The sequence below is a fragment of the Saccopteryx leptura genome, chromosome X (assembly GCF_036850995.1).
Source record: "Saccopteryx leptura isolate mSacLep1 chromosome X, mSacLep1_pri_phased_curated, whole genome shotgun sequence".
Classification (NCBI taxonomy): domain Eukaryota; kingdom Metazoa; phylum Chordata; class Mammalia; order Chiroptera; family Emballonuridae; genus Saccopteryx; species Saccopteryx leptura.
The window spans coordinates 130,986,134-131,058,222 of record NC_089516.1 but is presented as its reverse complement, the minus strand read 5'-3'; the positions used below and the strand labels follow the sequence as shown (position 1 = coordinate 131,058,222).

Sequence of the window (72,089 nt, the reverse complement as noted above, 5' to 3'; positions counted from 1 at the left end):
CCCTCTCAACTCTCCAATTTCACAGGAACCAGGAGGCATAACCAATAGCAGGGGTCAATGGAACTAAGATTTTCACAGGTGTGTCTCCTCAGTGTTTTTTTTTTTTTTTTTTTTTAATTAGTCATACACATTCGAAGCACTGAGAGCTTTCACACAAATAATTAAGATTCCCGATTCCTGGCTTCTGTTGCACATTTGCAAGATGTTGCCATACTAGGCTACATTGCCAAGTGGCAACAACAGAGTGAAGCTGAGCAGCTGCTGCCCACTGAGTATGGTGCTTGTGTCCTCAGCTTTGACAGTGGCCACCCTGCTGGCCTTGGCCTGATTTGGGACCCTGAAAAAGTCATCTTTTCTTTTTTATGTCTTCTTTTTGTTGTAACTTTTAATTTTCAAACAGTTTAAGGCTCACAAGCAGTTGCAAAAACAATACAGAAGGTTCCTGTGTACCTCTCATCTACCTTTATGATCACAATAAATCATCTTTATCATTTTTTTTTGCTCCCTAGATCCAATCAGGTGCCAGGTCTCTTAGGTTTCGCCTCTACAATCTCACTTACATCCATCTTATTCTTTTCAGTCTCCTGGCCCAGAAGAATTCAGCGTCATTTTATTCTTACACAGACCCTGCAATAGCAGTTGGTTGCCTCCTGCTCTTTCCTTCCTGCCATCTCTCGAACAGACTACCAGATCGCTTTCCTAAAGAGCAGCTTGCTCTCCTACTCACAACTTCCAGTGACTCTCTGCATCACCTGCAAAATTCAGTTACCTTTTTACTATGACATTCAAAGCCTTCCATAATTTAGCTTGAGGCTTTTAGGTTTCATGGGCTAGTAAAATCTTAGCACAAAAATACAGTTGCTACCATTTTTCTTTTGTCAAGTAAGGCTATTAAAAAAAAAAAAAAAAACCTCACCAGGTACCAGCACCATCGTTTCATTTACTAAAGGACATCTTGATATTTAAAAAAAAAATTAGGGCTAACAATCTCATAATAAAATGTAGTCCTGCCCCCGAAAGGATGATTGGCAACTATATAACAACATATTTAATTATGCTCTACTTAATTTTTAAAAAAACATGAAATATGGGTTGGTGAAAATATTACCCGAGGTCAGCAATAATCAGCAAATGAACATTTGGGAGCCAGTGATGAAGGCAGAGTTTACCAGCTCTCTGGACTACACCTATGCTTTTCTTCCTCTAAGCTTGTTTCTTATACTTGGAATGCTGTCCCAGTTCTCCAGCCCTCTCTCTTCCAGTTTACATCCTATCAATCCATTAGAATCCAGCTAAAATACCACCTCTCCAAAAACATTTTCCTTATCCTTCACCAATTCTACAATTTCTCATTCTCTTCTTTGATTCCTCTAGCATTTTCCTTCCCTCCCTAGTCACAGGTCTAATTCTACCATACAGTTGAGTTGTGTGTTTATTTTTCCCATTAAAAGTTTATTGAGTGTTAAAATACATGTGTTGAAATACATTTTTTCATCATGGTAATTTGCACATAAGAAGCAGTAACTTTATATTTTTGTTTGTTTGTTTGTTTTGGGGTTTTTTTTTTTGTATTTTTCTGAAGCTGGAAACGGGGAGAGACAGACAGACTCCCGCATGCGCCCGACCGGGTCCACCTGGCACGCCCACCAGGGGCGATGCTCTGCCCACCAGGGAGCGATGCTCTGCCCCTCCGGGGCGTCGCTCTGCCGCAACCAGAGTCACTCTAGCACCTGGGGCAGAGGCCAAGGAGCCATCCCCAGTGCCCAGGCCATCTTTGCTCCAATGGAGCCTTGGCTGCGGGAGGGGAAGAGAGAGACAGAGAGGAAGGAGGGGGGGTGGAGAAGCAAATGGGCACTTCTCCTATGTGCCCTGGCCGGGAATCGAACCCGGGTCCCCCGCACGCCAGGCCGACGTTCAACCGCTGAGCCAACCGGCCAGGGCCAACTTTATATTTTTATAAGAGGATAATATATGTCTAATTTTTTCCTTCCTCTCCCAGTCATGTTCCCTTTAAAAACAGGAATATATTCTAGCACACTTCTAAGGACATGGGGGGACACTAATGGGCTACATATTTTAACTATCTTTTGTATGTGGTTGGAGGTAATTCTTAACACTGGAAATTATATTTGCCCCCAAATTTTTGCCTGCTATTTTTATTTAATAAGACAAAAAAAGAAAGAAATCAAGGTAGCATATACTCAATCGGTAGAAATCACTCAACATGAATTAATAAAATCCTAGCTGATATTGTTAACAGACAGAGGCCAGGCCCAAGGTGGGTCTGCCTCAGGCCAGCCTGTATTGTATGGGTTCTTGACTTCATGCAGGGAAGATTTCACAAGAGTTTAGGTGATTTTGAGAGTACATTTACTAAAGCTGGGACAGTAAAACAAAGGAAGGACTTGAGGTAGAAGAAGCAACAGGAGAGAGCTTAGGTGATGTTCTGATTTTTTTTTTTTCCCTAGAAATGTTATAGGAAAGAAGTGAGCCATGGTCAAGCTGCTTTTAGCTCACTAGAAAGTTGGAGAAAAAGGGTTCCATGGAGACAGGTTCAGAGGGTAAGCCCAGGATGAGCTGCTGTTGCCCATTGCTTCCCTGTTTGCAAGTAGCAGGGGACCCTTAGAGTTTAGGACAAAGTTAAAAGTTCTGGATCAAGAACAGGCATGGGCATGCTCCAGACAGAGACTGCACTGATATCCTTTGTCTTGAGGGCTTTTTATCTCTTCTGTGGGCAAGTCTTAGGGGCTCCAGCAGAAAATTCATCAGCTTTCCAGATGTGTTTTTAATATGCTGATGCATCAAAATGAGCATATAGGGATGTTTGGGATTATTCCTTGGTTGGTTTTACTGTTTTACATTTATTTTGGGTCTGTTTGGTTCTAATCCAGATTTTGTTCTTTGTTGCCCTGACTTCATTCATCCTTGGGTTTGGCTGGCTCAAATGGCATTAATTGGGTCTCTGTCCTCTATCTCTCTGACCATAGTGATCTAAGCTATTATGTTCTCTAGTGAGGAAGGAGAGAACCATTTGTTCTCAAGTATCCTTGATTAGGGAAGATAGGGTCTTGTGATTCACTAGCTGGCTGTAATATTGATTAAATTGTTTAGCCTTCTTTAATGATCTCATCTCAGTTTCCCCCTTCCACTTGTCTAGGAATTTTCTTAGCTTCTTACTACCCTGTCCCAACATGTACAACTGAGTTAAGTGTTATACTACTTACAACTTGGAAAAAGTGAAGGTAATATAACTAGGTAGATGTTTAATGCTCCACATAAAATGACCAGTAAGAAGCTCTGTATAAACCACAATATTTTTGTCAGTTATATTTCCCAATCATTGCTTATGGCCACTACTCTTCCAGGTTTGCAAGAGTTTACTAAACCATATTTTTGGCAAAATTTTTCTACAAAGAGCCAGATAATAAATACTTTGGGCTTTGTGAACTATGCAATTTCTGTTGCAACTAATCAACTCTGCCATTTTAGTGGGAAGGGGGCCATGAACAATAACTAGACATATGCACATGGCTATATTTCAATAAAACTTTATTTACAAATTCAAGTGGTAGGCTGAATTTGGTCCAAGGGTAATAGTTTGCCTTTCAAACATAATTGATGCAGTGACAGTTTAAATGCGGTATCAACTAGCGGTATTTAAAGTGGGAAGACACTGGCAGAAATCCAATAACTTAATCTCTAATTCTAATAAGAAGCAGAGAAGTAGAAGAAGAAAAAAACTACCACCTGTAAATGGTTATTGACACCAGTAGTGAACTCAGCCAAGTAGGGTGCTAAAGACTATAAAGAACCAAAAGGTTCAAAACATTTGACATTGGGTTAGGCCTGTGGTGGCACAGTGGATAGAGCATTGACTTGGATGCTAATGTCCCAGGCTCGAAACCCAAGGGCACTGGCTTGAGCATGGGATCATCACCATGATACCATGGTTGCTGGCTTGAGCCCAAAGGTCAATGGCTTGAAGTCCAAGGTTGCTGGCTTGAGCAAGGGGTCACTGGTTTGATTAGAGCCCCCTCATGAAGGCACATATGAGAAGCACTCAGTGAACAACTAAAATGCTACAACTATGAGTTGACACATCTCATCTCTGTCTCCTTCCTATCTCTCTCTCTTTCCAAAACAAACAAACAAACTTTTGACATTGGTATTTCTTCTATTAATACAAAATGTGCATAAAACAGTGCAGGGACTTCTTAAAAACAGTAACATATGTATTAGAATGGACAGTTAAGGAACACATTCTGCAAATACTGGTGCAAGAGAGACTGTGTCTTTATATAGAAGAAGAATCAAGCAAAATTGGAAAATTACTTGAAATAAGTTCAACAATATTTAGCAACCTGTGAAAGAGGCAAGACAACAAGGATTAGAGGACCAACTAAGAGAAGGTGAGAAAAGTAAGCAACATACCTGTGCAACTGAAAAGAACTGAGGTGAAAATGAATTCAACAAAGCTTAATGTAATTCTACTCTAACCTTTTCTTCTTTCAGTGTCACGTCTCTGACCACACCCCAACTCGCCACAACAGCACAAAATATGCCCATAGATCATTTGGACAAGTTTGCTAAGCTAAAGCATCTCATGTCATTCTTACGTGTTTCTTTTCCATAAACAAGAGTCTCTATACTTGGTCCACTTTGAGGTTTCTTTAACTCCTAGATAAAGATTCAATTGCTCCACACCCTTCTTTACAAATTTCACTTCATGTTTCAGGATCCTAAGCTATGGAATTTGGCACTGCAGCTATGCTCTCATTATGATAAAAATAAAAATTTCAAATCCTTTTCAGAACAAAGCAAAGTATGAAGGAATAAGATCATTTTGTTTCCAGGACTTTGGTGGTTGGGGAATGGTCCTGCCCCCGCTTCCAGCACTTAATATATTGAACAGCATCGACATCTTTCTCCAAATATATATCCTTCATCATCTATTTGCAACTTGTTCTTTCATTTCATAACACTTCCAGGAATACCAACATTCTCCCCAAGTGCTTTCTTCTACTAACAAAGTGGGTCCATAACAATTACTTTATTCACAAAAAGGATTATAGTAAAATCCTGACATTCTATGCTTTTGTTCTCAGCACAATATGCAGAGCTTCTCCCTCAACCTTTATTTTTCTATCTTCCTATTAAAAATAGTAATGTGCCCTGGCCGGTTGGCTCAGTGGTAGAGCGTCAGCCTGGCGTGCAGAAGTCCCGGGTTTGATTTCTGGCCAGGGCACACAGGAGAAGCGCCCATCTGCTTCTCCACCCCTCCCCCTCTCCTTCCTCTCTGTCTCTCTCTTCCCCTCCCGCAGCGGAGGCTCCATTGGAGCAAAGATGGCCCGGGCGCTGGGGATGGCTCCTTGGCCTCTGCCCCAGGCGCTAGAGTGGCTCTGGTCGCGGCGGAGCGATGCCCCGGAGGGGCAGAGCGTCGCCCCTGGTGGGCGTGCCGGATGGATCCTGGTCAGGCACATGCGGGAGTCTGTCTGACTGTCTCTCCCCGTTTCTAGCTTCAGAAAAATACAAAAAAAAAATAGTAATGTATTATTTTTTTGTGGTCAGTCTTAGTTTGCTTTTTATTTTAGAACAATGTATTTTCCCTTACCTCAAATGACCAGAAAGCTGCATTTGTTTAAAGTTATTCAGCTGAGATGTTGATTAGTGGTGGAGGAAGAACAAGCTTAGGAGTCAGGAGACACAGGTTCCTAGTCCTGGCTCTACCACTATGTCATTGGGAGGTTTATGGGCCTCAGTTTCGTCATATGTTAAACAAGGAAAGCAGATATAGTCTCTGAGTTCACTTCCAACAGTTGTGATTTACAAGTATCAGTTAGTATAATGCCAGCAAAAAGTGAAGAGCAAAGTTAATACATATATAATTAATATATATATATATATATATATATATATATATATATATATATATATATATATTTGACAGTTTTACAATATTGAAAAAAATTATGATACTGGGACGTGAGATGCGAGATTTCACTTTAAAATTCTATTTTAAGAAATAATAAGCTTGAATCATGCTTGACCTTTGGATATGTGCAGGAAATACAGTTAACTACCAGTTAGGACAGTGTTTCTAAATCATTATCAGTCCTCTAAAGAGACTACATACATTTCTCCCCCAACTGCACTCCCTTGAAAATCCCCACAAATTGTCCATATGTTTGTGTATCTGTGCTTTACACATAAAAAGTGTTTTTTTGTTTTTCATACACACCCCAGAACCAAGTTGTGGGCATTATTAACTACTGAGTATGCAAAATTGAGATAAACTTTCTGTGGTAAATTTTTGGTCCTAATAAAAACAAGGGAGAAAAAAAAAGGCCCAGGCGTATTTGCTATCCAACCATTTCCATTTGCTGGAGATGAAATTCAGAGGTGACAAAGTAGCTGAGAGAATGACAAAAACTAATCACAGAAGATACAGAAGCAAAGGTAGGGAGTGCTCTGTTTCTCCAAAGCAGTGGATAAAAGACGAGGTGAAGTTAGAAAAGATCGTGCTGCACATTAATTGGTTACTGCTTTTGAGTGTTTGTGGACTTTCAGAAGAGGAGGTTCAGGTCCATATACGTGTCAACCTCAGGGTGGGTGGGTGCTTTCCCTCTGGCAAGCCTGTCCCACTCCCTTCTAGGCTGAGGAGGGAAGGAACAAAGGAGATACCTGCAGAACCTCGATGAATAAAAGGATGGGAATGTTTTTGCAACTCACTTTCTCCAACTCTTGCCACCCACCCCCCTGCCTGCTGCTTCCAGTATCTCAGTCCTGCTCACCCAAGCTCATTGATCAAAGGGGCGCTGTTGGATCTTCTCAGGATGTGGCTGTTTCTGGTGGTTGAACTCGGCAGCAGCTCCACGTCTAGTTCCATTTTCTCCTGTGCCATATCCATGTTGAGGAAGAAGCTGTTTAATTCTAAGATCTCAAGATTTTCTGGGTCTCGTTCACATAAGGACAGGTCAGCTTGGTGAGGAAGTTATGTAGGAAGAAAGGGGTGAAGAGAAAAGAGGAGGAAGCTATTAGACGAGAGGGGTGCTCATCTTTGCAGCCCTACCAGCCCTAACACTAACAGGCATAAAGAAGGGCAGGACTGGCTCCAAACCAACTAACTACCCCCACCCCTTCAAACTCAGAGCCACTAACGCTGAGATCTTCCACCGCCAAACCTATGAGGAATTTATCTTAGTCACGTCCATAAATACTCCTCTTTCATTATTCTCTCAGCCAAGCAATAAACCAGGTAAACCTTTTGGACTAAAGCAGACCACAACCTACTTCCTCGGTGTTATCAGGCACCATCCCTTCGCGCATGCGCCCAGTGTCCAGCCCCTCGGCGTATGCTTATTACGCCATCAATGAGCATTATTGCCGGCGCCTATGTTAGTCTGGCCAGGGGCGGACGCGCAGTTAGGCCTCATGCCCCTGTCGTGGTCCTTTTTTTTTTTTTTTTTTTTTCCCAAAAAAACCTCGGTCCGCCCTTCCCTCTTTTTAGTGCGGTTCACCGTGGTCGTTCCGTTGCTCCTATGTTAACCTTGGAATAGTTCTGTTAACCATTATTTAGTAAAGAATGCGTGCCCTATGTCCAATATGCAATTTTCTCAGTTTTGGTTAACTCAGTAACCGCTTATGACTGAGGCCAACAAGCTTATTATCTCCAATGACTAATTTTTCTATCCTGTTACAGCAGACACACTACATCTTTTTAATTTTTAAAAAGCTTAATCCTGGGTGGGGGGCATGTAACCAAAACCACTCCTTAGTGCTTAGAGGCCTCAAGCTCCCAAAGGGTCCTGGTAGGGCGCTGACCCAAATGAATCAATTGCGCAAAAGAATCGTTTTCCATGTAGTTTCGTTATTTTTTTTTTACCATAATCATACAGTGTATATTTTTGAACTGAATAAAATCTAGCTTTTTAAAGCTATTCATCTAAGAAAAATATTTGAGTTAAAGCAGGTAGGCTTATTTCCTTAAATATCTCAGAATTTATTATCCATCCAAATCAGAGTTTCCATTTAACAATGCTGTAGTGACTCAGAACATTTTAGGAACTGCTCTTTTAGAATTTTGAATACTGAGATCTTAACTCCTCACTAATAATTTTGTAAAACCTCAAATTTTAGGAATATAGAGAACTGGCAGAGAAGACAAGCGCAACTATTGACATGGAATTGTTAACGTAAAAAGTCATAACATGGTATGGCACTTTACATTTCAAAAAATGACTTCACATATTTGTCTTAAATGGTTCAATCATTAACACTGCTCAAGTAATCAGTGGTGAACTTAAAATAATGGCATCATCTTGAAACAGTTCAAGACAAGTTATGACATGAAATGTCATGATCATTCTTCATTCATACTGAGAATAGAATTTTAAAAAGTTTAATTATATTAGGTGGGATTAGTTATCTAAATCCCAAACAAGAGGACAATTTGGAATTATCATTCCTGATGTAAGAAAGGTTAACAATGACTACCATTTTTTGAGCACTTACTCTGTGCCCGGTACTGTCATCATAAGCACTTTAAATATGTGATTTCATTTAAGGCTTACAGTAACTTTGAAGTAGGTATTATCACAGTACCCATTCTTCAAAGAAGGAAACTAAATCCCAGACAGGTTACTGAAATTGCAACTACTAAGTGGTAAAGCCCAGATTCCTCTGCCCTTCTATTTAAGTGAAAAAACAGACAAAGTGCTTCTGGATATTCCTCTGGGCACTGTTTTTGTACTCATAAGCACTTGATAACCACTTAAATTATTTAATAAATAAACGCAAGTTTAAATAATCTGTCTTTCATAGCTATCTTGTAAATTAGGTAAACATTTCTACTTTACAGTTGATAAAATTCCAGAGAGATTAATGTCACATAATTAGGTAGCAGGAGAATCTCAGCTAGTACCAAGATCTCCTGAAAGCCAATGTTAAAGTTCCCAGGATACTTGGAAAGCTTATGAAAGATGGCAGCTAAATGTTAGTCAAGTTGGAGTGTATGCAGGAGGCAGAGGTTAAATACCGAACAGAAGGTAAAAACAAACTGTGTAAATAGCAGGGAAATATGGAGTACACCAGAGAACAAGAAGATCTTACCTTCACTCTATTGCTCATTATACTTTTTTTCATTACATTTTTAAAAGAGTTTGTTAATATTCTTGCCAGATAATAAGGTTTAATGGATATATTTTGAATGCATAGACATAATTTCATCATGCCTAAGAATTATAGCTAACTTTTTAAAAAATCTAAGTACCATAACACTAAAAAAAGGTATAATAAAACAATGAAAGAGCAAATAAGAGACTTCCTAGAAAAGAGATAGTAATATGAAATGACTAAGTACATGAGATGGCAATAAGTTTCTACCTATTACCAAAGAGGAGGAAGTCTTTTTAACTTTTTAACAAGTGCAGTTACTTGTCAGGAACCAAAAACCTGTAAAGATATAGACAGAGCTCATAATAAATACACAAGTTGGAATGTCAAAAGAAACAAGTACTACAAAAACAAAGATTTGAATATCCTATAGTAGCAAGCACTACATTTAAAAAAAAATTATTTGTACTACTTCCCGTTACAGCCCACACTTTATTACACCGACCTAGCTGCATTTCACTATCAGCTCTTGTTGTTTTATAGTAATATACCATGATCTCAGATCTCTGGATTGTTTTAGATATACCTTGACACTCACACTGCTTCGCTTTACATGCCCCAGTGTGCTGCTATCTGCCTCAGGACTTTTACTTATAAAAGCTGTCCCACAAACATGACATAATTACCTTTTTATTTTATCAGTTGCCATGGCAACTTTTAAGCAACATGTTAACTCACAAGAGCAAGTTGACTCCAAGCCCAGAAATCACAAACACCCCTGTATGGCCAGTAGCCACAAAAACCATCACAGCCACCTGGCCTATGCAGGTTTGCATTTGATTCTATCAGATGGTAATGAAACAATGGAGCCAAGAACTGGTGGGTCGTTACCTTTAATCCTAGTTCGCACCCAGCAGGTAAGAAATACACACAGTGGAAAAACACTTCCCTTTCCATTCAGGGCTCCCAAAGCCACTGACTTATCTGAGTTTCCTAGAATCAAAGTTTCTACCTCACCAGCCTTATTCACCTCTGTTCCCCATCTCCTTCTCCCTGCACAAATTCTGCACAAACTGGCTTCTCCTTCAGCACTCCGCCCTCTTGGCTGCTTCTCTTCTCCTCCATGTGGCCTTTCTCTGCTCTCCTCCTGCATGGGCTCCTCTGCCCCATTTTATAGTGTAGAAATCAAAACCTTTAATCCAATATACAAACAAGGAAGTCTCTGATACAAAGTCACTTATCTGAGCCATAATGGGATTCCTCATGATACTGCACCACCCCACATGATGCATCAGTCAATGGCATGAGGAAAAGCTTAGTCTTAAAACTAAGCCTTAAGACTATAACGACCTGCCTGCTTACAGCCTGTCCCCCACACCCAAAACAAACTATAAGCGAGCAAACATAGATATCATATTTACAAACTTATTTGACCAACATTCCACTGCTTTGCTCTCTTCATAATCTAAAGCACAGGTATTCCTGCACAAGGAAATTAGGCACATTACACAAATTTTAACACCACAAATCATACAGTTTTAACAATTACAAAGGTGCATTTCACTAGTCTCTGAGCTCTTTGCCAAAAGCACAAAATGTCCTCGGACTTCTTTCCAGCCATAGGAAAAGCTTCCTGGGGCAGGGGGAGGGTTACCAGCAAAGCCTCCTCCCACCCCTATTAGGGTACTTCACATTGTCCAAAATCCGTAAGTTCATCCAACAAAGGAGCCAGTGCCCACTACGGTCGTAGTCCAGGAAATCAGTCCATGCACATGAGGTCTCAGCCTCCCCCCTCATCCCTGCCATCCTGGCAGGTCTTACACTGTCCCAAGGAGGAGCACGTGTCAATGGCACTCAGCATTTCCATCTCTGCTCCAGAGAGCATGATGGCATTCACCCTTATGTCCCAAAATTGCAGACCTACCAGGGGTATAGTAGATATTCCTTGCTGTTGGGCTCTCATCTTCTGGAGACTGCAGATTGCAACTCCAGCCCGATTCTCCTCATCCTCCAAAGAGGAACTGAAAACATCAGCTCCCGCTGCCAGGCTTGAGCCCCAGGCTGCCACCGCCTTCTGCTCCACGGGCCTTGCAGCCCTGGCCCTGGCCTCAGCCCGGCCTCCCGCCACTGCTGGCTCTCCAAAGTGTCCAGGGCAATCTGTGACTCACTGTATGGCCAGTAGCCACGGCCACCATCACAGCCACCTGGCCCATGCAGATTCGCTTTTGATTCAGACAGACAGTAATGAAACAATGGAGCCAAGAACTGGTGGGCCATCACCTTTAATCCTAGCTTGCACCCGGCGGGGAAGAAATACATACAGTGGGAAAACACTTCTCTTTCCATTCAAGGCTCCCAAAGCCACTGACTTATCCGAGTGTCCTAGAATCAAAGGTTTCTAGCTCACCAGCCTTATTCACTTCTGTTCCCCATCTCCTTCTCTCTGCACAAACTGGCTTCTCTTTCAGCAGTCCACCATCTTGGCTGCTTATCCTCTTCTCCACGTGGCCTTTCTCTGCTCTTCTCCAGGATGGGCTCCTCTGCCCCATTTTATAATGTAGAAATCAAAACCTTTAATCTAATATACAAACAAAGAAGTCTCTGATACAAAGTCACTTATCTGAGCCATAATGGGATTCCTCATGAGAGTTTACCACCCCACATCATGCAATAGCCAAGGGTGTGGGGAAAAGTTTAATTTTAAAACTAAGCCTTAGGCTATAACGGCCCTGCCTGCTTACAGCCTGTTTCCCATATCCAAAGCAAACTATAAGCGAGCAAACACATATATCATATTTACAAACTTATTTGACCAAAACTGATGAACCTGTGATTCCTTCTCCAGCAGCTGCTTCATTTCCAAGTGAATCTCATGAACCTGGTCAGCCTCCTTCTCCGGTGCTTGCTCCAGCTCCAGGGTTGGCATCTCTTTCTCCCATGCTTGCTCCAGCTCCTTCTGCTGCTTGGTTTTCAGGTCCCAGGCAGCCTCTCCCACAGAGCTCTCCGTTTCCTTACACATGGCTATAAAAGTCAGCCAGCCTATGGTTCCCAAAAGGACAGCCATGGGGAACCATAACAACAGCCAGTCCTCTACTCCACCGCTCAAAGGTGGTGGTGGCTTTATACAGATCTGATTCGAATCCTGCCACAGACTCTGTTAAATGTAAGGCCAGTAGCCACAGCCACTATCACAGCTGCCTGGCCTATGCAGGTTCGCATTTGATTCGGACAGACAGTAATGAAACAACGGAGCCAAAAACTGGTGGTCCATTACCTTTAATCCTAGTTTGCACCTGGCAGGCGAGAAATACACACAGTGGGAAAACACTTCTCTTTCCATTCAAGGCTCCCAAAGCCACTGACTTATCTGAGTTTCCTAGAATCAAAGGTTTCTACCTCACCAGCCTTATTCACCTCTGTTCCCCATCTCCTTCTCTCTGCTCAAACTCTGCACAAACTGGCTTCTCCTTCAGCACTCTGCCATCTTGGCTGCTTCTCTTCTCCTCCACGTGGCCTTTCTCTGCTCTCCTCCTGCATGGGCTCCTCTGCCCCATTTTATAGCGTAGAATCAAAACCTTTAATCCAATATACAAACAAGGAAGTCTCTAATACAAAGTCACTTATCTGAGCCATAATGGGATTCCTCATGAGAGTGCACCACCCCACATCTTGCAATCAGTCAAGGGTGTGGGGAAAAGCTTAGTCTTAAAATTAAGCCTCAGGCTATAACCACCCTGCCTGCTTACAGCCTGTTCCCCACACCCAAAGCAAACTATAAGCGAGCAAACATATATATCATATTTACAAACTTATTTGACCAACAACCCCAAACCTCCCAAAAGTTTACATGAAGAGTAAAAGAAACTAGATAGACAAGAGTGATGTGAATAAAACCTGGAAATGATGGCCAATGTAACATCCTTCTTCTTAAATACCCTTGAGTATCTCCTAATTTTTTTTTTTTTTTGGTATTTTTCTGAAGCTGGAAACGGGGAGAGAGAGTCAGACAGACTCCCGCATGCGCCCGACCAGGATCCACCCGGCACGCCCACCAGGGGGCGACGCTCTGCCCACCAGGGGGCGATGCTCTGCCCCTCCGGGGCGTCGCTCTGTCGCGACCAGAGCCACTCTAGCGCCTGGGGCAGAGGCCAAGGAGCCATCCCCAGTGCCCGGGCCATCTTTGCTCCAATGGAGCCTTGGCTGCGGGAGGGGAAGAGAGAGACAGAGAGGAAGGAGGGGGGGTGGAAGAGCAAATGGGCGCTTCTCCTATGTGCCCTGGCCGGGAATTGAACCCGGGTCCCCTGCACGCCAGGTCGACGCTCTACCGCTGAGCCAACCGGCCAGGGCCGAGTGTCTCCTAATTTTTAAGCTCCTGAAAATCAGGGATTCTACTAAATTGTTTGATTCCTCAGAGTTCGGGACTGTGAATGTGGTCAACAAAAGATTGCTTAGTTGCTATCATGAACAACAGAATGTACTATATATACTTTTAATCCATTGGATGGAGGTTGCTAAGACCATGAGATAAAGAGATACATACTTTGGTGAAAATCAGATTCTCATTTCTAATCCTTCTGGCATGAATATATAGCCAACTTAAAGGAAATTTTCTAAAGTGCTTTTTAAAAACTCTCATATTTCAAGTAGAAAATATAAACATTGAAACATAAAATGACAAATGGAGTCAGCAAGTTTAATATGAAACTGAATTTAGGGAAAGGGAAAACTAGTTTTGCTAAATTTTGAAATCAACTTCATAATTATTAAATTTTCTGTACTTTCCACATATGTATGATTAACACAATACAATGACCATCTTTCTCTCAGGGTTGTTCAAGTGTTGAGAATGAAATGATTTAATATTTCTAAAGCTCTTATAATAGTAACTAGCACACAATAACTGCTATGTAGATGTTTGTTAAATAAAATAAATAACTCCAGGTCTCACACATGCCGAATCATGATTGTTGGAGTCTCTATAAATCCTAGAAGGAATAAACACTTCTGCTACTTGCTCTTCAGGACTTTTCCCAATATCTTTGAAGCTAATGGTGCTTGTGAAAAGGAGACGAGTGCTTCTCATTATGAAAGCTCATGAGATTCTTTGTTTTTACGCCGTTGCTTTTGTTTCTCACTTCCCTTTAGTCTAGAGCCGCCAAATAGATTATTTGAAAAAGAAATTGACCCCTCCTGACAAAGACCAACGAAATCGAAGGGTTTAAAAAATGAGTGGGGATCTCAGAAGTCAGAGCACACAAATTGGAAATGACTACGTGGAAGCCACTTTTTTCTGTTTCCCAGGAATATTGGCTCAAACTCCTGAAAGATGATGCTCCAGGGTCTTGAAGCTATTGGTTCTATTCAAAATCGGGCGCCAGTTTCTCCAAGCCAATGCCATCCAGGAAAGCGCCGGGCACCCAGGCAACGCTCCGCCCCTTTGGAGGAAGTTTGCGGGGCGGGACTCTCACGCATGCTCTGTACCCGCGGGACCACTGTTGGGGCCTCTGGGCGCGTGCGCAGGACGCTGTGGGTGCCGGAACGCGGAAGACCTGGCCCTGCCTTGGTTCCCGCTTCTGAAGCGTAGGAGGAGCAGGAGACAGCAGGTTGTAGATTTTGGTCTTGGCCCCAAAGGGTTCCCCCGGGCCATTAGAAACCAAGAGAGTTAGAGAAGGCACCGGGGCGGCGGCGAAGGCTGAGGGGCCGAACCTCCCCCCGCCCCCCTGTCCTCCAGGCGGGAGGGGGGCAGGGAAGAGAGAAGTACCGATCACAGGGCTCAGGAGCCTCTGGGACCGGGTCTCGGAGCATGGGGGGCTGGACCCGGTCCCTAAGCATGGGGAGCTGGGGTCGCCGAGGCCCCCAGCTGCGTCCTGCCCGAGTGTCAGCTCCTCGATGATAGCGCTGTCCCGGCAGCTGTGGTGTCTGTAGCCCGGCCCCGCTTGAGGTCGTTGGCCAAAAGATAGCATGAGTTCCACCGCTGCCTAGTTTCTTCCCCTCCTTTTCTTCTCCCCCTGTCCTCTTTCCTCTCCTTCCTCTTCCCCGCACATCGTCCTTCTTCTTTTCCTCCCTCTGCTCCTCTTTTCCCCAACCTTCCCTCCTCATTTCCCCCATCTCGATTCTCTCTTCTGTCCTCCACCTTTTACACGGTTTTCCTGCCTTTTCCATCTGTCCTTTCTTTCTTGCTGTTTTCTGTCTTCCTTCCATCTCTCTTTCTTCCATCCCTCTTTCTTCCATCCTCTTTATTGTCACTTCCATCACAACCTCCATTCTCCTCCCCTCCCTGCCATCCCTCATCTTCCTCCTTCCCTGCTGCTCCTCTCATGCTTTTCTCCGCCCCAGCCCCCGCCCCCAAGCCTCCTCCCCTTAGCCCCCGCCCCCAGCTGCCAGTCCCCAGCAGCTCAGTCCTGCCGTGAGTGTTGGGAGTCCGTAGTTAAACTCCAGGAGCTGAGCTCTGTCCGCTGTGCCTGCTTGCAAGTCTCCGACATGGCTCAGGAGAAAATGGAGCTGGACTTTGAGCCTGTCACATCTGATGGGGGCTCCCTAAGGAGATCCAGCAGCGCTCCTCTGATCCACGAGCTCAGGTGAGCAGGGTTGGGGAGGATGGACAACAGGGTTCGAGGAGCCCCTGCAAACAGCCTTCCTTCCCTAAAGTTAAATTTGGAGTTATTTGGGCTCTCCAAACTGAGGGAATGATGACTTCTTTGCTTGACAGTGACTGGGGTCCCGTGGTGGAGTGAAAGTTTGACCCCAAACTCTGAGCAATGCGGGGCCCTCTCTACCTGAGGATCTGTTAGCTCACTCTAAAAGTACAGGTAACTGAAAGAAGCTTCTGGCTCTTCTAACAGGTTGCCTGCCCTGCCTAATGTACACCACTGAATGTCAGAGGGAAGCCCCTGAAGCTAGACTTGCAATTTGACACCTGTCTCTACTGCTATGTCTAAGCCTAGTTTAGGAACCCTGGTATTAACGGTGGTTTATTTAATAAATCACAGTATATCTAATAACTTGAAATTAAATGGTGTATGCTGTCATATTAAGTGATTTGGATTTGCTGTAATGTTTTGGATCCTAAAACTGCCTGAAATGTATTTCAGTGAATAAAATAAAGAAGAGTAGCATGTGAAAACACAGGTTTTTAGAAAACAATGAAAAGAGGCCACCCTTGAGTTTTAGTGGTAGGGTCTTGTGTTTTTCTATGAATAAGTCATCAGAGGGTCTATTTTAAGGTAGAATCTTGTGATAGTGAAGGTTAGGTTAACAGACCTCCAGAGCCTATTACATTTCACTTTTATAAGTAGACAATTCATCTTAGGTAGAGAGCCAATTTGTGCGACCCGTTAGAAATGGAATTAGTCCAAAAAAGAGGATGGGAATAAGTTAGCCAAAAACATTAATCAGGCACAGGGAAGGCAAAGATTAATGTTTGACAAACTGATTATAATATCCTTATTTCGGGGAAAAATGGGTTTACTTTTTTCTTTTATTAAATTTGAAACTGCAAATGATGGAGTGATTCTTTTCTAATGGTGTCCTCGGTTCTGCATTTATTTTTGATACTATAGGAATAAACTGTTCTTTTTGGTTGTTTTTAAAAATCTGTTAGGCAAGCAATTGCTAGAGACTAGGGTAATTCTGTTGACCTGAATTTAGACTACTGTAGAAATAGCATATTGTTTTTTTGAATCATGATTTAAGTAATTACTTGAAAGCAGCATGATGACAGAAGAAGGGTGAGGAGACCAGGCCTAGTCCCAATTTTCTCCCTGAATGGCTGTGATTGCGAATGTGTCACTTAACCTTTCTCAGCCTCTGTTTTCTCACTTAAAACGTAGGCAAGCTGAATTAGATGATATCCATATCCTCAATCCTGAAAATCCTTGATCTCTTAACATGGGCCTGGCACTCTGCTGGGCACTGCAGGATATGTACAAAGATGAACAAAACACTGCCATCAAGGCATTTAATACACAGGCATAGTTTTCATTAATAAAAGGTAAAGTGGATATCTCACGAAGCATCTAATTTCCCATTGTGCTCTTTGAGTTCAAGGGAGAGAAAAATTGCATTAGGTTTGTGGAATGAAGGAGCTTCACCGTCACACGCCATTTGAGATGGGTGTTGAAGGAGAGGAAGGATTTTGACAGATGGTGGTGGGAGGCAGGGCATTTGAGTCAGAAGGGATAAGGAACAAAATTCCAGGTACATTCATTTATTGAACAGTGGGGTTCAAAGGTAGAACACATGTTTAGGGAATAGTAACAGATGCTGACTGGGCTCATATTCTAGAACAGAGTCCCCCAGTCCTCGCTCTTCAGCTCATGGCACACACCAAAAGCAGTTCTGATTGTAGGTCCTTGGGGTAAAGAGATGAGGCTCCTGGTTTGAATCTGGTGGTGACTGGTTCTGTGGGGGGGGGGGGTGAGTTCTGAACAGAAGCAGCTGGAGGCAACCAGTTTGAAGCTCCACCCCATACCTCTCCTAGCTGCCCCCAGCCTCCTGGGAGATGGCTATCTCCATCAGCCTGTAATCCACAGCACACCACCCGGGCACCTCTGAAGAAGATGGTGAGGAGTTATTCTTTGTACGGAATAGGGAGCCTTCAAGGATTTCATTAACTACAGAATTGGTTTGAATATAGTTGAAGGATATCTTAAATGAGAAGACATTAATAATTTTATTTTTCTTTTTAGTGACCTCTCACAGATTTTTCAGCCTTACGCATTTAGAACTCGGAGAAATAGTACAACAATTATGAGCCATCATAGCCTGGTGAGTATAGAAGTAAGTATTCTTAATGGTTTTGATTGGAGAAATCACTTTCAAATGTAGTTCTTTCTTAAAATGATGTGCTATGCACAGTTGTTTACAAAAGGAAAAAAATATTCTACCTATCTTGTTTACTGCTTAATCATGTGGCCAATTTCAGCACAATGTGGTTGTTTCAGTGCAAAAGAGGAGACCTGTTTCAAAATGTTTCTGAACTGTGGAACTTTGTATTTTTCAACACTGTTCTTCGTTTAGTGTCATTACCTGCATCATGGCTGTGAGATAAATCAGAATTAAGTTCTGATTATAACTAAGAGCAGTGGTCTTTATTTTTCCTAGGATGCAAAAATAATTAGATGGTGGCAGTGTTTATTTCTGTCGATCAGTGCTGTTCTGTTTATCTGAAGAAAGACTCCTTTAAAATGCTATTTGTCTTCTCAGTAGAGTGGTGATCATGACGGCTCCATATAGCCAGAGCCGTTGGGGACCCCCTTATTAGCTGGTTGTATTGGGAGAAATTGGGCTGAGGTTTTTTATGTAGCAGCACTTCAGAAGTGGCGCCCACTTAGCCATTAGCTGCAGTGCTTTGGGAGACATCCGAGATGTAAGCAAACAGACTTCTGAATGGCTGAACTAGATTTCCATAATCTGTGCACAAAGATTCGTCAGTTTATTTATCAGAGAGCCTCTCTGACCTTTGGATCATCTAAAATTTATGCACAATTATAATTATACTAAGCTTCCAACTCAGTATTGTGTGAGAAGCAGCAAATCAGAAGAGGTGCATTAGGGTTAAAGGTATGCTGATAGCTGCTGGCAAAGGAAGAGAGGGGAGAACTACAAAAGCAGAGAGGTTTCCTTTAAAAAAAAGTCAATGGCTAATATAAGGGCTAAGAACCTGTTGTTACTCCAGGGCTAAGGACCCTGGAGTATCAATGGCATAAAATTGTAAAATAATTGATGTTCTTAAGGATATCTGGGTCTTCCACCTTTTCTTAAAATGTATGGCACTTTTCATTTAACAGAGTACTTTTGCACATTTAATCTCATAGCAACCCAATGAAATATTCAAGGAAGAAGATGCTTTTCCAAATTAAAAGAGGCAGCAGCTAAGACTCAACCAATATAACTGACTTGCTCAGAATTACACAATCAGTAAGTGACAGAACTGGGATTAGAATAGAGATCTTCCAGTGCCATTCTGTTTGGTATAATCTGTTTAACAAGGGGGAAGATATCACACTGTTGAGAAAGATTTCCAGCTGAAGTGACTAAAAATACTTAAAGGGGAAAATGTTAGCTATCTGGTGCTTTCATTTACTCCATCTCCATCCCTGAGGATACTGAAAATAAGTACCTATTTTTGCTGTATGTATGAAAAACATTTCTGCGTCAATAGCATAGCAAAGAAGAGAAAATGAAGTTGTCACTCTACACTTCACTGTCCTCTTTTCTCAGATATGAAAATTCTTAACAACCCTGTTTAGGCCAGCGGTTCTCAACTTGTGGTCGCGACCCACAGGTTGAGAACCGCTGGTTTAGGCTCAGTTCTCTCTTCTTCCTGACAAAAACCCACACTAGGCTCTGGCTGCACCAAAATACCTAGTTTGTTGAAGGGGCTTTGTTGGTTCACTGTTCTTTGTTAATCCTTACACCACCCCTTCACCTCATTCCCTTCTCCTTTATAGCTCTCCGGTATGGGAAGCCTTCCACAGCAACCTTTGGGTAGTTTTACTATACTGTTAATCACACCATAGACAATATATCACAGTGTACTCTGTAAGTCTTAACAGTCACCTATCTGCCGTATTAACCTGTAAACAGTAAGGTGTTGATGAATGAAAGGGAAATGAAGGGACTGATGAACGAGATAAGCAGAAGTAGTATCTTCATGATTTGGCAACTGATTAGATATAAAGTCAGGTAGAAGGAGGACTCAAAGTGACCGCAATTTTTATTTCTTGGGAAAAGTGTTGTCTTTATTACCAGTAGGGAAAATGAGAGGGATTGGTCCATTGTAGGGACAGAAAATAAACTCCTTCTGGGCATGTTCGTTTCAAGGTGCCACTGGCCCAATGCTCTTTTCCAAAGCAATAGACCCACTGAGAAAAGAGGCTGGGATCGGGAGGCCTCTTCAATGCTGATGGCAATATCTGAGAGAGCAATAGCCCCAATTTGCTTTATTATATAGCCATATGCAAATAAGGAAGTCTTTGATACAAAGTCACACATCTGAAGCAAAAATAGGAACTCTCTTAAGGCTTAAACAGGAATCCCCCACCATGCATAAGTGAAATCAACCAACATCTGAACAAAGGGTGAGAGGAAGGGCATGTAAATTGCTTCCAGCAACTTAAGCAAGCAAGTGAAGTGGGGCTATGGGATGAGTGCAAATATAGTACTCAGCTTCATAGCCAATATGGAGGTGGGGGGAGCTTAGCCTTTTGCTAAGCCTCGAATCTACAAAGGCTTTTTGCCACTTGCCACACTGTTACTTGATATGGCTTTGTTCCTCTGTTCTTCTTTCAGGACTTCTTTCCAATTCTGTCTAAATTGACAAGTTGTACATCATGTAGATGCAGCATCTAAATTTCTGACTTTCTCCGCAATTAGATTTGGCAATCTTCACTTTGACTTTCTTCATTATTTCACTACCTTTGGGGTTTCTTTTGTTCTCTGATGGACACATCCATACTCTCCTTTATATTATCCTACTAGTCTTTCTTTCCTTATTTACTTTTACTTTCCTAGTAGCTTAGTGTTTTTCAAATGATCTTATTAAGAGTTAACCAGTAAACATGCATTCCTTTCATAATAGGAAAAAATACTTTTAAAAGGATTTTACTGGTAAAGATTTTTTTCCCCAAAGGTTAGGAAAGGAAAAATTCAAAGAAAGGGATGGGTAATGAAGAAATATCTTTTGAGGTAAAATCATATTTCAGTGGAAACCTTAAAAATTTACCAGAATTAGCTTTTGTCTAAACAACTTAGAGAAATTTAACCATTTTATACTGCTACATTGGTATTTGAAAAAGTTTTAATAGGATAGGGCCCCTTGTAACAGGATAATTGTCTTATTTGGTTTTATAGTATTATAATTTTATTTGCATTTCATTAAGGGATAAATAATAGTTGTTCATATTATGGCTATTATAACCCTGTAAGATCCATTGATATGAATTGTATCTTACATTTTCTAATCAGATTTGATTATTTTGAAGTAGCATAACTTGGTCCCAAAATAATTTCAGCTTTGTGTTATTAAAACATGGTTATCTATGGGAAAGCAACAATTACCGTATTTCCCCATGTATAAGATACTCTCATGAATAAGACACACCTTAATTTTGAGGCCCGAAATTTGAAAAAAAGTATTACATTCAGTTATTGAACTCACGTTTTATTCATCATAAAATTCATACAACTCATGCATGCAAAAAAAAAAAAAAAAAGCAGGAAATGCAAGTAAAAACCTCTACAACCATTGTATATGATGCACCCAGTAATTAGATCCCACATTCTTCCAAAAATGGTGTATCTTATACATGGGGAAATTGGTATTTGAAAAATACAACTTGCCTTCCACATTGATTTTTCTTAACTAGTAAAGTTTGTGGTGATAACATTAGTTATCCAATTTTAGAATTTATTTAGGTCAAACAGACAATTTCCTTACTGCATTTTAAAGTGTTTTTGATAAGCATTCATCAGGGACATTATGATATTGGGCTTCGTAGTCTGTCTTCCTCCATTGGTGAATTGATAATAAAGATAAATAAAATTTGTTTTTTCTTTCCCTTATATGATATTTATTTTAGATTAGTGGGGTAATGGATATTTCCAAGACCTGGAGTCATTTTTAACATAAATGAACACAGGTTTGCATTCATTCGGAAAAAGTGTTAGAGTCGATGCCTGTCTAGTGATAGATGGTGCCTTGAGGTTGGACACCTGCCTCTGCTGCATTCGTGTTCAGTAATTTAAAGAGCTAGTTTTCTAAGAAGAATATAAAAAGTTATCTACGAAGAGACCGTACTCTGGGACTGACAGCAGATTGCTGCTTTGTGTTTCAGAGAATAGTAAATGTTTACTTTTTCTTTCCAGTTGCTGTCTTCCTCACCTAATCAGATTTCTAGTAGCAGACTGCATCAAATCAAAAGGGTAAATTTTACTTTCTAGCACAGATCTACAATTTTCTGAATTTTATATTTTGATTTTATTTTCATTTTGAAGATTTATATATATAAAAATGCAGTAGGTTGCACTCGTTTAGCTGTGGACAGATTAAAATTCTTCTGCGTGTTCAGATAGATGTGGCATGGGTGACAGTCTTAAAATGTTATTTCTGCTGTACTGTGATTATGTCAGATAGGATACAAACGTCTCTTTTTTCTTTCAAATAAAAAATTGTGTGGATACATATTATGTTTTCAGCATATGTTTGTCTTTGCAGGAGGAAGGCATGGATGTGGTGAACAGAGAAACTGCCCACGAAAGGTTAGTGATTTATGAGAAAAGCACACAGACTAGTGTGTATCTTGTTTCTAAGCACTGATGGCCTTTCATTTTTGTTTGTTTTAGGGAAGTGCAGGGGGCAGCGCAGATAAGCCAATCATGGGATGAGAGCTTGAGCCTGGTAAAGGTTTCGTGTTTGCTATTAGCTTTTTTTTAATTTTTTAATAGAAAACTGTATTATTCATTGGCTTTATTAATTTTTTTATACATTTCTTTCTTTTCTTTTCCAAATTTGTATTCATTTTTGATCTTTTATTTCTTCCAGAATTTTATATTGCTAATCTTTAGAATCTACACCAGGGGTCCCCAAACTTTTTACACAGGGGGCCAGTTCACTGTCCCTCAGACCGTTGGAGGGCCGGACTATAAAAAAAACTATGAACAAATCCCTATGCACACTGCACATATCTTATTTTAAAGTAAAAAAAAAAAATGTGAACAAATGCAGTATTTAAAATAAAGAACAAGTAAATTTAAATCAACAAACTGACCAGTATTTCGATGGGAACTATGCTCCTCTCACTGACCACCAATGAAATAGGTGCCCTTTCCGGAAGTGCGGCGGGGGCCGGATAAATGGCCTCAGGGGACTGCATGCAGCTCGTGGGCCGTAGTTTGGGGACCCCGGTCTATACATTTCTACCGTAAACATATAGGCATGTTTGAGTAGTAAAAAAGAGCTATAATGTGCTTAATTGTGAGTTATGAGGAAATAACACTTTATGTTTACAGAGTGATACTGATTTTGACAAGCCAGAGAAATTATATTCTCCTAAAAGGATTGATTTCACTCCAGTTTCTCCAGCGCCATCCCCCACCAGAGGGTTCGGAAAGGTAGGCTCATTGGCAAGACAGTAACTCTTTCTACACTGAGCTGTTTATTCTCTAAAACACACACACATGCACACTTTGCCTCATTTAGAGAATCCAATGACTTGAAAAAAAATAAATGAAAGTCTATGATGGTAACTTGGAAAAAAATGTGTAGTCTCATTCATATATATATGTATATAAAACATATATGGGATATATAGACAACTAAATAATCTAAGGGCATTGGTTCTGTCATTTTGAAAAGAATCTTTTGAAAATTGAAGCATTAGAACTATCTGTCTGTTTTAATATTAAATATGTTTTTCTAGCAATGTTTTTCACCGTCCTTACAAATGTTTGTGAGCAGCAGTGGGCTACCATCAAGTCCCATTCCTAGTCCGAGACGCTTCTCCAGGTAGATGAACCTGCTTTTTAAATGTGGGTGAATGCTACTTATTAAAATTGTCTCTCTGATAAACTGTTTTTTCCTGAAATTTGATTGTGGAAATTTTCAAACAGAAAACAAAATTGAAAGAACTGCATAGTCAACATCCATAAACCTGTCACCTATATTCTACCATTAACATTTAACCAAATTCATTTTTTGAGACTTAGTGCCAGTTTATATTCAGTGGACATACATGTGCATATCTGATAATATGTATTTTATAAGAAAAATTAAAAAAAATTAGAGTCAGAGAGAGGGAAAGATAGGGACAGACAGATAGGAAGGGAGAGAGATGTGAAGCATCAATTCTTCATTGTGGCATCTTAGTTGTTCATTGATTGCTTTCTCATATGTGCCTTGACTGGAGGGCTACAGCAGAGCAAGTGACCCCTTGCTCAAGCCAGTGACCTTGGGCTTCAAACCTGGGTCCTCTTCATCCCAGGCCAGTGCTCTATCCACTGCACCACCGCCTGGTCAGGCAACAAAGTTTATATTTTTAAAAGAAACTGTTGTGGGAATTTTGGGTTATAGAACAATTTTAAAAGACAGCTTAAAACACTATATTGTTCCCGATCACCATATGCCAGGTCAGACTATGTATTAGCATTTCAGTTATTCAACCTACAATACAGGCATTTTCTACTCTCTCAATGAATGTCAATTTTGTTGACTTATTTGGTGGGCTGAAATGTTTATCTTGCATCTTAGAAGCATTTCATGTCATTCTTTTTTTTTATTCTTTGAAGCAGGAGGAGTCAGAGTCCAGTCAAGTGCATAAGACCCAGTGCTCTTGGTCCTCTTAAAAGAAAAGGTATGCGTCATATTTCTGATATTAAACTTAGTTGAACCTGAATTACAAATGAGGATTTCTGTCTGAAATTAGTTTCAAGGCAGGACTCCTTTTTCATAAATAAATATGAAATAGGCCCTGGCCAGTTGGCTCAGTGTTAGAACATCGGCCTGGCGTGCGGGAGTCCCGGGTTCGATCCCCGGCCAGGGCACACAGAAGAAGCGCCCATCTGCTTCTCCACCCCTCCCCCTCTCCTTCCTCTCTGTCTCTCTTCCCCTCCTGCAGCCAAGGCTCCATTGGAGCAAAGATTGCCCGGGCGCTGATGATGGCTCTGTGGCCTCTGCCTCAGGCTCTAGAATAGCTCTGGTTGCAACAGAGCAACGCCCCAGATGGGCAGAGCATCGCCCCCTGGTGGGCGTGCCGGGTGGATCCCAGTCGGGCGCATGTGGGAGTCTGCCTGACTGCCTCCCCGTTTCCAACTTCAGAAAAATAGAAAAAAAAATAATAATACAAAAAAAAAGAAATATGAAATAGTCTTCCCCATTATGCTTTACTAATTCTAAATCTTGTAAATTAGTTATTTGATACTGTATCTTTTTATACTTCATAACTGAATCTTATATATTGTTATTATCAATATATATTCCAAAAATGTTGCCTTTCGCTGATGAGTATAAAAGAGATGCAGCCTGACCAGGTGGTGGTGCAGTGGATAGAGCGTTGGACTGAGATGCAGAAGGACCCCGAGGTTCGAGACCCTGAGGTCGCCAGTTTGAGTGCAGGATCATCTGGTTTGAGCAAAGCTCACCAGCGTGGACCCAAGGTCGCTGGCTTGAGCAAGGGATCACTTGGTCTGCTGACGGCCCACGGTCAAGGCACATATGAGAAAGCAATCAATGAACAACTAAGGTGTCGCAATGAAAAACTGATGACTGATGCTTCTCATCTCTCTCTGTTCCTGTCTGTCCCTGTCTATCTCGCTCTCTGAATCTCTCTGTCTCTGTAAAAAAAAAAAAAAAAGAGAGAGAGAGAGAGAGGCAAACTGCTATGTTGTGGAAATATAATGCTTATATCATAGCAAATGGGTTTGTGAACAAGCTGTATCCTCAATTAAGCATAAGCCACCACCAAATTTCACCTCATATTGAAGTGTATAAGGTTTTACTATATTTGAGGTGATCTTTTAACTACCTTATTTTGAACCACAAAACGCTAAGCTAAAATGATCTCACTCAATGCTAGTTTTAGAAGCTTATGGGCACTTGATGAAGTCTATTAAAAAAAGGCAAAGAAATTTAGTCATTATTCCTAGGGATATAACCACATGATTGTAAGTGTTGGATGTCATTTTAAACAAGAGTTTTAGCAATCATTTTAGAAAGCAGTACAGTATATAGTTTCTTTGTGCAGATCACCTTCGGGGCCAATAAACAAATAAACTCTTCTCATGTAGGTAAACAGATACTTGCCAGCTTTGGTGAAATATTTCCAGTGATGGCATCATACACGGATTCAAAAAGTGCTATACTTCAGACAACTTAAAATTAAAGATGGCATGTTCTGGAAACTAGATCCTAATAGAATGACAATAATTGTATTTTAGTGAATAAATTTTATTTTATAAACAATCCTTTTCCTTAATTTTTTTTAAGTGAGAAACAGACAGGAAGGGAGAGAAGCATCAACTTGTAGTTGTATCACTTCAGTTATTCATTGATTGCTTCTTATATGTGTCTTGACCGGGGGGTGGGGGGGGGGCTCAAGTGGAGCCAGTGACCCCTTGCTCAAGCCAGTGACCTTGGGCATCAAGCCAGCCACTTTTGGGCTCAAGCCAGCGACTATGGGGTCATGTTGATGATCCCATGCTCTGGCTTGTGACCCCATACTTAAGCTGATGAACCTGCGCTCAAGCCGCCAACCTTGGAGTTTCAAACCTGGGTCTTCAATGTCCTAGGTAGATGTTCTATCCCCTGTGCCACCACCAGGTCAGACCTTTTCCTGTATTCTTTAAGGAATTATTTAAAACCCTAAGAACCTTCTCAGGAGCTATTATGTCAAAACAACTCATGAAAATTAAAGCTATTATTATTGTTATTTATTTTAAATTTGTTGCAGGAAATCTAATTAGTATGTATGTTTAGTTTCAAAGCTATTCCAAAATATACCACTAGATGGAGGGATTCTCTGTTAAAAAGGGCTAAAATGTTTTGCTAATGAGGTATTGAAAGACAGTCAGCAGCTTTTATAAACTTCATATTAAAGTATGGAAAAAGGCAAATAAAAATGCAATCTTTCTTCAATTTTAGTAATATTCAGAATAGCTCCAGAGAAAAGATCATGTGAATTAATTAATACATGGAAAAAATTGAATGTTGGATTTGGTTTTGCTAATTTTTTTCCATCATAAAAATGTCGTAAAGGTTTAAGGTCAAAGTTATTAATTTTCTACAGAAATATAGATAGGCCCATGATTTAAATGTTCTTTAATATTCAATTTTAAAGCTCAAGTAAAGAACTTGAAAACCAAGGTATGTGCATGTTTCAAATCATAGCTTATTTGGAAAGGGGCTTTTTCTGCCTAACTTAGGGTTGTTAGTGTTTGCATTACTGGTGGATAAATGTTAAGGACTATTCCTTTGATGCAAAGTTTTTTTTTTGTTGTTTTTTTTTTTTTTTTGTGATAAAGTCAGAGAGAGGGACAGACAGGAAGGGAGAGAGAGGAGAAGCATCAAATCTTTATTGTGGCATGGTGTTTTAGTTGTTCATTGATTGCTTTCTCATATGTGCCTTAACTGGGGGCTATAGCAGAGTGAATGACCCCTTGCTCAAGGCAGTGACCTTGGGCTTCAAGCCAACAACCTTTGGGCTCAAGCCAGTGACCATGGGGTCATATTATCTATCATCCCATGCTCAAGCTAGTGACCCCACACTCAAGCTGATGAGCCTGCGCTCAAGACAGATGAGCCCACGCTGAAGCCGGCGACCTTGGGGCCTTGAACCTGGGTCCTCTGCACCCCAGTCCTGTGCTCTATCCACTGTGCCACTGCCTAGTCAGGCTGATGCAAAGTTTTTCTATTACTAGTTCTGAGAAAATATATAGGATTGAGGTAGCCAGTATATTGCCAATTTGTTAATTGATTAATAATTACTTTCAGTTACAGATGTGCTTTTAAACTTATACCGCATGCATCCCTTAACAATGGAGGTATGTTTTCAGAAATGTGTCATCAGGAGATTTCATCAACGTATGAACATCATAGAGTGTACTTACACAAACCTAGATGGTATAGCCAATTACACACCTAGGCTGTATGGTATAGCCTATTGCTCCTAGTGTACAAGCCTGTACTGCATGTCACTACAAAACAACATGAGATCCAGTCAAGCACAGAGAAAATAAGGCAATCAAGACACATGGTAAACACAAGATGTACAAGGCTGCTATTGGCATAACACGACATACTGTTTCACAGCAAACTCTTTTTATAAGCACAATAGTATATTCTAAAATGAAGATTAAGAAAAGCATCACATAGCAAATAAATAGACCAGTAGTGTAGTCTTTTATAATCATTATCAAGTATTATGTCCTGTACATATGTAACTGTGCATGCTGTACTTTTATGTGACCGGCAGCACAGTAGGCTTGTTTACACGAGTGTCACCACAGACAAATGAGGAATGTGTTGCGCTGTGACCTTGTGATGGCTATGACCCACTAAGTGACAGTTTTCAGCTTTGTTATAATCTTATGGACCGCCATCTTATATGCAGTCTGTCAGTGACCAGAACCTCGGTATGTGGTCCGTGACTCTTTAACCTTCATTTTTACTAAGGAGCCTAAAGTGACCCTTGGAGTTCTATGCTCTTTATCAGACTGAATACTCTTTAACTCATTTGACTTCAACTCAGGAAATGTTCTGATATTAAAAAAATATAAAATTAAGTATTTACTAATCATCTCTAGCATAAATTATTCACTCTCTGCTATTTGTAGAACTTTATTTCTGCTGTGGTTAGCCTTGATTTATTTCGCCTGATGCAGTCAGTGTTGTACTCTTCTGTTTTTTAATTTTTAAAATTTTATTTAGAAAATTAAATTTAACAGGCTGACATTGATCAGTTCTACTCTTCTATTAAAGAACATGGCTATATCAGTAGCATGATACATATAATAAATGAGAAGGTTTTTTTTTCAGGACTGCTGACTTTTTGGTTGAGGTTATATGGAAGTATATGTCTTCTATGTTAAACCCATGGAAAAATATCTTTCAAGTAACAACTTGAAGAAGTATGCTGAGTTTTGGTTAAGCAAAAATTACTCCATTTTAGCACTAAGCCTATAAAATTGTTTTTACAGTAACATATCTTTTTGTCTTAGGTGAAATGGAGACTGAAAGCCCGCCCAAGAGGTTCTTCCAAGGCACTACCAATATGCTGTCTCCGGAGACTGCACAATTATCTGATCTCAGTTCATGGTAAAAAATGAAATAAAACCAAAAGGATATTAGAGCCACATCAGAAGTATTGGGATCATTTAAAACATACTCAGCTTTTTCTCCATGCTCTATAGAGGAAGACTCCCCTGCACGTGTAGAGAATGTAGAACAGCAGATCATTTGAAAGCCATCAGTACTTTCTTAGAAGTCTATATATTTCTGGCACCTTTCCCTTCATTCCTAGCTCTTGTTAGGTCAACTTCTCTCAGCAGATGCTAATGGTGTGGGAGAATGTGGAGCACATTCGGGATGCCCTGAGATTTCTGGGTTGTTCTAGGCATTGATGCACAGATTTTAGCTGTTCTGTGTGCATTTTGTAGTACATCCTGTTGACTTAGATAATATGTGCCAGTGCTCTCTTCAGCATGGCATTTTCTAAATAGCATTATCTGTTATTAAATCTATATTTTTTAATTTTGGGAGTATTTCATCACAACGTTAACTAAGGGGTCATTTTTATAGTAACACTTTCTGATTCATATGGTCTGTTCATGCACGCGCGCGCGCACACACACACACACACATTAGTTTTACTTATCCTAGTTTAGGTGTCTAACTTAAGGCCCTTAAGTGTTTTTGTGCTAAAGCTAACCTATTCTCCTGTACCTGAAGTTGAGCATTTGGATACAGATAGATATATTGGAAAGAAGAAGAAAGAATAGTAGCAGTAGCCAGGTAATACAGTGGTACCTTGAGATACGAACAGACCAACATACAAATTTTTAAGATACAAGCTGCGACTTGGTCCGCATTTTTGTTCGAGATCCGAGCGAAATTCCAGGATATGAGTCATGATTTGGGAAGCTGCCACTGGTTGGCGTGTTGGCACACAGGTCCAGTATTGGCAGTTTGATATACGAGTTGACTGACTTACAGAGCTTGGTTACAGAATGAATTAAATTTGTATCTCAAGGTACCACTGTAATTGAAAATTTCTAAGTACATTCTAATAAACTTCCTGAGCACTCATGTTCTGGACATGATTATGTATTACCTTTCAAAACTTTCTTTTCCCTGAGTTTTATGGTGGTCTATTTTAAGAGCCTGTGAGGGCATTCACTTTAAAAGGAGGGAGTCCTGTTGATGGAAGCCTTATGTAAGCCACTTATAAAGATTAATGATTCCTCCTTTCAAAATCACTTATTCCAAGTTTGGTGAAAGATAACCTGTACTTCTAGTTGACCAAGAAGTTAGATTATTCTAGTTTCTTAGACTTGTTGATTAGTACTGTTCTAACCTTGAAACAAATGCCTTTTGGCTTGTTCTAGCTCTTTTCAGCCCCACGAGTTTTCTTCTCTCATCTCTGGCTGTCCTGGGTAGCTCACTGTGCTAATTTTGGTATGTAGACCATGGCAAAGAGAAAACCTCTAAAACTTGTCAAGATAGCTAGTGGATGAAACTGTATGCTTAATGGATATTACTTACAACTTTTATGGTAAAGTGTGTTTTAGTATAGGCACATGACATTTTAAATAGATTTGCTTACCCAGTTACCAACCAAGTAACCAAGTTAGGTAAACAATATGACAGCATTTTGCCAATGTAAAAACATACAGACAGGGTATGGTGATTTATAAAAAAAATATTGTCATAGGCTGACTGTGCAAGATGCCATAAAACAGATTCATGTAGTTAAATAAGAAAGGAAAGAGAAGGTGTCATAATTGCTAAGAGGCCCCTTGATCAGTGATTTATTCCTCCGAGGAGCATAAACTCAGCTGTAGATGATGGGGGATGTTGTGAGATTTCTGTTTCTGTTGCCACTATGCCCGTTGTCCCCAGACCTGTGTGCATCCCAGAGCCCTGGGAACACTGACGTTGTTGATGAAGGGCAGTTTGATCCATAAACACAAAAAGTATCCTCTCACACTTTATTCATAGCCACCCATAGAGCACTATAAAGCCAACATATGACTCAAATAATATGTGAAAAAGAAATTCATTACTTATGGTCAAGATGCAGTGTAGGTAAATACAGAACTTGAATCTTCCCACGACCACATCAGAGTTACAAGTAAACTACAGAAAAACCATCATTTCAGAACAACCGCCTAAAATCTGGCTGAATGGAAGTCCAACAACTAGGGAATTTAAGAAGAAGCCGCATGGAGACTAGTAGGAGGGGTGGAGACATGGAGCGGGCTGGTCCCACACGCACATGAAGCAGACAGAATAAAGAGGGCTATCTCGGCTGCAGAGGTCCCCCTGAAGAGCAAGGGGTCCCATCCCTTTATCAGGCCTCTCAGCCCAGAGTTTTGTTGTAGAGAAAAGCAGTTCCCACGACTTCTGGCTGTAAGAATCAGTGGGGATTGTGGCTGAGTGAGATGAAGAGCTGTAGGAGTCCCAGGCAGCTCCACTTAAAGTGCCCATAGACGGACTTACTCAGACTTACTGCCTCTGAGCTCCAGCATTGGGGCAGCACATTGAAAGAAAACGGAAATAGATGAGGAACTGGATTTTTTTTTAAGAGAGAGAGAGAAGTTAATAGGGGCAGACAGGAAAGGAAGGAAATGAGAAGCATCAATTCTTCATTGTGGCACCTTAGTTGTTCATTGATTGCTTTCTCATATGTGCCTTGACCCTGGGGGCTACAGTAGACCGAGTAACCCCTTGCTCAAGCCAGTGACCTTGGGCTGAAGCCAGCGACCTTGGGCTGAAGCTAGCAACCTTTAGGTTCAAGCCAGTGACCATGGGGTCATGTCTATGATCTCACGCTCAAGCTAGTGACCCCACATTCAAGCCAAATGAGCCCGCACTCAAGCTGGTGACCTCAGGGCTTTAAAACTGGGTCCTCTGCATCCCAGTCCGACACTCTATCCACTGTGCCACTGCCTGGTCACGCACAAATTTTTTAGATAATTGTACATTTAATAATAGAGAATACATTCTTGAAAACAGATAAAATGAAATGTTCAGATTTTTTTTTGGTAACTTCCCCATTAGCTTATTTCTCTTAAGGTAATCAACAATGTTCAATGACAGATTTTTCTGCATGAGTCATGTTCTATGTTTTTGAATGAATACAAGATTTACTTAAGCAAGCCAGTCTTGTCACAAATGGAGTCTTTTCACCCAGGGATAACCATAAATCTGGTGGTTGCGATAAGATAGTCTTTTCTTTTTTTTTTACAGGGACAGAGAGAGAGAAAGAGAGATAGGGACAGACAGACAGGAACGGAGAGAGATGAGAAGCATCAGTCATCAGTTTTTTGTTGCGACACCTTAGTTTTAGTTGTTCATTGATTGCTTTCTCATATGTGCCTTGACCGCGGGCCTTCAGCAGACCGAGTAACCCCTTGCTCCAGCCAGAGACCTTTGGCTCAAGCTGGTGAGCCTTGTTCAAACCAGATGAGCCCGTACTCAAGCTTGGCAACCTCGGGGTCTCGAACCTGGGTCCTCCGCATCCCAGTCCAACACTCTATCCACTGCGCCACTGCCTGGTCAGGCGGGATGATAGTCTTTATTCACATTCAGATTATCTGCTTGGTGGCCAAGTTTTAATCTAAACCTGTTTCTTCCAGCCAGTTAGCACAGAGCATGTCTTTTGGCTGCCCAGCCAACATGTTCTTTAGGAAAGTAAATTCATTTTAATGTTAGTCTACTCTAGACCAAATGCTGCAGGAGGGGGGAAAAAGTCACATATATTCCAAATATAAAGGTGTTTTGATTTTTCAGTGTCTTAGATTATCTATGCGAGTTTGCTTCAGTAGATTGAATGATTCATTTTTTTATTGTTGTTGAAAAAATACCCGAACTAGCTAAATTATCAAGGTCCTTTCTTTTTTTTCCTTTTTTTTTTATTGATTTAAATTTATTGTGTTTACATAGATTCAAGTGTCCCACCAAATACATCCTCCCGCACCCCTGAATTCCCCTCAACATCCTTCTTGCCCCTCCCCCTAACACCCTCCCTGCTTTCCTCCAGGATTTATTCTTCTGCTCTCTATAACGCTGTTATGTATATATTTATATAATTTCACCAAGCTCTTTCCCTTCTCTGATCTCATCCTCTCGTCCCCTTTCCCTCTGTCCGCTTTCCCACTGGTCCCTTTGATCCCTCCTCTGTCTCTATTCTGTTCCTCAGTTCACATTGTTCATTGGATTCCTCATATGAGTGAGGTCATATGATATTTTTATTTCTTGCCTGGCTTATGTCACTTAACATAATAGTTTCCAGGTCCATCCATGTTGTTGCAAAAGGTAGTATTTCCTTCATTTTCAGGGCCCCATAGTATTCCATGTGTATATGTACTACAGCTTTTTAATCCACTCATCCCCTGAAGGACACTTGGGCTGTATCCAGATCTTCATTATTGTAAACAATGCTGCCATAAACATGGGGGTGCATTTCTTCTTTTGAATTAGTGATTTGGTGTTCTTAGTATATATTCCTAAAAGTGGGATGGTTGGGTCAAAAGGCAGTTCCATTTTTAATTTCTTGAGGAATCTCCATACTGTTTTCCACAGTGGCTGCACCAGTCTGCATTCCCACCATCAGTGCAGGAGGATTTCCTTTACTCCACATCCTCACCAGCACTTATTCTGTGTTGTTTTGTTAATGTGTCATTCTCATGTGTGAGGTGATATCTCATTATGGTTTGAATTTGCATTTCTCTAATGATTAGTGATGTTGAACATTTTTTCTTTTGCCTATTGGCCATCTGAATGTCCTCTTTGAAGTGTCTATTCATTTCTTTTGCCCATTTTTGATTCGATTATGTTCCTTGATTTCTCTTATCAATGTTTTATAATTTTCTGAGTACAAGTCTTTACCTCCTTGGTTAAATTTACAGCTAGGCACTTTCTTTGTTGTTGTTGCAGTTGAAGGGCATTGTTTTCTTAATTTCTCTTTCGGACAGTTCATTGTTGGTGTATAAAAATGCCACTGGTTTTTGAATATTAATTTTATATCATGCCACCTTGCTGAATTCATTTATTAGGTCCAGTAGTTTTTTTTTTACTGAGACTTTAGGGTTTTCTATGTACAGTATCATATCAGCAAATAATGATAGTTTTACTTCTTCTTTTTCAATTTGGATGCATTTCTAAAATCTTAAATCTACATTCCTCTTTACTAGATTCCCTGATCCCCTACTTGTTCTGTTTACAATGTTAACCTTTCTTACATCATTGGTTTGGTTGTAATAAATTCCTTGAGGGTTTTTTGTTTGTTGTTTTTTTTTTTGTACGGGAAGCTTTTCATTTCTCCTTCTATTTTAAACAATAGCCTTGCTGGATAAAGAAGTCTTGGTTGTAGGATCTTGTTCTGCATTAATTTGAATATTTCTTGCCATTCCCTTTTTGCCTCAAGTGTTTTTGTTGAGAAGTCAATGTCATCCTTTTGGGGTCTCCTTTGTAGGTGACTGACTGCTTTTCTCTTGCAACTTTTAGTATTCTTTCTTTATTTCTTAGCTTTGGTTTTTTAATTATGATGTGTCTTCGTTTAGGTTTATTTGGGTTCCTTTTTAATGGGATTCTCTGTGCACTTGAACTTGTGTGACTTTTTCCTGCATCAATTTTGGGACATTTTTCAGCTATGATTTCTTCAATCAGGTTCTCTATCCCTTGTTCTTTCTCTTCTCCTTCAGGAACCCCTATGATGCAGATGTTGTTTCTCTTCCTATTGTAACAGAGCTCTCTTAGAGTTTTCTCAGACATTTTGATCCTCTTTTTCTTTTGCTGTTCTGCTTCCGTGCTTTTGCTTATCTTGTCCTCTAAATCGCTGATTCGATCCTCTTTTTCATCCCACCTGCTTTTCATTCCTTGTAGTGTAGACTTCATTTCTGATATTGTGTTTATCTTTTCTATCTGATTCTTTTTTGTGATTTCAGTGTCCTTTTTGATGCCAGATATCTCATTGTTTAGGTGCTCATGTTGTCTATCTATGGTCGCTCTAAGATCCTTGAGCACCCTCACAATCATTATTCTAAACTCTGCATCTGGCATCTTAGTTATTTCCATTTCTTTCGATTCTTTTTCTGGGGATTTCTCTTGTTGATTCATTTGAATTGCACTTCTCTCTCTTCCCATTTTGTCTTGATATAGACTGCTCCTTCAAATATGTTGTTTGTGTAGCTGAGTATAGGGTTGGTGTTGTCTGGCTCCAGCTTTTAATTGTGTAATTTCTAAATCTTCCTGGGATGGCTTCAGCTGTTTATAATCCGCTGTGGACTACTTGTCTGCTGCTACTGCTCTTTTTGCTGTTTGTGACAACGTTTTCTATGCCTTAGCTGGGTCAGGTGTGAGGAGCCTTTCCTTAAGATACCACTCGAACTATGGTTGTTAGGTCTTGAGCTGATGCTCTTCATATCTGGCCGCAGAATGTACCGGCCCTGGACCTCCCAGGCTGGAAACTGGCGAAGACCAGTGGGAATCACCACTTTTGACTGGCCCTCAGCAACCTTTTTGGAGCTACAGGCAATCCAGAATCATTTTCTCCTCATCTGACACCCGATCCTCCAAGTCGACCATCTTGGGCTGCTCTCAAGTTCCTTTCTTAACATGGTACCATTAATGATGCATTTGACAGTAGTGAGTACTGTGGGATATACTGTGTCCATTTATATATTTACTTTTCCAAAACCTATTTGTATCTGTCTTCACCTGAAAACAATCCAGGAGCAATAGAACAAAAGGACATTTTGAAGAAAAATAGAAGAGTAGAGAATCGGGGTTGGGGAAGGGGTTTGTATTTCATTGAGGTAATCTAGGGCCCAGAAACTTTCAAATGTACCACAGGTGCTAAACACTGGAAATGGATTAATTTAGGAATTCATAAAAATGATAATATTAAAGACTCATAATATTTCACTTTAGAACACACTAGACCAGGGTGGGCTTTTGGATCGGAGCTAGTGAGAGATGTAAGCCGGACCCATAGACCCTGATCATAACTCCTTCTCCAAGTCTATGCTTTGTTTATTTTTCAAAAAGAAAAAATATGTCTGTGTAAATCCTAAAATTGCCTAACTACTTCTCCAGCTTTGTCTCTTGTTGTGTTCTTTTTACTCTCTGTCTTAAAACAATACTTGCCTGCTTTTGGCTTCTAGAACTGTGCTCGCTTCCTCCCCAGCCTGGCCTCACTGAGGCCTCCTCATCTTTCAGATGAGCTCAGATACCGCTTTTAGGGAGCCAAGTTATGCCCTGTCCCTCCAAATTAGATCAGGCTATGCATGTTATACTCTCAGAGACTGTTGTATCTTTCCTCTTATGCTTTGATCACAGATTGTAATTCTGTGTTTATTAGCACAATTATTTCTGTGTCTGTGTTCTGCACTCTCCTGTAAGTCCAGTGAGGGCAGGGACCATGTCAGTCTTACACACCATTTTTTTTCTAATAGCTCGCATACTTCCTGCACTTGGCAGGGACTCAGTAATATTAGAATAAATGAATGAGTGAATTTGGCCAAATATAGAGCATAGTGCTTATATGTTGGATTGATGGGAATCAAAGCCAGAAAGGCAGGCTGATGCCAAATAGTGAAGACTCTTGATGGTGAATACTGAAGTATGAAGGCATATTTATGAGGCAGGTCAGATTAATTGTGAGCCATGAAGACTTGGGCTGGATGTATAAGGTGTCCCTGCGCTGGGCTGTAGAGGCTCTTGATGCCCAGATCAGGGGTTTTAGTGAAAGGGTAGGAACAGAAGCCAGTTTTCAGGATTAAATAGGCAAATGGACTATGAGGGTATTGGGTGTGTGGTTATTAGAGCATTCTTTTTAGAAGCTTAACTGGATAATGAAAGAAGGAGTCAAAGAAAGGAGTCTTTTAGAGATGGTAGGGAGACCTTTAGGTTTTGAAAGCAAGAAGAAAGGAAACAGTGTAAGAAATACATAAAATGAGAATAATATAAAAGGCAAACAATGGTGGAAATTAGAAAAAAATGTGTTTGAATCAAAGGTGTCTTGGGAGCGGGAAAGTGGTAAGATCTCGGGCAGCTGTAAGACTTGGTTCTGGAGTAGAGGGACCATGAAGCAGTGTACTCAATAGAACACTTCCCACAGTTCAGGATAGTGCCTCAGTGTGTAACCATTTGCTTTACTGTAAGGCTCATGGGAAGCTAAGAAGGTTTTATAAGGCTGGAAATCTCCTGAGCTGAAGGTAAGGGGACTGCCTCATGCAAACCAAGCCTTATCAGTAGGAATCTTCTTGTATGTTGGACATGCTGGTGCCCCCAGGAGAGGAGTAAATGACACAGAACCTGAGTGTCTTACTTTGCGTTCCTGTGACTGTGCTTTCTCAGTTATCTGAATACAGTACATGATATAGTTCATTGCTATTACTTTTATTTTTTTTATCATTTACAAATGTCTACTGATTCAGGAGTTCTTGAAACAATATTGTTGTATGTTATGTTTACTTTTGCCCTGATAGATGCATCTGCTTATAATTCTTTTGACTTTGTCCTTAGTTCAGATATTTGGGATGGCAGTAGTAGCAGGAGTAGCACAGTGGGTTATCCTCAGACCCACTGGCTAAAGGCAGCACGACTGCAGAGTCTCCAGTAGCGTGCTCCAATCCATGCCCTCCATTCGTCCTGGTGGCCAATCTGTCAGCCAAGTGATTTACCTGTTTTGGAGTCGGTGTTTTAACTGCTGTTTCCTACATAAAACATTCAGTGAGGAACACAGAGAACTTTGATCCATACTGAGGATGAAAGTATTGCATATTTAAACCATTTTGACACCATTCTTTTTTGGTACTTCTCTAAAGTTCAATTTTATGAGTATAGGGACCTCACTTGTATCTCTTTTTGCTGATCACATGTTGGATATGGTAACTAAATTTCAAATACTAATTTTTAATTGCTTAGAGTATGTGTGTGTATGTTTGTATCTCTCTCTATACACATACACAGAGAGAGAGAGAGATACATTATTTTTTTCCTCTGTGCCTCAGAGAGCACCCATTTTAGAGTCTATCCATTTACGAAAGCACTGATTTATATTTTTGATAACGGTTCCTTATCCCAGCAGTGATATGACAGCTGGAGTTGATCAGAAATTCACTTGCTTGAGAGATTTTTTTGTTCTCTGTTGACTACATAGTTTCAAATCTCTTTATTTCACAACAAATAAATTGCTTTTGATTATCTTTTTTTTTTTATTTTTCTGCATCAGCTTAAAAGTACACTATTTTGTTTCCCTTTTCTGTTTGAGCTGCTTACTTGCCATTTGTCATAGCAGAAAAAACACATAGTTGCTTTCATTACTACCCACATTGCTTCTTGGATGTCAGGGTGAATGATGTGAGGATTGATTTTAGTGCTGAGAATGTAAATAGACTAACAGGATGCCTGGAGTAGTCACCACAGGTTCTTATGGCTTAGCTACCACAATTAATATTTTTCCCCAAATATGTTACCCTAAGGAATATGTAAAATATTGTTAATGTTTCTAGGTGGTGTTATCAAGGAGAAGAAATTCCTGCCTTGACCAGATGTGTGGAGCATCTACAAATGAATGAATAATGTTATTTACATACAAAAAAGAAAAGCATATGTGACAGTTGACAGGTTGTCTTGGCATTACGGGATGTGACATGCCTTGGGGCACAGTGCTGTGCTGTCAAGATGTATATCATCCAGTAGGGTAGAAAAGGGGGCTCTATGTGACTGGTTTCCATATACTGTCTCAATTGCTCCTTTTCTGATTACTTTTTTGTCACTGGGTTCGTTTATTTTGTCCTGTGGTGAGTGGTGCTGCTGTATTTTGTCATTGTGTTGCCATCAGAATCGGAATTCAGTTCTTGTTCATGCTGCCTATTAGCAAGGGCAGTTTATATCTGTGAGGAAGCTTTTAGGAGCCCATATATATATCAATGTTATTGTGAATTCTGCTTTTAAGAAGCTAGCTGAGCTGTGAACATTGTACATGATAGTTAATTCTGAGGTACCAGAAGTTAACTTTTAAAAGGAAAATCCTGAATGGAGCTATTTTAAAAAGCCAGAGTGTAGTCTGTTGATGTGTTATTTATTATTTAAAACTGTAAACATGTCTTTTTCTGTCCTGGTATATTTTTTTTAATGTTCAGGTATCGTGGGTGAATTGTCTATTTAAGATGCAAATTTGCCTTTAGGATCATAGTATTCATTTTTGAATGGATATAGGAAATGAAAACTACTGCCCTTGTGTCTTTTGAAGGCAGAGATCCTTGAATCTTGAAGGCAAATGATGCACTTTGTGGGTACTCACAGGCTAGCACTACTGTATGCCTTGAAGGGAAACCTACTCTCTGTGCTTTGTAATAGAGCATCACTTAGTTAGCAGGAAGTAGTTCTGTTACAGCATCAGAGGTGGTGTTTAGTTTAAATTGTAATAACCACCATAATGACCATTAATGCCTTTATTTCTTATATTGCTGTCACCTGTGCAAAGACCATAATCCTTCAGACCTAACATAAATGTGTATATTATGAACATTGCTCCCTAGGATGCCATTTTAAAGAAACATTACTTTGACAGTATTCAGTGTATTTAATCTGTTTGTGAAAGAACCATATTAAGATGTTCCCACCTATATCATACCCAGAGATGGTTTTATCTTACAGGACACTTATCCCTTTCACTCTACTGTCTTTTTGCCTTAAAGGGACACTTTTGGCCATCTTTTGGCTCTGATTTCGAACAAATAACCTTTGGAATGTGATGATATTTATTTTTGAAATCCAGTGGTGGGGTAGAATTAGGCTAGGAAAGTGAAATTGTTCCAGTCATGTGAGACCTAGGAAGCAAGGTGGTTCACTTTATTGTTTAAACCAAGGTTCACTTTATTGTTTAAATGGACTGGAAAGTTAAATTTGTACAGGGATTATTTGCAGAAAAATAAGGGAGATGCTAATCTTCAGATGAGCTTGGTTTATAGCCCCTGTTTATTTTTATATGAACTTTAATATTTGAAAAGTGACCATTGTTACAAGTTAAAATTCTCTCTTCCTATTATATATTATATTCTATTTCAGGCTTCTATGTGAAAGTAAGTACAAGAGATGATATGATAAGAAAATCCTATAGATCAGTGTTCCCCAACCTTTTTTGGGCCATGGACTGGTTTAATGTCAGAAAATATTTTCACGGACTGGCCTTTAGGGTGGGACAGATAAATGTATCATGTGACCGAGACAAGTGTCAAGAGTGAGTCTTAGACGGATGTAACAGAGGGAATCTGGTCATTTTTTAAAAATAAAACATCGTTCAGACTTAAATATAAGTAAAACAGAAATAATGTAAGTTATTTATTCTTTCTCTGCGGACCGGTACCAAATGGCCCACGGACCGGTACAGGTCTGTGGCGCGGGGGTTGGGGACCACTGTCTTAGATGGATGTAACAGAGAGAATCTGGTCATTTTTTAAAAATAAAACATCATTCAGACTTAAATATAAATAAAATGGAAATAATGTTAGTTATTTGTTCTTTCTCTGTGGACCGGTACCAAATGGCCCAAGGACCGGTACCGGTCTGTGGCCCGAGGGTTGGGGACCACTGCTATAGATGATGCTCTTTTTGCTTGACTGACTTATATAATCACTGTATTTCATGGTAACTGCTTTTGGAATAATAGGAAATTTTGTGAAATGCTGACCTTGTGTATATCTTAGAATGCAAATTTAATAAAGTGTGTACACATGCATAAAACGCTATAAAATTTTTTAAGTGTATTTCTTTGATTCTTATTAATAATGATTTTTCTCCCTCCATAGTCTAGTATTGCATTCTCTGTGTCTAATTGCAGTCAAGTTTTGAATAAAAGGGAATCAGACACACAAAGGAGCTAATAGCTGTATAGACACTGAGGCTGTTTCCCAAAACAAAGAGAAACCTCTCCCCTTAATCTATCAAAATTTTAAGAGCATTTTGTAGAATCTGACAATTTCAAAGGTTCTTGCTAGGACCACATGTATTTTTTACTTGTCCTCAATTTATTTTATCCTGTTTATTTTTTATATATTCATAAGACCAAATTGTTTTTAGAACAAGATGGAAAGGTGGACTCAGGTTACAAACACCCAGTTTTCTTCTCAGTATTTTAAAAATCTATGAACTATCTTATACAGAAAAGCTGTTTAAAAAGCCCAGAGAACTCCTATATATCTTTCTCCCAGGTTTCTCGATTGTTGACCTTTAACCACATTTGCTTTATCATCCCACTCTCTCTCATATGTATGTGTATATTTTTGTATGTGTATATATGTGTATGTACACACATTTTTTCTGAACCTTCAAGTTACAGACATGATATATCCTGCTATCCTTCACTGTGTCAGTGAAAATCTTCTCAAGACTTGGACATTCTACATAACCACGTGACAACTCTCAAAATTAGGAAATTAACTTTGATACCATGTAATTTACAGACCCCGTTCACATTTTGCTGATGGTCCCAGTAATGCTCTTTTAGTAAAAGGGAAAAAAATATTTTACCTGGCCTAGGATTCAAGCCAGCATTATATGTTACACGTCATCATTATGTGTCTGTGGTTTCCTTCCATCTGGAAGTCCCCCAGTCTTTCCTTGTCATTTGTGACCTTCATATTTCTGAAAAGTGCTAGCAAGTTATTTTGAAAAGAACATTCCTTAATTTAGGTTTGACTTATGTTTGCTAGTTATTAAATTTAGGTTTTTCATTTGGGGTAGAAATACTACCCCACATAAGCGGTGCTGTGTTCTCAACATTGCAGGAGGCACATGGTGTCACTGTCCTATTATTGGTGACGGCAACCTTGATCCTTTGGTTAAGTTGGTGTCTACCATGTTATTTCACTGAACAGTTAGTGTTTTCCCTTTGAAATTAATAAAATATTTTGTGTGGAGATATTTTGAGTGTAAATACTCTGTTTCCTCATTTTACTCACTAGTATTAGTATCCACTGATCTTTCTTTCCTGATGGCATCATGATGGCTACCTAATGTTGACTCTCTAATTTTTTCAGTTCTATTGTAAGCATTCTACTGTAAAGAAAAAAATTTCATTCGCTATTATTTTTTACATCAGTGTGCACTTCTGGGCTCCTATTTTAGTCAATGACTATTTTGATGTTCACCGCTCAGATTTAGACAGTGAGTGTGCCTTCATACCAGCTCCTGTGCTCTGTTGACAGATCTGTATAATTGAGCAGTGTTTTACTCTCCAGCATAAGATGTCCCAGATTCCTACTTTACTTGCCCCAGCCCCAGGATCAGGCATTTCTCCAAGGAGCCCTGGTTTCTTTTAATGGAGAAAGGTGTTTCAAAATCAAGGTATAAGCTAGGTACTAGGTGTAATCATTGCCACTGGGGCATCATACTTTAAAGGCCTTTCCAGCACAGATGTATAGATCCACACATATTTATATGTATGTTCGTTCATCTGTTAAAAAAAAAAATTGTGAGTTCAAACTTCTCCCTTGTATTCCAGTTCAACAGCACGGGGTTTATTCTACCGTCTACCCTATCTATACTTAAAATTCCATTCTCAGATAGTGACAATCCTGGTTCCCTTTATCCTCAAAATAATTGCTCATTTCTCCTCTGTGTAACTAATGTCCGGCCCTGCCACCCTGGCTGCCTCGTCAGCCCATTCATCTCTTTGGCTCCAACCCTCATGGCCCTCCAGCCCCTCCCACCCCTCTCCAGCCCTGGCTGCATCTATGAAGGGAAAGGGAAGAAGATCTAAATACTCGTTTTAAATATCCCTGGCTTGTACCACTCCTGAGCTCCTCTTCCTTTGTGCTCAACTGTTCCCAGCTCTGGGGTTTCTTTTCATATGATTTTAAATTACTGTTTACATTCAATATGATTTTGTATTAGTTTCAGGTGTGCAGCACAGTGATCCAACAAGCACACACTTCATGAAATGCTGCCACCGTACACAGTTATTACAATATTATTGACTATATTTCCCATGCTGTACTTTACAAGGGATTTCTTATATTTATCAATTTAAAAAATATTATTAAGCCATGCGCTGGGAACTGGAAGTACAGATTTGGTTCATGCCTTCAAGGAGATCAGCCTAGTAGAATAAACGGAAGTACACTGACCATTAGAAGCACTGACTCGAGCGTGCGCAAATGAGAGCAGCCAACAAGGGCTGTGCTGTGCTCTGGGGATGCTCCCCAGAAGAGGCAGCACTGAAGCTGAATCTTGAAGAGCAAACTTGAGATGAAGGTGGGATTCAGGTAGAGGGAAACAGGACACAGGCAGGAAGAGACCAAGGTGCTATCACAGAAATACAGTGCCTTGACAATTATGAGAAATGACACTTAATTAGCCAATGTTACCTCAATAAATAAATTTAAAAAAATGAAGTCAGAAACAGAAACAGGGTACATCTGGTCTTCTAGGATTTGAGAGTTTTAGCTTATGTAGGTGGAAGTCTTTATGCCTAAGAATGTAGGCATAAGCAGGGAGATTGTATGGAAAGGTAGATTAAGGACAAAATCCTGACAAGCATGAACATTTAAAAATGTTTTATTTTATTGATTTTTGAGGCAGAAAGGGAGAAAGCAGGAGAGTGACAGGAACATCTATCTGTTCCTGTATGTTTCCTGACCAGGGATTGAACTGGCAACCTCTGTGCTTCGGGACGATGCTCTAACCAACCGAGCTATCCGGCCAGGGCAATCATGAACATTTAAAAGGAGATTGAATGAGAGATAGGGTGGCAAGAAAGGAGAAAGCATTTACATGTACCCACAAAGTTAAGGAGAGATTCATCTCCAGGGTCACTTAACATGAGAACTGGAGAATTTCTATTGGAGCCGATAGTTAGGAGATCCCTTAGAAGCTTTCAAAAGTATACTTTTGGTGAAGGGGAAGGTATAAAGATCAGATTGAAGAGGCATAAGTAAATGAGGAGTTACTATCTCTTCTGACTAAAGGAGCGATTAGAGCTCCAAAGCTCAAGTCAGAATGTAGCCCTCAGAAAAAAAGCTTCTAGTTTGGATTACTAACACCTGCCTACTTTGGACAAAAGGATTCTATGCTCAAATTTTCTAACTTCCTCCTTTCCTTCTTTCTCAACCCTTGCTCATTACATACAAAATTGTTCCCATTTTCTCCTCTATCCTCAGCAGCTAGCACTATATCTGAAGCATATTAGTGTCTCGATAAAGTTTTGTTGAGTAAATGCGCACTCTCACCAATAGGGGGCGCTGAAGGAATATCGCTAGGGAGTGTTAACCCCTAGAGGGAGCCAGATGAAAAACAGGCACACTCTGCCCCCTAGGAGGAGCAGCAAGCTGCTTCCACACGTTCCTGAGGAGAACTTGTATGAAGAGTCTTTCCATTTCTAGGTAATATTTTTAATATATACCTAATAGGTACCTTGTCTTGGTGACATGTGATACCTATTTTCTGTTTGTGAAAGTGATATGAAGTTTTCTGTTACAACAAATAATATTTTTAAATACATATATTTTAAAAATAAGTATAACAAGAAAAAGTGAATTCATTTAAATAAAAATCTTCAGTAAACAATAGTATGAGTGATAGATATTTAGATATGGCCAGAATCTTCCAAGTAAAATAGAAAATCAGAACTCAGATGCAGGAAAGGGTTCTGTCCCAGTGCTGTGTGAATCTGTGGGGAATGCTGTTCTGGGTGCCTCTTTGGGGCATCTCTGTGTTCTGCCAAGTGTGGTAAAAGAAGGCTGGTACCTCCCCCTTAGTTTCTGAGAAGACACCCCCTCTTGTCAAGCAGAGAACCTGGCTGGGGCTTGGGGTAAAAAGGGTCTTTAAGGGCTTTGTGAGGTCCTGGCTTGTTTGAAACTGACGGTTTTCCTGAGGACTTTTAGTATTAAACAAGGAAAGTCCTAGGCAAACTGGGACCAGTCAGTCAGTCACCCTAAAACATTTCTTTGCCTCTTTAGGTGGGGTTTTACTTCAGTTTGTGTTTGATTACATATCTTTTCTGACTAAAGGAGTAGTTAGAGCTCCAAAGCTAAGGTCAGAACTATAACCCTCAGAGAAAGAAGCTACTGAGCCCTGCCTACCTGAACAAAAGGAATTTTTAGTCTAACCCACCTAGTGACTACACTTGAGGTAAAAGCCCGAGCTAGGAAAGTAATTCTTTATCTGAATCAGTCCGTGAAGTATTTCTCTCCCCTCAGGATCTATGGATGGATGGGAGAAGGGGAAATGTGGCTATAGCAGGCGGTGGGTCAAGAACCTCAGGATTTATCATCCTGACCATGTATATTTCTTCCTCAAAGACAACACAAACATCTTATATCAATGTTCAAAATTATTTTCTCTTTTGTTAAGTGTTTTTATTTATTATTTTAATTTATTTTAGAATTATAAATTATGAAGAGAAAAAGCTCATTAAAGTTCAAACCTTATAGAAGTATGCAAAGTAAATAAACTCCTCCCAATACAGCTTTCATATTTATAGTAGTTACATATGCATACTTTAAAACTTTTTGTTTTAAGTGAGAGGAGGAGAGGTAGAGAGACAGACTCCTGCTTGTGCCCCGACTGGGATCCACCTGACAACCCCTATCTGGGGCCAGTGCTGGAAACAACTGAGCTATCTATCCTAAGCACCTGGGGCTGATGTTTGAACCAATTGAGGCACTGGCTGCAAGAAGAGAAGAGAGAGAGAATGGGGAAAGGGAGGGGAAGAGAAGCAGATGGTTGCTTCTCATGAGTACCCTGACTGGGGATCAAACCTGGGACATCCACACACCCGGCCAATGCTCTATCCACTGAGCGAACTGGCCAGCGCCTAAAACTTTTTTTTTTAAGTGTAATACACATACAAAAAGTGTACAGCTTACTGACTTACCACAAACTGGATGTTTTAAGAATGTTCTGGAATGTTGTATATGACCTTGGTGATGGTTACATGGATTTTTTCAGTTTGTAATCATTCACAGGTGGTGAATGGCCAGATTTCAGCATTGGGTTGGGGTACTTCAGAGGTTCTGGAATGTTGACCCGGGTGGTGGTTTATGGGCTTATTTTAGCAACTGTATAGTATTCCCTTTTTATGAATATTTCATAATTTAATGAATCCTTAACTTTAATTGGTGGTCATTTTGGTTCTTTATACTTTATTAGTATATATAAGTAATAGCATACATTTAGCTGTGCTTCTGTATTTCTGCAGAATAGAGTCTTAGAGATGATAAATTGCTTTGTCAAAGAGTATGTACAGTTTATTCATTTGTTTCCTTTTGAAAAGGTTAGTACAAGTTCAGTATAAAAAATCCAAACATTAAAAAACATATAAAAAAAAGTCAGTCTGCCTTGAGCAGGCAGTGGTGCAGTGGATAGAGTGTCGGATTGGGACACAGAGGACCCAGGTTCGAAACCCTGAGATTGCCAGCTTGAGTGTGGGCTCAGCTGGTTTCAGCAAGGCTCGCCAGCTTGAGCCCAAGGTCGCTGGCTTGAGCAACAGGGCACTTGGTCTGCTGAAGGCCCACAGTCAAGGCACATATGAGAAAGTAATCAATGAACAGCTAAGGTGCCAAAACAAAGAATTGATGCTTTTCATCTCTCTCCCTTCCTGTCTATCTGTCCCTATCTGTTCCTCTCTCTGTCTCTTTCACACACAAAAAAGAAAAAGTCAGTCAGTCTTCTGTCCTTGACATTTGACCCACCAGTTCTATGAGGTCCTTTCTCAGAAAGATAGGGTTTATCAGTTTCAGGTCGGTTCTTCCAGAAATAGTCTGAATTTACATATAGTGTGTCCTTAAAGTCATGGTGCAATTTTGACCGGTCACAGGAAAGCAACAAAAGATGATAGAAATGTGAAATTGCACCAAATAAAAGGAAAACTCTCCCAGTTTCATACCTATTCAGTGCAGTTCGATGTGGGCTCACGCACAGATTTTTTAGGGCTCCTTAGGTAACTATCCCGTATAGCCTCTACAGACTCGTCACTGACTGATGGCCTACCAGAACGGGGTTTCTCCACTAAACTGCCAGTTTCCTTCAACTGGTTATCACACCGAGTCATGTTATTCCTATGTGGTAGCACTTCATTATAAACGCGCCAATATTCACATTGCAATTTGGTCACGGATTCAAATTTAGTGAGCCACAGAACACACTGAACTTTCCTCTGTAGTGTCCACATCTTGACTGGCATGGCCGTGGGCTGCTCCGCTGTATACATGGTGTTACGTCATCATCTGCTCATGCACACATGCTGCCACATCATCCTACAGAAACTGGGAGGGTTTTCCTTTTATTTGGTCAGATTTCATATTTCTATCGCCTTTTGTTGCTTTCCTGTGACTGGTCAAAAGTGCACCATGACTTTACGGACACACTGTATTTTTTTTTGTATTTTTTTTTTGGTATTTTTCTGAAGTTGGAAACGGGGAGAGATAGTCAGACAGACTCCCGCATGTGCCCGACCGGGATCCACCTGGCACGCGCACCAGGGGGCGACGCTCTGCCCACCAGGGGGCGATGCTCTGCCCCTTCGGGGCATCGCTCTGTTGCGACCAGAGCCACTCCAGCACCTGGGGCAGAGGCCAAGGAGCCATCCCCAGCGCCCGGGCCATCTTTGCTCCAATGGAGCCTTGGCTGCGGGAGGGGAAGAGAGAGACAGAGAGGAAGGAGAGGGGGAGGGGTTGAGAAGCAGATGGGCGCTTCTCCTGTGTGCCCTGGCCAGGAATCGAACCCGGGACTTGTGCACGCCAGGCCGACGCTCTACCACTGAGCCAACCGGCCAGGGCCCGGACACACTGTATTTTTATAAGCAATGGTTAAACTATACCTTCACCCCACCGAGACTGTACCTTTTTTTTTTTTTTTACAGAGACAGAGAGAGAGTCAGAGAGAGGGATAGAAAGGGACAGACAGACAGGAAGGGAGAGAGATGAGAAGCATCAATCATTAGTTTTTTGTTGCGACACCTTAGTTGTTCATTGATTGCTTTCTTATATGTGCCTTGACTGTGGGCCCTCAGCAGACCGAGTAACCCCTTGATCGAGCCAGCGACCTTGGCTTCAAGCTGGTGAGCTTTTTGCTCAAACCAGATGAGTCCGCGCTCAAGCCAGCAACCTCGGGGTCTCAATCCTGGGTCCTTCGCATCCCAGTCCGATGCTCTATCCACTGCGCCACCACCTGGTCCCATTTTTTTTTAAGTGAGAGGAGCTGAGATAGAGAGACAGACTTCCCACATGTACCCTGACTGGGATCTACCTACCAACCCCCATCTGTGGTCAATGCTCAAATTAACTGAGCTGTCCTCTGTACCTGAGGCTGATGCTTGGACCAACCAAGCTACCCTCAGTGCTCAGGGTCGATGCCCGAACCAATTGAGCCACTGGTTGCAAGAGGGGAAGAGAAAAAGAAGGGGGAGAGAAAGGGGAAGAGAAGAAGATGGTCTCTTCTCATGTATGCCCTGACCAGGGATCAAACCTGGATGACCTCAGGCCAGGATGACGCTCTATCCACTGAGCCAACCAGCCAGGGCGACTGTACAATTTTTAATCTCACCAGTAAGGTATAAGAATTCTCATTAGTCACTAGAGATGTTTCGAGGGTTCTGGAAAGGTTGAGTAAAAGAAACAGATTTTATCCATTCAATCATTTATTGGAAATACATTCACATATTCAAAATTCAAAAGGTATAAAAGGCAGATAGTGAAATGTCTCTCTCCTATTTTCATCCCCCAGCTTCCCCATTCAAAAGCAATTGTGTTTGCAGTTTTTTGTGCATCCTAAAAGAGAAAGCTTGCCTATGAAAGCAAGTGTACCTATATATTATTTTTCAAACTTTTACACGAACTGTAGCATATGTGTATGAACTATAACTGAGTAATCTCTTCCTCCATCCCTTAAACCCTTAGTGACTTTAAACAATAATTGTTCATTTTTTCTTATGAGTCTGTGGGTAAACTGAATGATTCACTTTTCAGGGCCAGGCTCAGCTAATCTCAGCTGATCAGTTTGAGTCAACTGGGGATTGGTTCATCTAAAATTGACTCAACTGGGATTATTTGGCTCTGTGCCACTGTGCCTTTCATGATCCTCCAGCTTTTTCTCATTGGGGTCAGGGTTTCACAAGAACAGAAGCACACAAGGCTTTTTGGAGTCTAGGCTTTGACCTAGCACACCATAACTTCTGTTATATTCTATTGACCAAAGAAAGTCATTAGGCTAGCCCTGATTCAAGGGACATTAGTAGCTCCAAAGTACCATTTCAAGGGATGTGGGATTAGGGAAGGGAAGGGGTAGTTCCATTTATTTCATCAAACACAATGCTATAGGAATTGTTCCATACTTTATTTTTTCTTCCTAACACTGTATAATTTTTTTTAATTTTTTTATTTATTCATTTTAGAAAGGAGAGAGAGAGGGGGAGAGAGAGAGAGGAGAGAGAGAAGGGGGGAGGAGCAGGAAGCATTAACTCCCATATGTTCCTTGACCAGGCAAGCCCAGGGTTTTGAACCGGCGACCTCAGCATTTCTAGATCGACGTTTTATCCACTGCACCAACACAGGTCAGGCCTAACACTGTATCTTAGAGATGATTTCATGTTAGTCTTCAAAGGGCTTCTTTAGTTTCTTAACCATTTTATTTTGCTAGTCCTATATTGAAGGAAATTTTGATTGCTCCAAATCATTTGTTATTATCTAATAATACTGCAATAAATAGCATTCATCATATGTCAGATAGGTTCCTAGAAATGGAACTCCTGATTCAAAGGGTAGTGTATTTGGACTTTTGATAGATATTTCCAAATTTAATTAAAACTTTCTTCAACTTTTTAAATTTTTTTTTATTTTATTTATTTTTTACAGAGACAGAGAATGAGTCAGAGAGAGGGATAGACAGGGACAGACAGACAGGAATGGAGAGAGATGAGAAGCATCAATCATTAGTTTTTCATTGCGCGTTGCAACACCTTAGTTGTTCATTGATTGCTTTCTCATATGTGCCTTGACCGCCGGCCTTCAGCAGACTGAGTAACCCCTTGCTGGAGCCAGCGACCTTGGGTTCACGCTGGTGGGCTTTTGCTCAAGCCAGATGAGCCCGCACTCAAGCTGGCGACCTCGGGGTCTCGAACCTGGGTCTTTCGCATCCCAGTCCGACGCTCTATCCACTGCGCCACTGCCTAGTCAGGCTCTTCAACTTTTTATTTAGAAAAATCTCAAACCTATAAGAAAATTTTAAGTATTATTTTAAACTTTTAAAAAATAATATTTAAAATACTAACATAGTTCAGTGAATATTCATATACCCTTCACCAACATTAAACAGTTAGTAAAATATTTTGTCACATTAGTTCTTTCTCCTTCTCTATCCCCTCCCCTCTCTCTGCATATGTATATACATTTATATACACATATTTTTATGAACCATTTAAAATTAAGTTGCAGATATCAAGACATTTTTTTCAGAAACATTTCAGCCTATATTGCCTAAAAACAAAGGTGTGTACCTACATAATCACAATTTTGTTAGCAAACTCAAGAAATTTAACATTGATAAAATAATATTTAGATCACAGTATATATTCAAATTTCTCAAATTGTCTCAATAATTTTCTGTAGAGCTTTTTTTATTTTTATTTTTTTTTAGATTTTACTTAGTCATTTTAAGAGAGAGAGGAGAGAGAGAAATAGAGAAGAGCTTTCTGTCAATTGAGGATCTAAAATTCAGGATCAGAGTTCATGCAAATGCATTTAGTTATCAATGTCTCTTTAGTTTTCTTTAATACAGAACAATCCCCCTCATTTTAGTCACTCATGAAATACTCAATTTTGAAGATTGTAGACCTGTCATTTGTATTTTTCAGATTGTTTCTTCATGATTAGATTTGGTTATATATTAGATACTGGCTAAACGATTTTAGCAAGAATACCACATAGGTGATGCCCATGCATTACATCAGGAGATACGTGATGTCACTTGTACCATTCTGCCAAGTTTGATTCCTTGGTCAAGGTAGTGTTCTCCAGATTTCTCCACTATAAATATATCTTTCCCCCTATTAATTAATATGTAAAAAGTAGATAGATGTGACCATGTGAATGTCCTGTTGCCCAAGAACTTTTACCCAATAGTTTTCGCATCCATTAGTGATACCCACCTGAGTCAGTTTTTAAGATGGTGGCTGCAAAATGTTTCCCTAACTGTGTCATTCCTTCCATATTAGCTAGCATTGTTCTGTAAAGAAAGTTGCCCCCTTTCTTTTTGCATATCACTTCAAATTCATTTTTATTACTATTCAGTGTATTACGATCTGTTATATTACATAATGAAAATAAAAGTAAAAATCTTTAGATAGCAAAAAACACATAAAATCAAAAGAAAGGTGACAAAATACTTGTATTTCCTATAAAAAGAGCTAATGTCTCCAATGTATAAAGAACTCTTAAATTCCAGAGGGGGAAAAGGCTAAAAATCCCAAGAGGAAAATGGAAAAAAGCATGAATATACAGTACAGAATAAAATGTAGAAATGATGCTTAAATATATGAAAACATACTCAACTTCACACGTAGTAAAAGAGATGCAAATATGTTTTTTTAATTAAATTTAATTATTATTATTTTTAGCCAGAGAGAAAGAGGGACAGACAGAGACAGACAGACAAAAAAGGGAGAGAGATAAGAAACATTAATTCTTTGTTGAGGCACCTTAGTTGTTCATTGATTGCTTTCTCATATGTGCCTTGACCAGGGGGGCTATAGCAGAGCAAGTGACCCTTTGCTCAAACCAGCAACCTTTGGGCTCAAGCCAGCTACCTTGACTTTAAGCCAGCGACCTTTGGGCTCAAGACTGTGACTGTGGGGTCATGTCTGTGATCCCATGCTCTAACCGGAGACCCCATGCTCAAGCTGGATAAGCCCGTGCTCAAGCCAGCAACCTCTGGGTTGCCAACCTATGTCCTCAGCATCCCAGGCCAATGCTCTAGCTACTGCACCACCACTTGGTCAGGCCAAATATGTTTTTTTTAATATGCTAATAGACTATTTGAGTCACTTGAGGAGTAGAATGTATGGTTGAAAAAAGGAACAAATGAATTGACTACTGGGTTCTTATACTCACTAATAGAGCCTGCCACTTAATAGTTGAATAAAATGAATGAAGTGGAAACAAGAAGTGTAGTCTACTATCTGTATATTCTTTAGTTCCCTCTCTCCTCTTCTGTTTCTTTTTTAAAAAAGTTTTAAAAGATTTATTCATTTTAGAGAGAGAGAGATAGAGAAGGGGGGAGAAGCAGGAAGCATCAACTCCCATATGTGCCTTGACCAGGCAAGCCCAGGGTTTTGAACCAGTGACTGCAGCATTCCAGATTGATGCTTTTCCACTGCGCCACCACAGGTCAGGCCTTGCCTTCTGTTTCAGTTCTTACCCAGTTTACATAGCAAAATCTCTCTCCTAATTTTTCTCCCTAATTTCTATCTCATGTCAATTTATTAACTAAAGTAAAACCTTGAGCATGACCCATAAGCATAAAACAAAGAGAAGCTGTACATTTTAAAGATTAGATCTTTCTACCTAATGTGCTTGAAAATATCCCACTTTCTTATCTTTCTATAGTTATTTTCCCATGCACCAAAACATAAAAACTTGAAAATAATTTCTTGTTAAAATCATTCCAGCATTTGTTTGGTTTTATTGCTAAAACCTCTTTCTACAGTTTTATTGAAAACCTACAGTATTTTAGCATTACATTTATGAATTAACTTGAGATTTTCACTACCATAACTTTGTTTCTTTAAGAAAATGCATTTCAGTGGCCCTGGCCGGTTGGCTCAGCGGTAGAGCGTCGGCCTGGCGTGCGGGGGACCCGGGTTCGATTCCCGGCCAGGGCACATAGGAGAAGCGCCCATTTGCTTCTCCACCCCCACCCCCTCCTTCCTCTCTGTCTCTCTCTTCCCCTCCCGCAGCCAAGGCTCCATTGGAGCAAAGATGGCCCGGGCGCTGGGGATGGCTCCTTGGCCTCTGCCCCAGGTGCTAGAGTGGCTCTGGTCATGGCAGAGCGATGCCCCGGAGGGGCAGAGCATCGCCCCCTGGTGGGCAGAGCGTCACCCCCTGGTGGGCGTGCCAGGTGGATCCCGGTCGGGCGCATGCGGGAGTCTGTCTGATTGTCTCTCCCCGTTTCCAGCTTCAGAAAAATACAAAAAAAAAAAAAAAAATTAAAAAATTAAAAAAAAAAGAAAAAAGAAAATGCATTTCAGGGCACCAAAAAATAAATATATTATTAAGTGTTTGAAATGTAACATACTTATAAGTTGGGGGACTATGTGTTTATGAGTGCCTGTCAATTGACTTTCTTAATAAGCCCTTAAGCAGTTGTACTTTTTTATTCTACCATTAGAAATCCTTGATGTATTTTTCTATTTCACGGAATTTTCAACATGTAGAATAAGGCTTTCTTCAAACATTGATTCCCCCCGTCATCAGAACTTAAAAAAGTCACTAGATTTTGCAAGCCCAGAAAAACAGGCTTTCCTTTAGACAGTCATTGTCAAAGAAGCCTCTTGGTAGTAGATCCTATTTTTCTCTAATACTGTAATTATAGATTGACCCAATAAATGTTACTTTGGAATTTCTCTCAGTTGAAAGGCATTACAGAAAAATCACGTCTTAGACTAGAGCAGCTCAAGTCTGCTACAAATCTGTTTTATCCTTATTTTTGTGTGTATTTAGAAGTTTTGATTATATAAATACACATGCTGCATAGCAGTGGTTTAATATAGTAAAACATTTTGTAGGGTGTTTTTAAAAGGCTTTAATGAATGTGAATGCAAATTGAATTGGGAAAACTAAAGGTTTGAAGTTAAAATTTAGGTAGCAAGCTTTGAATTACTTATCATATAACTACTATATGCTCATTGGAGAATATATGAAAATAGAAGGAAAGTTTAAAATGAAAATAAATCCACCATAATTACACCAGGCAGAAATAGTTATATGTTTGTGGGGTTTTATGCACATAATTGAGCTCATATTCTATATGCAATATTTTAATCTATGGAAGCACTTAATCCTTGAGAGTATTTTTGAAATAAATAAATTGTCATTCAGGGTATTTAAATGTTGTATGTTCATGCACTACTGTGATGACTGGCTTGAAAGTCCTGGGTCTAGAAATTAATTCATAGAAGTCCTATTTCAATTACCTGCAGATGTCAGTGGGGATCTTAGTGTGGTTAAGAAGTTTGTTCCAGGATGTGGTGAAGCAGTTGAAGTCCCGTTGTGAAGCAGTTGCTTATTAGCCAGTAAAGGGATTATTTTGGATGAGAAATATAACCTGCAAGGGCTTTAAGTTGCTGAAATTTATTTTTACAAAATTTTAATAGGCATGGATATATTCTCTAGTTACAGAGGTTCACAGAAGATTATAGCTTCTTGTTCCCAGCCTTTCTTAAGTTCTGTCGTGTTAGAGAGGTGGAGTTGATATAGCTGGGCTTATTAAATCTAACTTCAACCCAGATGACAAGTCTGAGGGATATATTACTAGCCGGGTTGTTTTACTTTCTGCTATTATCACATATTTAAAAGCAAAGTCAAACACCAAATAATTTCAACTCTCAAAGAGAATAGTTTTTGTCATTCCTTTAGACTCTTCCTTTCTTTTCTACATGATTCCACTCTCATCCAAATTCACAACATAAAAAATTCAGTGTTTGTTAGGCTAGGAAATTCTGAGAGAGACTTGCAGTGGCTCATGGTGGCAAAATCCTGTTTCTCTTGGGTCACAACATAAATCTGCCATCGGTTTCATAAACTAGCAAGCTTCTTCTCAGCTATAATTTGCTGTATATATTGGTACATAAATTGTTGGTAGCTTATATTTACCTTTATCTAGCAACAGAATTGGTTTGGCAGAAGGCTGTGGGAAAGGAGGCTCTCTCTCTCTCTCTCTCTCTCTCTCTTTTAAAATAATTTCTTCATCTACAAATTTTCTTCAAGTGTAAACAAGGCAGATGTACTGACCAAAACAATCTACTTTTTATATTATTGTAATCCAAATTTGCTTAGTAAATGCCCACATTGGAGATTATTTTTGCTCCTTTGATTACCTTGTGTACAACTGCACACCCTCTCTTAAGTTTGTTTCTCTCTTACAAACAGACTTCTTACAAATCATTGTGCAAAACTGTCTTGAGCTTGTAGCTTTCAAAGATTGCTGAGTTTTGGGTCTGCCCACATCTGTTCAGTGTAAAATTCTCCTGTTTTCTCTAGTGTTCTTAGTGTCACTTACCAGTTTTGGTTGTTGAATTACAGTTTGTGAACATTGGTCAGGAAACAGAAAGACAAATACTATATTGTATCATTTATATGTGGAATCTACAAAAATAAAGTCAGATCCATATAGAAACAGAGTAAATACTGATGGCCAGGGGCTGGGGGCTAGAGGAAATGAGAAGATGTTCTCAAAGGGTTCAAACTTCCAGTTAGAAAATTAATAAGTTCTGAGGATCTAATATACAGCATGAACTACAGTTATTAATAGTGTTGCATACTAATTGATGTTTCTCTCTCTCTCCCCATTTCTCTCTTTCTAAAATCAGTACATTAAAAAATAATAATAGTGTTGTATAAAAAAAGGTAATTATGGATATGTTCATTATCTTGATTGTGGTAATCATCTCACTAATATGTATACATAGTCAAATTATCATGTTGTACCCTTTAAATATATTATAATTTTATTTGTCAACTATATCTTAATAAAGCTGGGTAGGAGAAACATTGGGCAGGACCTGGTAATTTTTAAGTGAAGTGTAACAGAATCAAGTATCATGCACTGTGCTGTCTGCATTACTTTAATTTTCCTTTAGTTAAATTAGTTGTATATTTCTACCTACTCACTTTTACAGCTTTCAAATCAGCAGAGCAATCTTCCTGCTGGGGGAAAAAAAACAAAGGGAGAAAAAAAGTTATGACTTTCCTTCACATTAATAGACATCATGGGAAAGGAAGGGAAGGGGAGGGGAAAGGAAAGGAAGGGGAGGGGAAGGGAGGGGAGGGGAAGAAATGAATAGGAAAAAGAATTTCTATCCTGAAACTTTGAAACTAGTTATAAGAGAGACTGTAGCAGAATTATTTTATAGACGTAGTTCCTTTGGCTGGAACGTTCTTATATCTTTCATTTTAGAGTTTTTGTTTCTGTCCCCCTAAGTACCTGGCTGTTCACATGGGAATTAACTGCCATGTTTCAGTTGTACAACATAGTGTTTCAACAGTCATATACTTTACAAAATGTTCTCCCTGATAGTTCTAGAACCCACCTGGAACCTTACATAATTATTACAGTATTGGTGACTATATTTCTTACGCCATACTTTACATCCACTTGACTATTTTTTTTTCTGTATTTTTCTGAAGCTGGAAACGGGGAGAGACAGTCAGACAGACTCCTGCATGTGCCCGACCGGGATCCACCCGGCACGCCCACCAGGGGGCGACGCTCTGCCCACCAAGGGGCAATGCTCTGCCCCTCCGGGGTGTCGCTCTGTTGCAACCAGAGCCACTCTAGTGCCTGGGGCAGAGGCCAAGGAGCCATCCCCAGCGCCCGGGCCATCTTCGCTCCAGTGGAGCCTCGGCTGCTGGAAGGGAAGAGAGAGACAGAGAGGAAGGAGAGGGGGAGGGGGTTGAGAAGCAGATGGGCGCTTCTCCTGTGTGCCCTGTCCGGGAATCGAACCCGGGACTTCTGCATGCCAGGCCGACACTCTACCACTGAGCCAACCGGCCAGGGCCCCCCTTGACTATTTTGTAACTACACCGATCTGTACTTCTCAATCCCTTTACTTTTTTCACTCAACCCCCTCCCCTCTGGCAACCGAGTCTGTTCTGTGTCTATGAGTCTGTTTCTGAGAAATTAGCCTCTTAAGCCCTGAGATCAAGACTCATTTTGATAGAGCAGAAAGTTAAAGCTGAAGAAGGGAAAGTAAACTCATCAGAGAAGGGCTGGCAAAAGAAGACCAGAGGACCAGGCTTTCAGGACAGGAAGGAGATGTAGGAAAGGTTCTCGGGCACTAAGTGATCAAGAAGGACAGCTTATTGTCTTGGTGAACCAACAGTTTTTCAGCAATGATTATGTGCTAGGGACAGGAGGTGGGAGAAAGAGGTTAGAGACAAGAAGTTTTAGGAGGATGGTAACTGGGGAAAAATGGTGGAGGATGCCCTCAAAAGTCCTTGGTGGCTTTATTTCTGTAAAGAAGATACAGAAGTCAGAATGAAGAGGACTAAGGAAGGAATGTAGGTGTAAAAGAAATTCTCATTCTAAAAGTTTGACAGCATTTTAGAGACTGGTAGTTACCTACAGGGTAGAAGGGCCACTTGTAGGCTAGTTGTTGCAATTGTTGATGATGCTGAGACAGAAGAGCCCATAAGATAAGCAAGAAATCAGAGAAGAGAATTGAAAATTCCTATCCAGGAGAAATTTCTGTGATGATGGAAATGTTCTCTTTCTGCGTTGTCCCACACAGTAGCCACTAGCAACATGTGGCTGTTGAGTACTTGAAATGTGGCTAGTGTAATAACAACTGAATTTTAAATTTTATTTTATATTAGTTCATTTATATTTAAATAACAGCATGGGGCTAATATCTACCATATAAAATGGTGTAGATCTAGAGGGAGAGGATAATTGTGGGAGTAGAAAAGTGGGAATGGATGAATTCTAGAGCAGAGAGGGAGGAAATAACTTAGAGAATGTTCAGAAAAAAACGAACAAAAACTTCATCTGATGTGAGAGATATTCTAACATCTCCAATAGCTAAGGAGTTTAGATTCCATTTTTTGAGCAACATTTGTGAGAGGGTTGTAAGCAAGCTCATTTACTATTAATGGGAAGTTGGGAGGGAAAGGACTTGGGGGCCTGGGGAGAAAGACTAGAATATTCACAGGATAAGGTATATACGGAACAACTGGCCAATGGGAGGTACCGAGCTGTAGCTGACAGCATGAATTTCTGGTGGGCCAAGTCTAAGGGGCTTGATATGGGCCAAAGTTGTACTGGACCAAAGGTGAAATTTCATATAAAGTTCTTTTTGTAGTAGAAAGAAAAAAATGAATTTAAAGAATCTGGAAAAGATTATTATGCAGTTTAATCTTAGAAATTTATGTTTAAGTGTATCTCAGCAGCCAATTACTCTATTTTAAACATTTTTTGGTACATTTCATTATCTTTTTTTCTAGTGAATTTAAGCCTTGATAGTATAAAATGTATTTGAAAGAATCTTACCAGACTGCTTGAGCCCTTCTGGCTGAGTGCTGTTTGGTTAGGATGATCTGCTGGATTCCATTGCTCATTCTCATGAAAGTTTGGGGGCAGCTCACCCATCTCTGGTGTAGTGGCGATGGTGGCAGTTGGCTTCCTTATAGCTATAAAAATTATAGCACTGTACAAGCCCATTGCTATTTAAAATACCCTTTCCAGATGACCTCAGAGGGCAGTAATAGAAGCTGCTTATTGCAATATAGGTCCTATTTGTGGGAAAGGAGATAAATTAAGGGAATGAGCAGATAGAAATGGAAACTGATGAGCTAGGGTTTTTCTATATGTCAAAAAGCCAAAAGAATTATGAACCAAAAAGAATTTTGTTTTGTTTTTTAAGTCTTGGTACAGACAGCAGTTTAAAATCTTGATAGTTTTAATAGAAATAGCTTGCCAAGTTTAAATTTTTAGCTTCAGAAAATTCTAAGTGCACACTTTGGTTAACCAGTAAATCCTGTAAGTCTTTGATTTTTGTTTTCATTGCAGTCTACAACTCTTGTAAGAGGCTAGCTTATGTCAAAAGCCCATGACAAATTACACTGATTAGAACTCTTTCTCTGATATTAAGATATAAAATGAGCACACTATATCTTATTTGATATGTTCCAATGGCCAGAAAGTGGCAACATGACTTCTACTTTTTAGAGTTGCAGCAAGGGCTTTACAGAGAAGTAAAATACATGTTGGATCCTCAACTTGCTAATATCAGACCTAGGTAACAGTCTTGCTGGTGGTTTTATCCATCAAGAAAGGCACTTTGCTATACACTGTCAAGAATTTCCCTCCAGTTAAGCCCTGATACCAAGGTATTTCAACCCAGTAGCTACAACCAAATGAATTTTCTTAATATGAAGATAAAATTGGGGAATGTAGAACTCAGGGAATGTCTCTAAAGTATAAGGAGTAAATCAGAAATTTTAGAATTTCAATTTGTTTATAAAGGCATTTGTTAAATATTTTCTAAGAACCCTTAGAAAATGTATGGTGAGCTAGGGAGGGGATGGAGATTCAAAGGTAGTATGCACAATGTAATATGAATCTAGCCCTCAAAGATCTTATACTCTAGTTGGGGTCACAGATATGAAACTTCTAAAACACTTCAAGAATAATTAGGTTTTAAATTACATAGTAAGAACCACAAGGGTGACTAGAACCCATCCCCTTAAAGATAAAAGAGACATGCAGTAATATGAAAATAATTTGGGACGAGTGTGTCTAAGGCCAGTTTTATTACTAGCTGATTATATCATCTTGGCCTGAAACTAAGTTCTTAGTTGGTTTTTCTCTAAGATGGAGATGGTATGACCTGCTAAGCTGGCTTCCACTGAGGACTTCTCTGAAAATTAAATGAGACAGATGTTGTAGGTGAGAATTTTGCCTGGAGTGGGAGGCCATACTGGATAATTCCTAAAGTTCTTTCCACTCTTAAGATTCTATGATTTTGTGATAGTAAAGGTGAAAATGCTTTGAAAAGTATAAAGAGGTATACTTTTTGTTGTTGTTTTCTAAGTGAGAGAAGGGAGATAGATTCCCACATGTGCCCCAAGTGGGATCCATCTGGCAACACCCATCTGGGGCTCATGCTCAAATCAACTGAGCTATCCTCAGCACCTGAGGCTGATGCTTTAAGCAATCAAGCCACTGACTGTGATAAGGAAATAGGGAGAGAAAGGGGAGAGCACAGGGAAGAGAAGCAGATGGCTGTTTCTTATTTGTGTCCTGACCAGGGATCAAACCTGGGACATCCACACACCGAGCCGATACTCTATTCACTGAGCCAACCAGTCAGAACCAAGCGGTATAAAATTTAACATGTCATTATCATCATTATAAATGCTCCTTGTGGATTCCCAGTGGCTGGTGTTCTCCTTGTATCTGCTATTGGGCCCATCCTACAGCACATTTGTTGACTTCCATGCCAGAGCTCTCTTTCTGACCCCATAATGTCTCTTAAAAATTAATAAACTCGGTGACCAGCAGAGAATTTCCCAAGGAGGTTCCTACTATTTCCTCACTCCTACAGACATTTAATTTATCTTCCCTGGCAGAGTGCAATCTTCACTCACTACAGGTCACTGAACAAAATAATGTCTTTTGAAATCATTAAGCCAAGTGACCAGGCAACCTGCAATATAGCAGGGTGTTTTGCAGGGGAATTATTCCACATTCATCTTTCTCTCACTATAAGAATGCAAGCTGCCTTACAAACCACTGGCCAGATGGTCTTTTGACCTCCTGAATATTCCAACTTTAGCCACAAGAAGCAAACCACTGAACAGGGTGCTCTTCCTGCATGTTGACAATGGGTTAATGAGAGGTTTCATGTAAGTCTAAATGCTGTTCCACCCTACCTGTCTGAGTATCTCATTGTCCTGAATGAAAAGCCCAAGGACAATGCTTAGAAATGAGTTTAAGCGCTGTTATACATCAACTAAGGATAAAGTCCTCTGTGCTTCTATTGCAATTATAGCTTTCTCTATACCATTCCTTTTGACTTAGTGTATACTACCTTGGATTGTTTATAATTTTCCCAAAGCATATGGCATGTGTTCCTAACTAAAACCCATGTAGTCCCTTGAACATTGAACACAATGTTCTTTACACAATATTCACTTGATTTGAAAAACAAATTCCAAGTAATGTAGAAAATATGATCTTTCAAAGTTATTTACAGTCCAAAAGAAATTATACTGATACTACTCCAAGAAACTTGGAAATCTGTTTGCTCCCATCCTTTCATTTCAAATAATGCAGATTGGTTAATGTATGATTACTTCTGGCAGTCGTTGCTAGGATCTAGGAGTGGAGTTTGGGTATTAGTTAGCTTTGCCCATGACTGTGATGCATCATCTATAATATACGATACGTGATACAGCCAGTAGAGCCAAACAAGTCACTTTGAGAGTGAATTATTGGCTTTCTGAACAGAAACGGTATTGGGTCAAGTCCAAAAACAGCACTGAATTTTCCTACTCTGTGAGCAGCAAGAAAAATGAGAGCCAAGGTGACCACAATCCTATCTAGCTACTACATCTGCATTTACCAAGATATTTTCAAAGTCATTGTATTAACTCTAGAGTGGCAGTAAAAATGGACCAAAACTGGAGAGATGTAAAGGGTGCCTTTCTGTCTCTTGGGACAATTAGGCAGCCAGCCAGCCTCACCAGCTGAAGGAGAACAAGGCAACCTGCCCAGGGAGACCATGCAGATGTCAGGCAAGGAACCAAAACCATCTGCAAGAGGGTGGGAGCTTTAAAAAATTAAAACCAGGTCGAGGAAGAAGCCAATGGTGGGAACTTAATCCTGAGGCACAGGCCTGTGGTTGTACACCTTCTACTGTAGGGTGTCACACTGAGCTCTGCAAGTAGTCCAGCCTCGTTTGTGTCAGTCCTCAGCCTTAGCTTGGATGAATCTGGGTTTCTCAGACTGATTCATTTTATATTCAACACAAACAGTAGATAAATGAGGAGGATAATGGATTTTAGGACCTCCTTACCTCCCTCTGAGACTGCAGCCAGTGTTTTTTAACCCAGCATCTTCAAACAAAGGGAAAGCCATGTTAGCTTCCTTCTGAGAGAGGAAGGAACCAGGCTCACTGTGGTTTGGGTCATGCTTGCTACTGAGGCATTAATCAAGGTCCTGACATAGCTGGAAAGGGCTGGTTTCCTCTTCATGTATAGAATCATAAGGCCAAGGAAACCTCTCCCAAAGATCCGATCAACAGCAGTTATGGACCAAGGAGTCTGGCCAGTAAGGGAAAGCCCATTTTATAAAAAAAAACTCTGTTTTTCCAGGCAGTGACATTCCTGTTACTCCGGATATGACTATAGTTCCAAAGAGGTCACTGGGGTACACCTTAACTTCAACATGCTTGTAGGGAGTGCCCAATTGTTCATGGTAGGGTATTTTTCATGATCTCCAGCATTAAGGAGCACAGATACCCTATGCTTAAGGTGGTAGCTATTGTGGATTGTTATTCTACTATCCTTCCTCTCTTATATAGTTTAGCACAGGTGTAGTTTTCGGGATTGCTTCCACCTTTAGTGGGTAGAGCCTAATTAGTCTAACCAAGTCTTGGTAATGCCATACCCCTGGCATGAGTTTGGGAGTGGTCATATGACCAAGTACATATTAATGAGAGATGAAGGACAGTTTACTGTGGGCTTCTGAGAATGTTTAGTCATTGTTAAGAAAGAGGTCTCTCTCCCACTAATATGCTGTCATTTATGGGTGTGAGGTCTGAAACTGCTATAGACAGCTCATTCAAGCTTGAGGATAAAATCAACTCACAGAGATCAGGATAAAGAGAAGAGGAGCTGTGGCTACAGTATTATGTCAGCCCTGAAGACACCTGCTTCTAGATTTACATTTTTGTGAGCCAAAAACTTTCTTACTTGGGGAGGTAGATGGTAACAAAGAAGCTGGCTGGTCACTGAAAGAGGAACTCCCATTATCCTACAGTAACTCTGGGAGAATGATAAACACTAACTATACTCAGAAGAGACTATAATTCAGAAGACCAGCTTATTCATTGACAGTGGAAGTTATGCGTTTCCAGAGCCTTGAATACTTGTGTCTTCTAACTTCCTTTCCCAGTATCAAGGTACCTGGGAAACCAAGTTGATAGTAATAATAGCTACAATAGCAAATAATAATAAACACCTTAATTTACCCAAAGTTACATAGCTAATAAATAACAGAGCACAGAATTTAGATTCTAATCTACCCAAGTCTATAGCCCAGACTCTTAATTACTAATTAATTTAGCCTTTAATGGCAGTCATGATTAACAAAAACAGTAGCAGATTTTACTGAGATCCTGATGTACAGTAGGCGCTGTGCTAAGTATTCCACAGGTATTACCTAGTTGAATCCTCATCATACTATCCAGTGGGGGTAGGCATTATTATTATTACTAATCCCTTTTAAGGAAACTCAGGCTTGGGAAAATGAAGTCAGTCCCCAAGGCTACATGGGTAATATGTGGTAGGGTCGCCTGGTATGACTCTAAAAGAACCACTGTTTTTTAGGACATCATAACCAAGGGAGGGGCAGAAGGGTAGCACCTGAGTTGTCCCCTATATTCTGATCCAAAATATAATTTTCTGATGGCCAAGGAACTTAGTTCCACTTCCGTAAATAGTGCTCCATACTTACAACTTCTTATGATCCAGGTCTCCTTATTTAGTATTCACATTCAGTTACCAAAAGCTTTTGTCACAACCATATCAAGATAACTGATTTTGTATCAGTTAACTTTTATTTTACTTATTGAAATTTTATTGTATTTCTTAATTTATTTTTAAATTTTATTTTTAATTATAGTTGATATACAAAATTCTATTAGTTTCAGGAGTACAATGTAGTGATTCAACATTTATATACCTTTCAGAATGATCACTACAGTATGGTTCAGATTTTAGAAGCCATTCTCAGGCTCCTGTTGATTTTGATACAGTACCCTAGACTTAATATTACAAATGGTTAGAGTTTTCCTTGTTAACGTCAGTTCAGAGCATGACATTGGCTGGCTTTGTTCCTACAGCCCATAAATATACCTTATTTGTATCCTGTAGGCTTCTCCTTAGTATCTTACGCATTTTTGTTGTATTGAATTGCCTGTTTTTGCCTGAACCATACATCCTTGCTCTAATGTATGTTTCTTTTGGTTCTTTACTGTGTCTTTATTTTCTAATTTAATTGTTCTAGTTGGTGTATGTTTGGAAGTCTTCTGTCTCCCAACAAAATGGCAAACTTCTTGCTGGCACTGACTGTGATTTCTGCTTTCTGCACATTCCCCACAGTACCACACAATGTTGAGCACAAAGTAAGCATTGAGTGAACGCTGATGGAATTGAATTATGAACTATTGTCTCATGCTCAATCTTTCCTCAAGGGCTCTCAGAATTTTTGGCTGGAATTCCACACAGACAAAACTGAATTAGGAGAAAAACATGCAATATATGTTACAGTCGAGGCTCAGAATTTCACATTACCTAATGTTTTGACTTCTCTCCAGATCAGTTAGTTATTATCTGGTATCACAAACATTGACTTTCTTTTTATATTTTCTAGGTAGGAATTTTCTTCTACAGTATTTTCCCCCTATGTTCATATTTTTATTTCTCAAACAAATCTTTGAGTGAAGTTCTTTATTTATTTGTACCAAAGAAGTCATTGTTTTGACCATCCCATAGTGGCCTAATATGGGACATGTGCCATTTCATTTCTGTCTCCACTCTTCTTCTTCTTCTTCTTCTTCTTCTTCTTCTTCTTCTTCTTCTTCTTCTTCTTCTTCTTCTCCTTCTCCTTCTCCTTCTCCTTCTCCTTCTCCTTCTCCTTCTCCTTCTCCTTCTCCTTCTCCTTCTTCTCCTCCTCCTCCTCCTCCTCCTCCTCTTCTTCTTCTTTCTTCTTCTTCTTCTTCTTCTTCTTCTTCTTCTTCTTCTTCTTCTTCTTCTTCTTTCTTCTCTTCTTCTTTCTTCTTCTTCTTCTTCTTCTTCTTCTTCTTCTTCTTCTTCTTCTTCTTCTTCTTCTTCTTCTTCTTCTTCTTCTCCTTCTCCTTCTCCTTCTCCTTCCTTCTTCTTCCTTCTCCTTCTCCTTCTCCTTCCTTCTTCTTCCTTCTTCTTCTTCTTCTTCTTCTTCTTCTTCTTCTTCTTCTTCTTCTTCTTCTTCTTCTTCTTTTTCTTCTTCACATTAACAACTGCATGTAGATAACAACAGCTCAAAATGACAACAGCAAAAATGGAGGGTGCGGCCCTTGCTGTCATTGTAGCTTAGGAGAAAGACAAAGTATCCACACAGAACAGAGTTGTAGGTTTGTCATATATGCTCCTTATTACCTTGAGGTATGTTCCCTAAATTCCCACTTTTCTGAGCATTTTTATCATAGGTGAGGGATGGATTTCATCAAATGCTCTTTCTGTATCTATTGATAGGATCATGTGGTTTTTATCCTTCATTTTATGTGATATATCGGGGGTTTTTGTTTGTTTTTGTTTTTGTTTTTCTTACAGAGACAGAGAGTCAGAGAGAGGGATAGATAGGGACAGACAGGAATGGAGAGAGATGAGAAGCATCGATCATCAGTTTTTGGTTGCGACACCTTAGTTGTTCATTGATTTCTTTCTCATGTGTGCCTTGACCATGGGCCTTCAGCAGACCGAGTAACCCCTTGCTCGAGCCAGCGACCTTGGGTCCAAGCTGGTGAACTGTGCTCAAACCAGATGAGCCCATGCTCAAGCTGGCAACCTTGGGGTCTCAAACCTGGGTCCTCCGCATCCCAGTCTGACGCTCTATCCACTGTGCCATCACCTAGTCAAGCAGGTATATCATACTTATTGATTTGCAGATATTGTACCAACCTTGCATCTCTGGAATAAAGCCCACTTGATCATGGCGTATATGATCATTTCAGTGTATTGCTGGATTTGGTTTGCTCATATTTTGTTGAAGATTTTAGCGTCTATGCCCTTCTGGGATGGCCTATAATTTTCTTTCTTTGTAGTGGCTTTATCTGGTTTTAAAATGAGGATAATGATGACCTTGTAACATGAACTTGGGAGTGTTCCTTTCTCTTGAATATTTTGGAATAGTTTGAGAAGTATAGGTGTTAACTCTTCTTTGAATGTTTGGTAGAATTTACCTGTGAAGCCATTCAGTTCAGAACTTTTGTTTCTTGGGAATTGTTTTATAACTGTTTCAATTTCACTAGTTATACAGTCATCCTTCACCATATCGCGATTCACTTCTCACGGTCTCACTATATCATGGATTTTTTTTAATTTTTTTTTTTTATTTCATCTTATTTATTTTTATTTTTATTTTTTTACAGGGACAGAGAGAGAGTCAGAGAGAGCGAGAGAGAGAGAGAGAGAGAGAAAGAGAGAGATAGGGACCGACAGACAGGAAAGGAGAGAGATGAGAAGCATCAATCATCACTTTTTCTTTTATTTCTGGGTTTGTTTGTTTGTTTTTTTTTTGTATTTTTCTGAAGTTGGAAACAGGGAGGCAGTCAGACAGACTCCCACATGCGCCCAACCAGGATCCACCCGGCATGCCCACCAGGGGGCGATGCTCTGCCCATCTGGGGTGTCGCTCTGTTGCATCCAGAGCCATTCTAGTGCCTGAGGCAGAGGCCACAGAGCCATCCTCAGCGCCCAGGCCAACTTTGCTCCAGTGGAGCCTTGGCTGCAGGAGGGGAAGAGAGAGACAGAGAGGAAGGAGAGGGGGAGGGGTGGAGAAGCAGATGGGCACTTCTCCTGTGTGCCCTGGCCAGGAATTGAACCCGGACTCCTGCACGCCAGGCCAATGCTCTACCACTGAGCCAACCGGCCAGGGCCAATCATCAGTTTTTCGTTGTGACACTTTAGTTGTTCATTGATTGCTTTCTCATATGTGCTTTGACCATGGGCCTTCAGCAGACCGAGTAACCCGTTGCTGGAGCCAGCGACCTTGGGTCCAAGCTGGTGAGCTTTTTGCTCAAGCCAGATGAGCCCGTGCTCAAGCTGGCGACCTCAGGATCTCGAACCTGGGTCCTCTGCATCCCAGTCCTATGCTCTATCCACTGCACCACCACCTAGTCAGGCTGTATTGTGGATTTTTAAATTGTATATATCTAATTTTCTATCGTAGATTTTTTACAATATCATGGGATTTGTAGTATATAGGTATTTTTATATATTTATTTAATTATTTTTGAGGTAAAATAAGCAAAATCAATATGGGAAAGGTTAATAACAGTGTTGGAAAGGTTTAGAAGAGTATGGGGAGGGTTTATAAAACCTTAAAATACACATAAATAATAAAATAAATATAAGATTGCTATTTCATGGATTTTCACCTATTGTGGGGGGTTCTGGAACTTAATTAACCCCCACGATAGACAGGAGACCACTGTAATCTATCTATTCAGATTCTCTGGGTTTTTTTGTTTGTTTGTTTGTTCATTTGTTTGTTTTTTAAGTGATAGTAGGGGAGATAAACTCCCACATGTGCCCCAACCGGGATCCACTTGGCAACCCCCGTCTGTGGTCGATGCTCGAGTCAACCAAGCTATCCTCGGCACCTGGGGCAGATACTTGGCCCAATCAAGCCACTGGCTGCAAGAGGGGAAGAGAGAGACAAGGTGGAGAGGGCAAGGAAGAGAAGCAAATGGTCGCTTTTCCATGTATGCTCTGACTGGGGATGGAACGAACCTGGGACGTGTGCGTGCTGAGCCAACACTCTATCCACTGAGCCAACTGGCTAGGGCCAACTGGTTATTATTATTATTATTATTATTATTATTATTATTCAGTTTTGGAAGAGTGTATGCTTCTAAGAATTTATCCATTTCTTCAAGATTGTCCAATTTGTTGACATACAGTTTTTCGTAATATTTTCTTACAATCTTTTGTGTTTCTGACACTAATGTCAGTTGTTACTTTTACTCTTTCAGATTTTATTTTATTTATTTCATTTTTCTTTTTTTCTTGATGAGTTTAGTTAAAGGTTTGTTGATTTTGTATATCTTGATTTTATTAATCTTTTGTATTTTTTTAATCTCTACTTTCTTTATTTCTGCTCTGATCTTTATTATTTCCTTTCTTCTACTCATGACTTTGGACTTTGTTTGTTGTTGTGTTTTTTTTGTTTTTTGTTTTTTGGGGTTTTTTTTGCATTTTTCCGAAGCTGGAAATGGGAGGCAGTCAGACAGACTCCCGCATGTGCCCAACCGAGATCCACCAGTCATGCCCACCAGGGGGCGATGCTCTGCCCCTCTGGGGGGTCACTCTGTTGCATCCAGAGCCATTCTAGCACCTGAGGCAGAGGCCATAGAGCCATCCTCAGTGCCCTGGCCATCTTTGCTCCAATGGAGCCTTGGCTGCAGGAGGGGAAGAGAGAGAAAGAGAGGAAGGAGAGGGGGTGGGGCGGAGAAGCAGATGGGCGCTTCTCCTGTGTGCCCTGGCTGGGAATTGAACCCAGGACTCCTGCATGCCAGGCCGATGCTCTACCACTGAGCCAACCGGCCAGGGCCTGTTGTTGTTGTTTTTTTAAGTTCCTTTAAGTGTTAAATTAGACTGTTTATTTGAAATTTTTCTTGTTTCTTGGGATAGGCCTGTAATGCTATGAATTTCCCTCTTTGAATTGCTTTTGCTATGTCCCACAGATTTTGGGTTGTTGTGTTTTTATTTTCATTTTTTCAAGATATCCTTTCTTCCTAATTCTCACTATTAACCCTTTCATTGTTTAGTAACATATTATTTAGCCTCCATGTCTTCACATGTTTTTCAGGAGGGGTGTTTTTTTTGTTTTGTTTTGTTTTTTTTGTTTGTTTGTTTGTTTTTTTTTTTTGATTTCTTATTTTTTTATTGATTTAAATTTATTGTGTTTACATAGATTCAAGTGTCCCACCGAATACATCCTCCCGCACCCCCGAATTCCCCTCAACATTGTTCTTGCCCCCTCCCCCAAAACACTCCCTGCTTTCCTCCAGGATTTGCTCTTCTGCTCTCTATAATGCTGTTATGTATATATAATTTCACCAAGCTCTTTCCCTTCTCTGATCTCCTCTCATCCCCTTTCCCTCTGTCCGCTTGCCCACTGGTCCCTTTGATCCCTCCTCTGCCTCTATTCTGTTCCTCAGTTCACATTGTTCATTGGATTCCTCATATGAGTGAAGTCATATAATATTTGTATTTCTTGTCTGGCTTATGTCACTTAACATAATAGTTTCCAGGTCCATCCCTGTTGTTGCAAAAGGTAGCATTTTCTTCTTTTTCATGGCCCCATAGTACTCCATGTGTATATGTAGTACAGCTTTTTAATCCACTCGTCCACTGAAGGACACTTGGGCTGTATCCAGATCTTCATTATTGTAAACAATGCTGCCATAAACATGGGGATGCATTTCTTCTTTTGAACCAGTGATTTGGTGTCCTTGGGATATATTCCTATAATAAAAGTGGGATGGCTCGGTCAAAAGGCAGTTCCATTTTTAATTTTTTGAGGAATCTCCATACCATTTTCCACAGTGGTTGCACCAGTCTGCATTCCCACCAGCAGTGCAGGAGGATTCCCTTTACTCCACATCCTCACCAGCACTTATTGTTTTGTTAATCTGTCATTCTGACTGGTGTGAGGTGATATCTCATTGTGGTTTTAATTTGTATTTCTCTAATGATTAGTGATGTTGAACATTTTTTCTTTTGCCTATTGGCCATCTGAATGTCCTCTTTGAAGTGTCTATTCATTTCTTTTGCCCATTTTTGATGCGATTATTTTCCTTGATTTCTCTTATCAATGTTTTATAATTTTCTGAGTACAAGTCTTTAACCTCCTTGGATAAATTTACATCTAGGTACTTTCTTTGTTGTTGTTGCAGTAGTGAAGGGGATTGTTTTCTTTTTTTTGGTGGGGGGATAGTTTTCTTAATTTCTCTTTCAGACAGTTCATTGTTGGTGTATAAAAATGCCACTGGTTTTTGAATATTAATTTTATATCCTACCACCTTGCTGAATTCATTTATTAGGTCAACTAGTTATTTTACTGAGACTTTAGGGTTTTCTATGTACAATATCATATCATCAGCAAATAATCTTCTTCAATTTGGATGCATTTCTAAAATCTTAAATCTACATTCCTCTTTACCCTTGTTCTGTTTACAACAGGACCGTTAACACTTCTTACATCATTGGTTTGGTTGTAATAAATTCCTTGAGGTTTTTTTTTATTTTTGTATGGGAAGCTTTTTATTTCTCCTTCTATTTTAAAAGATAGCCTTGATGGATAAAGAAGTCTTGGTTGTAGGAAACTGTTCTGCATTAATTTGAATATCTCTTGCCATTCCCTTCTTGCCTCAAGTGTTTTTGTTGAGAAGTTGGATGTCATCCTTTTGGGGTCTCCTTTGTAGGTGATTGACTGCTTTTCTCTTGCAGCTTTTAGTATTCTTTCTTTATTTCTTAGCTTTGGTTTTTTAATTATGATGTGTCTTTGTTTAGGTTTATTTGGGTTCCTTTTTAATGGGATTCTCTGTGCTTCTTGAACTTGTGTGACTTTTTCCTGCATCAATTCCGGGACATTTTCAGCTATGATTTCTTCAATCAGGTTCTCTATCCCTTGTTCTTTCTCCTCTCCTTCAGGAACCCCTATGATGCAGATGTTGTTTCTCTTCCTATTGTAACAGAACTCTGTTCGAGTTTTCTCAGACATTTTGATCCTTTTTTTCTTTTGCTGTTCTGCTTCCGTGCTTTTGCTTATCTTGTCCTCTAAATTGCTGATTCGATCCTCTTTTTCATCCCACCTGCTTTTCATTCCTTGTAGTGTAGTCTTCATTTCTGCCATTGTGTTTATCATTTCTGTCTGATCCTTTTTTATGATTTCAATGTCCTTTTTGATGTCAGATAGCTCATTGTTTAGGTGCTCATGTTGTCTATCCATGGTTCCTCTAAGATCCTTGAGCATCCTCACAATCATTATTCTAAACTCTGCATCCGGCATTTTAGTTATTTCCATTTCATTCAATTCTTTTTCTGGGAATTCCTCTAGTTGATTCATTTGAATTGCACTTCCCTGTCTTCCCATTTTGTCTCAATATAGACTGCTCCTTCAAATATGTTGTTTGTGTAGTTGAGTATAGGGTTGGTGTTGTCTGACTCCAGCTTTCAGTTGTGTAATTTCTAAATCTTCCTGGGATGGCTTCAGCTGTTTGTAATCCGCTGTGGGCTACTTGTCTGTGACAACGTTTTCTTTGCCTTAGCTGGGTCAGGTGTGAGGAGCCTTTCCTTAAGATACCACTCTAACTATGGTTGTTAGGTCTTGAGCTGATGCTCTGTATCTGGCCGCTGGATGTACCGGCCCTGGAACTCACAGGCCGGAAATTGGCGAAGACCAGTGGGAGTCACCGCTTTTGACTGGCCCTCAGCAACCTTCTTGGAGCTACAGGCGATCCAGAATCATCTTCTCCTCATCCGACACCCGATCCTCCAAGTCGGCCATCTTGGGCTGCTCTCAGGAGGGGTGTTTTTGTGTGTGATTAATTTTTAGTTTCATACCATTATGTTCAGAGAAGATGCTTGATATGATTTTAATCTTCTTAAATTCATTAAGACTTGTTTAGTGTCCTAACATGTAATCTATCCTAGAAAATGTTCTGTAAGCACTTGAAAAAAATATATATTCTGATTTGGAGTGAAATTCTCTGAATGTATAAATTAAATCCAGCTGATATAGTGTGCCATTTAAGGACTTTGTTTCATTGTTGATTTTTTTTTCTGGAAGATCTGTCTATTGTTGTCACTGGGTTGTTAAAATTTCCTACCATGACTGTATTGCTGTCAATATTTCACTTTATGTCTATCAACATTTGTTTTACATATTTAAGTGCCCCTACATTGCATATGTAAATGTTTACAAGGGTTATATTCTATTGTAGGATTGCTCCCTTTGTCATTATGTAGTGTACTTCTTTGCCTTTTACTATAGTCTTTGTTTTAAAGTCTATTTTCTCAGATATAAGTACAAGCATTGCTACCCCAGCTTCTTTATCATTTACATTTGCGTGAAATATATTTTTTATCCCTGTTTTAACCTGTTTAATATATTTTTTATCCCTGTTTTAACCTGATTCTTTATTTCCCCACTTTGGCTGCCTCTTTGTGTTTTTTTGAGTATCTTTCGTTGTGAGATGGCTCTCTTGTAGGCAGCATAAGAATGGGTCTTCTTGAACAAAGACAACCCAAAACCAGCCGAAGAAAGGAGATAATAAAAATCAGAGCAGAAATAAATGAATTAGAGAACAGAAAAACTATAGAAAAAATTAATAGAACAAGGAGCTGGTTCTTTGAAAAGATCAACAAAATTGACAAACCCTTGGCAAGACTTACCAAGGAAAAAAGAGAAAGAACTCATATAAACAAAATCCAAAATGAAAGAGGAGAAATCACCACGGACACAGTAGATATACAAAGAATTATTGTAGAATACTATG

General features: G+C 40.0%; 1 protein-coding gene across 8 annotated transcripts; it reads left to right on the top strand.

The window, feature by feature from the left end:
- Positions 1–14,638: 14,638 nt before the first annotated feature.
- Positions 14,639–40,476, top strand: PABIR2 (PABIR family member 2). Of its 8 annotated transcripts, none has more exons than XM_066356387.1 (10): positions 14,639–15,689; positions 17,799–17,877; positions 21,979–22,035; positions 22,328–22,371; positions 22,456–22,510; positions 23,122–23,223; positions 23,532–23,617; positions 24,400–24,461; positions 28,822–28,918; positions 38,341–40,476. In XM_066356387.1, exons 1-10 carry the CDS (start codon positions 15,592–15,594, stop codon positions 38,408–38,410), a joined length of 750 nt encoding a protein of 249 aa, XP_066212484.1. In that variant the 5' UTR covers positions 14,639–15,591; the 3' UTR covers positions 38,411–40,476. The 8 variants fall into 8 exon arrangements, with proteins under 8 accessions (XP_066212484.1, XP_066212483.1, XP_066212482.1 ...); XM_066356386.1 differs by having other exon boundaries at positions 24,397–24,461; XM_066356385.1 differs by having other exon boundaries at positions 17,799–17,889.
- Positions 40,477–72,089: the final 31,613 nt, after the last annotated feature.

Coding starts and splice junctions, on each gene's coding strand:
- PABIR2 (XM_066356384.1), top strand. CDS start 15,592: ATGGCTCAGGAGAAAATGGAGCTGGACTTTGAGCCTGTCACATCTGAT. Junction 15,690..17,798: donor CCTCTGATCCACGAGCTCAG/GTGAGCAGGGTT, acceptor TTTTCTTTTTAG/TGACCTCTCACAGATTTTTC. Junction 23,224..23,531: donor CCACCAGAGGGTTCGGAAAG/GTAGGCTCATTG, acceptor ATGTTTTTCTAG/CAATGTTTTTCACCGTCCTT.